The sequence below is a fragment of the Callithrix jacchus genome, chromosome 5 (assembly GCF_049354715.1).
Source record: "Callithrix jacchus isolate 240 chromosome 5, calJac240_pri, whole genome shotgun sequence".
Taxonomy (NCBI): Eukaryota; Metazoa; Chordata; class Mammalia; order Primates; family Cebidae; genus Callithrix; species Callithrix jacchus.
In genome coordinates this window covers 7,982,209-8,053,161 of record NC_133506.1, presented here as the reverse complement: position 1 = coordinate 8,053,161, position 70,953 = coordinate 7,982,209, and the positions used below count along the sequence as shown (strand labels likewise).

At 45.5% G+C, this 70,953-nt stretch overlaps 4 protein-coding genes across 11 annotated transcripts in view; 1 reads left to right on the top strand and 3 right to left on the bottom strand.

The window, feature by feature from the left end:
- ZCCHC3 (zinc finger CCHC-type containing 3) overlaps positions 1-1,061 on the bottom strand; it is a 2,704-nt gene extending 1,643 nt beyond the window's left edge. The window contains exon 1 of the mRNA XM_008995597.5: positions 1-1,061. This exon is cut by the window's left edge and continues 1,643 nt beyond it. Coding sequence (XP_008993845.2) covers positions 1-1,047 — 1,047 coding nt within the window. The 5' untranslated portion in view covers positions 1,048-1,061.
- Positions 1,062-12,129: 11,068 nt separating this feature from the next.
- On the top strand, positions 12,130-35,870 carry C5H20orf96 (chromosome 5 C20orf96 homolog). Of its 8 annotated transcripts, none has more exons than XM_008995596.6 (11): positions 12,130-12,260; positions 15,116-15,164; positions 15,741-15,858; positions 22,131-22,249; positions 26,678-26,836; positions 27,390-27,489; positions 28,850-29,007; positions 29,088-29,189; positions 29,354-29,440; positions 30,141-30,259; positions 35,483-35,870. In XM_008995596.6, the coding sequence occupies exons 3-11, from the start codon at positions 15,831-15,833 to the stop codon at positions 35,541-35,543; spliced, it is 933 nt and encodes a 310-aa protein (XP_008993844.1). In that variant the 5' UTR covers positions 12,130-12,260; positions 15,116-15,164; positions 15,741-15,830; the 3' UTR covers positions 35,544-35,870. The 8 variants fall into 8 exon arrangements, with proteins under 8 accessions (XP_008993844.1, XP_035154072.1, XP_035154074.1 ...); XM_002747397.7 differs by lacking the exon at positions 12,130-12,260 and adding an exon at positions 14,719-14,853; XM_035298181.3 differs by lacking the exon at positions 15,116-15,164.
- An 18,003-nt stretch (positions 35,871-53,873) lies between these two features.
- On the bottom strand, positions 53,874-56,112 carry DEFB132 (defensin beta 132). The gene is given in 4 exon segments (XM_078370940.1): positions 53,874-53,932; positions 54,676-54,767; positions 54,769-54,829; positions 56,055-56,112. Coding segments are annotated over 4 exon segments (270 nt in total).
- An 8,609-nt stretch (positions 56,113-64,721) lies between these two features.
- DEFB129 (defensin beta 129) lies at positions 64,722-67,312 on the bottom strand. The gene is made up of 2 exons (XM_002747394.5): positions 67,224-67,312; positions 64,722-65,311 (listed from the first exon to the last, which is right to left on the bottom strand). Exons 1-2 carry the CDS (start codon positions 67,279-67,281, stop codon positions 64,836-64,838), a joined length of 534 nt encoding a protein of 177 aa, XP_002747440.4. The 5' UTR covers positions 67,282-67,312; the 3' UTR covers positions 64,722-64,835.
- Positions 67,313-70,953: the final 3,641 nt, after the last annotated feature.

Sequence of the window (70,953 nt, the reverse complement as noted above, 5' to 3'; positions counted from 1 at the left end):
CGTGCAGTTGCCGCTCATGTGGGTCCGGGAACCACATTTAAAGCATGTCTTGGGCTGCCCCTTGTACCAGCTGTAGCCCCTCTCTGCCCCTAGGAAGAAGGCCCCTGGCAGGTGCCTGACCCCGCCCTCCCCCTGGCGCAGCTCGATCTCGCACTTGTACTCCCCGGTCCAGATGCCAAACCTGTCGGTCACTTTCACCGGCACGGCCAGAACGTCGCAGTGGCGCTTAAGCCAGGTCACAATGTCCTCCACGTCCACAGTCTCGTTCCGGAAAAGGATGAAGAGCGTCTTCAAGCTGGACTTGCTCCGCCCCAGCACCACAAAGTTCTCCCAGCAGTCCTCCTGCTCGCGCTTCTCCTCGTAGATGCGTAGGAACAGGGCCAACTTCTCCGCTGAGCGGAAACTCACGTCGAATTCGCGGCTGCCCGGGATCTGGATGACCGCGTAGATGTCGCTCGGGTCCATGCCGATGGAGCGCAGAATAAGCGCTCCCACCACGAAGTCCCGGGTCGGGCAGGCACCCTCATCTCCCTGGAAACAGATGCGGACGAGGAAGCGACCCTTGCCCGGGCCCGCCGCCGCCGGCTCGTCCTGGAGGGGCCGCTCGACCGCGTCCTCGGCCTCGCCGGGCCTGGCTGGGGTCGCCATGGCCGCCGCCGCCGCCGCCGCCTCCGCCTTCTTCCTCCTGCCCGCCTCCGCAGCGCCCTTCTTCTTGCGGGGGTCCGCCGCCTCGCCGGCCGGATCTCTCCGGCGGCCCTTCGGGTCCCCGCGGCCGGCCGGAGGGAAGTCGCCGAGGTCCGGCGTCGCCAGGCCCGCGTTACCGCCGAGCCCACCGCCCCCGCTGCCGCCGCTTTCCTCCTCCCGCCGCGGCGGCCGCGGCTCGCGGAACTCGCCCTTCTTCTCGGCTAGATTCTTCACCACCTGGGCCCAGCCCATCTTCTCGCGGCCGCCGTCGGCCTCCTCACCCCGGGCTGTGGGCCGCGCGGGGGGCAGGAGCTGCGGCCGCCCCCGTTTCCTCTCTTCCTCCGCGCCGCCGCCGGTGGCCATTTTACCTCCTTCCCAGCATTCTCCACTCGCTCCCGCAGCCAAAGGGCGCCCATCGCGCGCGCCCGCCCGCCAGGGCTGTGGGGGTTTGGCTTTTCTTTTTCTTTTCTTTTTTTTTGAAATTCGACGCTACTCTTCCCCGCCACCCCCTCAAAGGTATTCACTTGCTGCTCACATTGGCCAGCGCCGGCTTTGCGCCCCCTGGTAACGGCTGACCCTCTCTTCCGCGGCGTTCGTTCCAACCCCACCTCCGCCCGCAGCGGGATTGGGAGCCCGGAGGTTCCCTTTCCCCGGCGCGCGTTTGGCAGCCTCCGCCTCGCTCTCGAGGATTTGGCATTTCGCAAGTGGTGCTCGATGATTTCATGCGAACAGCTTTCCTAACGGCCCGCAGCCCACAGGCGGGACGGAGTTCAGGAACACCTCTCCCATTTTGTTGTTTTCTTCTTTGTACCGTTTATGTTGAAAAAGCGAAAACAATAACAAATTAAAACGTAGCTTTCCCTTTCTCCGGAACGGACTGCCATGCATTTTTTTGACGTCGGATTATGAACATTTTCAAGCAGAAAAGTTGAAAGTTTGACAGTGAACATTTTACCATTAACTTTTTAAATTTTTTAAGTTACATTTACTGTGGCACGAGTCAATACCATTAATTTATCATTAAAAATTTACTCTATCACACTGCACCTTGATCCCGTCATCGGTCTTTATTTTTTTATACATTTCCAAGTAAGTCACATTGCATTCTTTTTATTTTTGTTTCGAAAAGCCCTCCCGTAGTACTTAGGATGAAATGTGAGTGCTTCTTAAGTTCCCAGTACTGTGTTAAGCACACTTCAGACTTTATTACATGGAATCTTCCAAAAACGATGCTGTAATTGTGCCCATTTTACTGATAAGGAGGCAGGAATTAAATCATTTGGCGGAGTTAACAAGTATAGGTAGCTTATATTTCTTTCTTTATTTTTCTTTTTTCTTGAGATGGAGTCTCACTCTGTCACCAGACTGGAGTGCAATGGCGCCATCTCGGCTCACTGCAACCTCTGCCTCAGGTTCAAATGATTCTCCTGCCTCAGCCTTTCCAGTAGCTGGGACTACAGGCGTGTGCCACCACGCCCAGCTAATTTTTGCATTTTTAGTAGAGACGGGGTTGCACTATGTTGGCCAGGATGGTCTCGATTTCTTGACCTCCTGATCTGCCCGCCTTGGCCTCCCAAAGTGCTGGGATTACAGGCATGAGCCACCGTACCCGGCGTGGTAGCTTATGTTTCTTTAACCACCTTATTTCTGACTCTGTGGATCAAGAACTGTGCATCAGACTCTAGGAAACCTTGTTAACAGGCAGATTCCCTTGACCCAACTCCTGGTATTGGTCTCAGGGGAGCCACCATCCCTGACTCTTGTGCCATTTGCACCGTCCAGTGCTCTCACTTTATATCCTCAGACACTCTTTCCTTCATCCCTTCTCAGCCACTTATTCCCATGATCACACTGGGAACCTTGCCATTACCAGAAGCATCAAAGCACATATTTCTCTATGTTATTCTTTCTACTTGTCTGGTCAAGTTTCACCATAAGGTGAATATTTACAAAACCAAACAATATATGTATTTTAAACAATCTCTTCCATTCCTCTTACCTTAAGCCCTCACTCCAGGGTAACTATCACATAATCAAATATCTGCAAGGGTCAGGCAGGTACCTTAAGTAGAAGATATACATTGGGTGAACTGGAGATTGAATATTCTATTTGAAGGGGCAACTGCTAGTCAACCATAGCTGATTATTCCTCTCCAGAAGTGAGGGTCCACTGTGGGCGGATTTTCCCATTTCCTGCAAGAAACCCGAACTCCAATTTGCCTCTCTCTCTCTCTCTCTTTTTTTTTTTTTTTTTTTTTTTTTTGAGACGGAGTTTTACTCTTGTTGCCCAGGCTGGAGTACAGTGGCATGATCTCGGTTCACTGCAACCTCTGCCTCTTGGGTTCAAGCGATTCTCTTGCCTCAGCCTCCCTAGTAGCTGGGATTACAGGAATACACCACCACTCCCGGCTAATTTTTTTTCTTTTTCTTTTTCTTTTTTTTCTTTGTAGAGAAGAGGTTTCTCCATGTTGGTCAGGCTTGTCTCCAACTCCCGACCTCAGGTGATCCACCCGCTTCAGCCTCCCAAAGTGCTGGGAATACAGGCATAAGCCACTGCCACTGGCCAGTTTCTTTTTTTTATGGAAACATTTTTCTCTCTTTTTCGTCTTAAGATAGCCTCAGCTATATTTGGACCCTCCAAATAAATTTCACAACCTGCCTACTAAGTTCCATGAAACCATGAAATCTTAATTGGAGTTGCATTGCATTTGTACAGAATTACCACTTTATAACACCGAATCTTTCCATCAGTGACTCTACTTGATTTTTCACTTATTTAGGTCTTATTTTATGAATTTTAATAGAATATTACAGTTTTCTCCATAAAGGTCTGACATACTTTTGGGGATTTATTCCAAGTTACCCCATGGTTTGACTGCTGTTATAAATGCAATTATTGTAAATTAGAAGTTACATATTGTTTGTGGGTGTTGTTTAGAGGGAACATGATTGGATTTTGTATACTGACCCCATATCTAGCAACAAAGCTGAAGCCTTAAAACATTTCCAGCAGTTTTTGGAATCTCTTTACTGTTTTATGTCGCCAGTCATATTGTCCGTGAATAATGGTGTTGTCTCTTTTCCAGATCTTACACGTTTTCTTGTCTTACTGCACTTGTCAGGAACTCTCACATAATCAACGTATTTTGAGCATTTTTGTTTTGTGTCTGACTTTAAAGGCATCTGTTTGTATTTTGAAAAGATTTGACTTGTGGATTAGGTTTTGGCTCCATGGCCAATTTTACTAATTGTATCTTCTGTTGTAAGATTTCACTGGTATATATAGGATGATCCTCTTGATCAGTTTCATCTTTTCCAGGTCAAATTTTGCAGAGATTATTAAATCAGGAGCCAGGCATGTACCCTACAAGGAAAGCAGTCCAGATGGGCACTGAGGCCATATGAAGAGGGCAGGCTTTATTCATTTCTGATGGATTATTGTCACAGAGGGACACAGGCCCAGTGTTGCCAGATGTCTGCTCTTCTAAGAAAGATCGGAAATCCAACGTTTGGCTGCCTGGAATAAGGCCTGAGCTCAGTGGCTCACTGAGCTCTAGATGTGATGGTCTGGAGTGTCTCTTATGAGGCCTCTTCTCTCTTTATGTTCCTCTGTCTTTAGTGTGCCGACTTCCACCTGTATTCCTCTTTAGCATTTCTATCTCCTTTTCTTCCCTCAAACCTGACATCCGCTCTTTTGGCAAATCCTGATGGCAGTTCTTCCAAAATATATCCCCAATCTGAACACTCTTACCTGTTCTCCAAGTCACTATCGTGTAAACTGTTTAGAACATGCCTGGCTTGGGCACAGTGGCTCACGCCTGTAATTCCAGCACTTTGGGAGGCTGAGCTGGGCAGATCGTGAGGTTAGGAGATGGAGACCATCCTGGCCAATATGGTGAAACCCCGTCTCTACTAAAATAGAAAAAATCAGCCGGGCATGGTGGTGCATGCCTGTAGTCCCAGCTACTCAGGGGAATCACTTTAACCCAAGAGGCAGAGATTGCAGTGAGCTGAGATTGCGCCAGTGTACTCCAGCCTGGTGACAGAACAAGATGCCATCTAAAAAAAAACTGCCTGGCTCATTCTAGCTAAAAAATAACAGGACAGACAAATGTGTGCAGAATGGGTCTGACCAACTAGTATGCCATCTTTGGCTTAGGCACAATTATCCTCACTTTACAAAGGAGGTAGGTAATTGAGGCTCAGAGAGGTGAGTCTCAGAAGCATCTGTGAGGTGTTTGATAACTGGACCATTTATTACTCTCTGTCTTCACAGATGATTGCTATGAAGACAATGCAATTGGCCAGGTGAGGTGGCTCATGCCAGTAAGCCCAGCATTTTGAGATGCCAAGGAGGGAGGATCGCTTAAGCCCATGAGTTTGAGATCATCCTGGGTAACATAGTAAGACTTCATCTCTACAGAAAATTTAAAAAATTAGCCAGGTATGGTGGCATACACTTATAGTCGCTGATACTTTGGAGGCTAAGGTGGGAGGATCACTTGAGCCTGGGAGGTTGAGGCTGCAGTGAGCTGTGATCCTGCCATTATACTCCAGCCTGGGTAACAGAGTGAGACCCTGTTGAAAAAAAAAAAAAAGTAAAAGACAACACAATTGCTCAGTGCTCTGTAAGCACTTAGTAAACGGCAGCTGATTTTTGATTTTTGGATTGTTAAGAAGCTTGGCTCAGCGCGGTGGCTCATGCCTGTTATCTTAGCATTTTGGGGTGGCAGGCAGACCACTTGAGTCCGGGAGTTTGTAGACCAGCCTGGACAACATGGTGAAACCCCATCTATACCAAAAAGAACAAAACAATTGGCCAGCCATGATGGGCCACCACCTATAGTCCCAACTACTAGAGAGGCTGAGGTGGGAGGATTGCTTCAGCCCAGGAGGTTGAGGCTGCAGCGAGTGCAGTGAGCTGGGATCACTACACCTCACTCTAGCCTGGGCAACAGATTGAGAGAAACCCTGTCTTAGAAAAGAAACTTACAGGCCAGCTGCAGCGGCTCACCCCTGTAATCCTAGCACTTTGGGAGGCCAAGCGGGTGGATCACCTGACGTCGGGAATTTGAGACCAGTCTGACCAACATGGAGAAACCCTGTCTCTACTAACAATACAAAATTAGCCAGGCATGGTGGCACATGCCTGTAATCCCAGCTACTCGGGAGGCTGAGACAGGAGAATCCCTTGAACCCGGGAGGGGAAGGTTGCTGTGAGCTGAGATTGCTCCATTGCACTCCAGCCTGGGCAACAAAAGTGAAACTCTGTCTAAAATAAATAAATAAACTCACAAATGCTAGTTGGGAATAACTAAATAACAGAAAATTCTAGACTAAGCTGGGCATCGTGGCTCACACCTGTAATCCCAGCACTTCAGGAGGCCAAGGCAGGAGGATCACAAGGTCAAGAGATCAAGACCGTCCTGGCCAACGTGGTGAAACCCTGTCTCTACTAAAAATACAAAAATAAGCTGGGCGTGGTGGTGCATGCTTGTATTCCCAGTTATTCAGGAGGCTGAGGCAGGAGAATCACTTGAACCCAGGAGGTGGAAGTTGCAGTGAGTTGAGATTGTGCCGCTGCACTCAAGCCTGGTGACAGAGCTAGACTCTGTCTAAAAAAAAAGAAAAAAAAAAAAGAAAAAAAATTCTAGAGTAACGGTAACTTATGCAAATGAAGTTTATTTTTTCTCTCATAGAATAAGTCTGGAGGTAGGCAGCTCAGAGCTGGTATCGTGGCTGCACAGTGTCAGGGATCCAGGCTCCTTCTATCTTTATGTTCTGCCATATGTGACCTACATTTCCAACACTATTTAATGGCCCAAATGGCTGCTGAGCTCCAACTATGAGATTTCATTCCAGCAGCTGAAAGGAACAACTGAAGGAGAAGGACATGTCTCCTCCACTTCCTTTATAAGGACATTTGCAGATGTTGCACTTTTGTCTATATTCCATTGTTTAGAACTTGGTCAAGCCTATCTGCATCTCAGTCCAAGTTCTTAATAATGCATTTTTGGATTTGCACTATTTTTGAAGTGACCTTTAGAAAGTCAGAAAATGGAGGCATGATTTGAGATGGACCTTGAAAGAAGTGGGTTTTGGAAAGCAATACAGAAACAAACCTATGAAGTTAGAATTATTGCTCCTATTCACAGATGAGGGAACTAGGCTGAGAGAGGTAGAGTGAGTTGCCCAATGTCACAAAGAGGTAGGAGTGGCTTAGTGATTGTAACGATTTGAATCCACGTCAAGACTACACTGCTTAGCCACTTATACAGTCTGCCCTGTGTCTATGAAATGGAGATAATGCCTACATTAAGGTTACTGTTTATTGACAACTTGGATTTTTGGTTGTATTAGCACACAAGCTAGGCCCCTTTGCTTTTAAGGGCATGACCAAGAACTTACATGCATTTCTTCTACTCACACCACATTTGCAAAAACCTAATCATGCAGCCACCATAGTTGGAAGGGAGGCTGGGAAATGAGGTTTTTATTTTATTTTTTTGAGACAGAGTCTCTCTGTTGCCCAGGTTGGAGTGTGGTGACATGAACTCAGCTCACTGCAACCTCTGCCTCCTGGGTTCAAGTAATTCTCCTGACTCAGCCTCCTGAGTAGCTGGGATTTCAGGTGCCCACCATGACTGGCTAATACTTGTATTTTTAGTAGAGATGGGCTTTCGCCATGTTGGTCAGGCTGGTCTTGAACGCCTGACCTCAGGTGATCTGCCTGTCTAGTCCTCCCAAAGTGCTGGGATTACAGGCATGAACCACCATGCCTGGCCGAGAAATTAGGTCTTTGAATGCGTAGCCCATGTGCCCAATAAAAATTCTAATATTACAGAAGAAGTGTAGAGTGGACATGGGAGGGTATTAGCAATCTCTGCTATGATAGTGCTAGTTAAGACTTATTTATTTATTTATTTATGACAGGGTCTCACTCTGTCACCCAGGCTGGAGTGCAGTGGTGTGATCATGGCTCGCTGAAGTCTCAACCTCCTTGGCTCAAGCGATCCTCCTGCCTCAGTGTCTCGAGTAGCTTGGTCTACAGGCTTGTGCCACCATGGCCAGCCAATTTTTTATTTTATTTGTTATAGAGAAGCAGTCTCTCTATGTTGCCCAGGCTGGTCTTGAACTCCTGGCCTCAAGCAAATCCTCCTGCTTTGACCTCCCAAAGTGCTGGGATTACAGATATGAGCCACCATACCCGGCCTAGTTAAGCTTTAAAACAAACCAGTAAAGTAAGCATTATTGTTCCCATTTTACTGATAAATACATTGAGGTTCAGAGAGGTGGAGCAATTTAAGGGTAAGCTAGGATTAGAATCCTGACTCATGTTTCGCTCACGGTATTCTATTCCTCTCCAATGGAATTGTCTTTTGTGAGTGTTGCTGCTTCTCATTGATTTCCTTCTCACTCAAGTTGTATGCTATTAGCATGGGTGTCTCCACACCCTGGGCTATAACTCTGCCTCTGGATGCCTACTCTCTGGCATTGTGATCATGACCCAGAGGAAGGAGATACTGGCCTTTCCAAGGCCAGGATGCAGTGGGGCCACATGTGTGTGTTGCTCCTTGGCTATTTGCAATAGTTGTTAGAAAGCAAGTCCACAGACTGAAATCTCTTCACCCAAGGGTGGTAGAGCCAGCTGACCCAGGAGACAGAAGGAGGTGAGGCCACGGGAAGAAGGAAGCACTCGACTGTCAGCATCTGGCCTGGATCAGCATCATCCCAACCCACTGGGAACGAGAAGCCGGTGGAGTCCATGAAGGAGACATCATCAGAAGTCCAGTATTACATCCATGTGGGTAAATTCTTTGACATTTTTTTCTGAGACCCTTCTTGGCACTGGACTTGGCAGATACATGGGGAGGGAGCTGGATCACAGTTACAAGAACATCTCCTGTGATAGGAGTGGCTTCTACCTGACTCTGCAGACCCTGCTGGCAAAGGAGAACCTTGTTAACTGTGGCTTGGTGTCCAAGCTGATGAGTTTCCAAGGTGCTCAGCTGCAGATGCCAAGTCTAGTTCATCAGCATAAAGCAAATCCTGCCAGGTTGTGCACATTTATTCTGGCTCTTCAGGACCACTTGACCAAGTTTGTTTTATATCCGCTGACCTCTAGGTGCATCCAGGAGGACATCCTCTAGGACATATTCACTGTTTAGGACCCCCAGTGTCTTGCAGACACCATTGAGGGGTATTTCTTCATCCAGATTGTCGAGGGGCTAACGCAGCTGAAGATGGTCCATGAACAGGGACAGAGCTCTGTTTTGGGAGTCAATGGCATCATGCAGACTGTATTAGTTTCTACCAGGGGTTCCTAACACCTGGGTCTGCCTGTTAGGAACCGGGCCACACAGCAGGAGCTGAGCGGCAGGCAAGTGAGCATCACAACCCGAGCTCCACTTCCTGTCAGATCAGCAGTGGCATTAGATTCTCATAGGAGTGGAACCCTATTGTGAACTGCACATGCGAGGGATCTAGGTTGCATGCACCCAATGATAAATTTAATACCTGACGATCTAAGGTGAAACAGCTTCATCCCGAAACCACCCCCAGCCCCGTCCATGGAAAAATTGTCTTCTGTGAAACCAGTTCCTGGTGCCAAAAAGGTTGGGAACCGCTGCTTTAAACTGAGTGGTTTAAAATAACAGGAACTTATTATCTCACAGTTCTTGAGGCTGGAAGTCTGAAATCTAGGTGTCAGCAGGACTGTGTTCTCTCTGAAGGCTCTAGGGGCAAATCTGTTCCATGGTTTTCCCTTACTTTCTGGTGTTGCCAGTGTTCCTTGACTTGTAGACGCATCACTCTAATCTCTGCCTGTGTCGTCACAAGGCATTCTCACTGTGTCTGCCTCTGTGTGTCTTCTCTTCTCCTAATGACGCCAGTCTTTTTTTTTTTTAATACTTTAAGTTTTGGGATACATGTGCAGATCTTGCAGGATTGTTACGTAGGTATATACATGCCATGGTGGTTTGCTGCCTCCATTCCCTTCGTCATCTACATTAGGTATTTCTCCTAATGTTATCCCTCCCCAACCTCCCCACCCCCTGCTATTGCTAATGACACCAGTCTCTTAAAGGCTCACCCTACTTTGGTATAACCTCATCTTAACTAATTACATCTGCAAGAACTGTATTTCCAAGTGAGGTTCTGGGAATGACATGCATCTTTTTGGAAATACTATTCAACCCAGTACACAGACTACATGCTGACTACCTGGATGCAGACCAATGACACACATTATTGGCCTCAGGGTCTGTGGTTCATTCGGATGATGAAAAATTCGACTTACCAAAAGGTTATCTGCCACAGCCCCCACAAAGTCACATTTAACAGCAAAGTCAAGGTTGGCCTAGCAACCTCCAAGTTATGGGATGAAGTTGTGCTCACGACGAGGACTGAATAAGATAGGAAGAGGGCACAAGGACAACTGAAGATCAGCAACCACGCACAACAGGAAGACAACAGGGTGCTGGGGCCTAGTGGTGAATTTAGTGGGGACTCTTGGGATGGAAGAGCAGCTATGCAGTGCTGTGCAGGTTATAAGAAGGAATGTCTAGGATCTTCTTCTGATTTTCTTTTTTTTTTTGAGATGGAGTCTCGCTTCATTGCCCAGGCTGGAGTACAATGGTGTGATCTTGGCTCACTGCAACTTCCACCTCCTGGGTTCAAGCGATTCTTCCAACTCAGCATCCTGAGTAACTGGGACTACAGGCACACACCACCACGCCTGGCTAATTTTTGTATTTTTAGTAGAGATGGAGTTTCACCATGTTGGCCAGGCTGGTCTTGAACTCCTGACCTCGTGATCTGTCTGCCTTGGCCTCCTAAAGTGCTGGGATTACAGGTGTGAGCCCCCACACCTGGCCAGGATCTTGTTATGTTGAGTGTGGCAGGTGTCTTCACAAGAACCATGGCTTCTTACCCAGTGCCAACAGTAGGGATTGTGGGTTTAGGATAGTATGCACATTTGCCACAAAGCCAGCACATCAAATGACATGGATGGAAGCCCGAGACTGCCTGCTCAGCCGAGTCCACCTCTCAGCAAGATGGTGATGCAATCAGAGCTCAGGTTGCTATTGCTGAGCCTGGAGCCAAGCAGGGCTGAGAGGCCCTCAGTCACATTCATCACCTCACCTGCACAGCCAGGAAAGGCCAGCTCGTCTTGCCCACCTATGCTGGAGGCAGGAGGTTCCATTAGGTGTTGATGAACACAGAAATGCCACCTGGACAGGTGTAAGTGCAAGTGGACCCCATCTTATTCACTTCCAACAGCTTTGTTACAAGTGATTTTCAGTGGTCCCTCAAGTGTGTTTTGGCTTTGATTAAACTGACAAATGTTTTTGTGTTTTATTTTAAAATTTGAAGTGGGAGGCAGTAATATTACTGACTGAGCAACTGAGATGTGGGGTGTGGGCAGCTCTCAGTGGATGTCCATGCTGGGTCAGCGTGTCTGATGAGGAAGGCTGTGTGACAGGGGCCAAGCTCTTCTTTGTATTAATCAAGGTACAGGTTAAGCTACTCTACGAAAGGGACTCTCAAATACAAGACAAGTTGGAGGTTTACTTCTCTTTGATTAAGCAGCTCGGAATTTGGCAGGCAGTAAGGACAGGTAGGTGCCTCTGTCCTGCAAGCCCGTCAGGGACCTGGGTTCCTTCTATCTTATTGTTCCTCCACATGTAGATTTCAGTAAAATGCTTTCGGTCTGCAAGTGCCAGAAAACTCGACTCAAATTTGTTCAGGCAGTAATGTGATTTCTTATTTAATCTCAGGTAATTTCTAGATAGGTGACAGGTTTATTTAATCAATTAATTTTTTAGAGACGGAATCTCACCCTGTTGCTCAGGCTGGTGTGCAGTGGCACAATCATAGCTCACTGTAGCCTCAAACACATGGACTCAAGCAGTCCTCCCACTACAGCCTCCCAAGTAACTGGGACTACAGGTATACATCACTGTATCTGGCTAATTAAAACAAAAATTTTTTTTTTCCCTGAGATGCAGTCTCACTATGATGCCAAGACTAATTTCAAACCCCTGGCCTCAAGCAATCCTCTTTCCTTAGCCTCCCAAGTAGCTGGTATCATAGGCACATACTATTGTGCCAGGCTAGGGATAGATAATTTAATGACTCAACAATGTTATCAAGGGAGAGGGTTTTTTTCTCTTCCGTTTTCCTCTCTGCTATTCACAATATATTCTCTTTGGCCAGCTCCCTTCACAGTTCCTCGATTCCAGGAATCCCACACAGATACGACAAAGTCTACGAGCAGATGAAGGAATGTTTTTCTGCAATGTCCATTTTTAAAAGTGTGATGAAAACCTTTCCCAAAAGCCTCTGAGTAGATTTCTTATTCGTCTCTCTGGCCAGACTTCCATCACGTGTCTATGACTAGACCTCTGACTGGGAATGGAAACTGGCCCAGCAACGCCCAGCCTCAGACCAGTCATGACTATGGAGCTGGGACTAGGACCACGGCTGGGTTTGTGGCCTGCCTCCCTCAAGGCAAGTGCGTACCTGGACAAGATCAGCATCCAGTAGCTGGGATGACAGGGAGGAAAGGCTGTTGAGTAAGTCACTACCTGGGTCTGTCGTGTATTGCTATCTTTTACTTTGTTTTTTTTTTTGTTTTTTTTTTTGAGACAGAGTTTCCCTATTGTTGCCTAGGCTGGAGTGCAAGGGTGCAATCTTGGCTCACTGGAACCTCTGCTTCCCCGGTTCAAATGATTCTCCTGCCTCAGCTTGCGGAGTAGCTGGGATTGTAGGCGTCTGCCACCACGCCCAGCTAACTTTTTGTATTTTTAGTAGAGATAGGGTTTCACCATGTTGGCCAGGCTGGTCTTGAACACCTGACCTCAAATGATCCACCCGCCTCAGGCTCCCAAAGTGCTGGGATTACAGGCGTGAGCCACCATGCCTGACCTTTATCTTGTACTTTTTTTTCTTGAGATGGAGTCTTGCTCTGTTGCCAGGCTAGAGTGCAATGGCGCGATCTTGGCTCACTGAAACCTTTGCCTCCCACGTTCAGGTGACTCTCCTGCCTCAGGGACTACAGGCACGCACCAGCATGCCCAGCTAATTTTTGTATTTTTAGTAGAGACGAGGTTTCACCAGGTTGGCCAGGATGCTCTCAATCTCTTGACCTCATGATCTGCCTGCCTTGGCCTCCCAAAGTGCTGGGATTACAGGTGTGAGCCACTGTGCCCAGCTATCTTTTACTTTAATGGTTTCCTGGTACAAAGTTTCCCAGAAAGAGTATTGTCATACAGTGTGCTCTGCAAATGAGGGTACCCAACATAGTGATTCCCTCAGCTCTAGGGGCAGCCAGGAGGGACCTGGATAGCCAGAGCCCCCAGTCTAATTGCTTTTATCCTAGCAGCTGTTTCTATTTATTATAGTGTATTTAAAAACATTCTCCTGTGATTTTTAAGAGGCAGAAAATGTTGGGAGCTCTGGTGTGGTATTCTATAAGAATTTTCCCCTATTGAAGTTTAAGTGATTTCCAATTATTTGCTCCCTCCCAATTATCTTTCAAACTGGAATTCACTTTTAAATCTATGCTCTATCTAGCAAATTTGGTGTGTAGAAAGAATTGGTGTAGGTCAAGGGTGGGAGTTACTACTTTAGCTGGGGTACGAAAGGAAAGAGGGTTATGTGTGTGTATGAGTGTGTGTGTGTGTGTGTGTGTATTTGTGTGTGTGTTCCTATTCCAGATATATGTCGAAGTTTTTGCAACAGGATCTGCTGATGGATGCGGGATAAGAGATGAATTAAGGATGATTCCAAGAAGAGAATCTCCCCATTTTGAGTTCAGGAAAAAGGTTTCTAGCAAAATACTGCACATTAGAGTAGCTTATAAGGGGCTCAAGTAGGGAGTTGGATGTATATGGCTGGAATTCAGGGGCAAGCTGGAGACGTGAGTCTGAGAGGCATTTGGGTACAGATGTTAATCAAAACCGTGAGACTGGAAGGGAGGAGGCTGGGACTGAGCCCTTGGGACACTACAATGATAAAGGGAGAAGAGGAGGAACCAGCAAAGGAGACTGAAAAGGAGGCAGGAAGCAACTTAAGAGTGGTTTCCTGGATACTAAATAAAGAAAGTGTTTCAGGGGAGGGAGTGATCTGTTGTGTCACATGCTGCAGACAGGCCAAATAAGGGGAAGACCCAGAAGAGACCATGGGGTTTAGCAAAGTGGAGGTCACAAATGATGTTGACAAGGGCAGTTTCAGTGGAGAGTGAAAGCTTGATTGAGTGGAGGGCAAAAATTGGGAAACAGTAGGGAAACCCCTCTAGGAGTTTTGCTTTAAAATGAAACAGAAATGGGAGCTGGCTGGAGGGGAAGTGGTTTGTTTGTTTATTTATTTAGAGACAGGGTCTTGCTCTGTCACCCAGGCTGGAATGCAGTGGCTGGATCATGCCTCGCTGCAGCCTCAACCTTTCTGGCTCAAGTGATCTTCCCCCTCTGGCCTCCCAAAGTGCTGCGATTATAGGCACGAGCCTCCGTGCCGGGCTGTGGTCAATCTTTCTAAATAGAAGAAACTTAAACATATGTTGGTATAAGGATGATACAAAGGAGAGGGAAAACAGGATGACGTAGGATAAAACGGGGAAAACTGCTGACCAATATCTTTGAGAAAATGAGAGCATAGGATTCGGTGCATACATATAGGAATTGGTCTTAGTAGGCAGTTTATACGTATTATAGGAGGGAGGCAAGTAGGCGAGTAAATGGTGCTGTGAACTTGCGGGTTTACTGATCCCCACAATTTTCTTGGTAAAATTGGAAGCAAAGTCGTTAGCCAAGAGTGAGGATGGCGAAGGAAGTGATGGAGGTTTGATGAGAATGGAGAAATATAATATTTTAGGATTATAGGCCGAACAAACTGAAGGGAATTCTATACCAAATTGAAAAGCGGGCCGAGCTAGATTTTGCCTTGAGAAGTTAGTCCCTCTAGGCGCTCGGTAGCTGGCGTCGCGTTTCCTTGGAGACCGAGACACTAGCTAAAGCATCGGGTCTCGGGAAGTTTGAGTGGCCTGGGTTACCGCGCGATCTACACTGAGACAAGGAAACTGGAAAAGCCGCGTAGGCATTCTAGAAGATCAGGGTCTCACAGACTTGCAACTTCTTTTCCATTTTCCCCAATGGCGCATGTCTCACAAAAGTAGGTAAAAAGAGCACTGGCGGCGAGGCGGAATGAGCCTGTGTATTTCCCACCCCGCCGCTGCCCCGCCCTCGCCATGAGGTCTTCTGACCCCGCCCTCTCCCCGCCCTCATGTCCTTGGCCCCGCCCCACTCCCGGGGCGTTATTGTGCCCGGTGAACTGCAGTTTCGGGTTCGAGACTCCGATCCTGTTTCAAGTTTGCTGCTTGCAGCCTCTTGGACTGGGAATAATGGAAGTTCTTACGCTCCCCAACTCTTTCCAGACCCAAGCACTATGGGACTTACTCCACAGTCCACGAGTTCCAGGTTACGGTGAGTCTTGGGGGTCTAGGGCTGGGTTGGGAGGCTCACTGGCCCTGCAGTCCACCTGCCCTCCACACTCACTGTCGTGACTGCTCCGCGGATATAGGCTGGAGAACTGAATTCCAGTCCCAGCCAGGTGACACTTTGCTGTGGGACCCAGCGCATGCCTCAGAACCTCATTTTTCTCCTCTCACTGTCTTATCAGAATGTAAGGGTTACGTTGTTCTCTTATTCATCTGATTGCTACTCTGGTTTCCTGAGGGTGGATGTTGGGTCTTTTCCATGCCTTCTGTTTCTTCCAGTTCTTAGCAACTCACAGCCTGGGTGTGCTTAGTAAATTCTGGCTGGCTGATAAAAAAAAGTGATAGCTAACATTTATGGAGCACTCACCACATGCTTCATAAATATCTATGAGAATTCTTGCTCTAACCCACAGAAGTAGGTTTTATTATTAGATCCACTTTATAGATGAGAAAATTGAGGCTCAGAGAGGTAAAGTCACTCGTTGGAGGTCACAGATATCTGAAAAGGGTGGAGCTGGGATATGAACTCATGGTGCTATGTCACTGATTATATATTTTGTAGGATTACGTTCTATGGCAGCAGTCCAAACAGAAAACTAAGCCATCTACTCTGCCTCCGGTCCGACAAGCCAACAGCCTTAATGCAAGCAAAATGAAGACTCTGACTAGGGTCCAACCAGGTGGGCAGAGGCACTTGGGAGCTGGTGTGGGACTTGGAGACAGGATAGAGTGGATGCTCTTGGCTCTTGGGGACACCAGCATATTAGGGTAGGCTAACTGATGTAATAAACAATGCCCAAATTGCAAGTGTTAATATAGAAGTTTATATCTCATTTATGTCACAGTGCATTTGTGTATCTGAGGAAGGTGGCATTCTGTTCCATACGGTCATTCAGGGATCCAAAGGAATCCAAAGGATTCCTTTGACCTTGTGGCTCTGATATTTTGTAAGGTCTTGCTGGATACTTTTGCATCCAGCTGGCAGAGAGGGAAGAGAGAGAACAAGAACAAGGAAAATTATGTGGGCATTTTTGGGGAGGGTCCAGATTTGAAGTGGCAAATGCTACTCCTACTCATGTTTCAGGGGCCACAATTTAGCCACATGACCTCTGCTAACCACAAGGGAAGGTGGAAAATGTAGTGCATCTGTATTTCTAGGAGAAAAAGAAAACAGGGTTTGGTGAACTCATAGAATAATCTCTGCTGCATCATTATCATGCTTTCCAGGGGAGTTCTGAGGCCTTGGGTCAGGCTCAGGCAGACATGGGGTCAGATTTTGGCTCTGCTATTTACTCACTTGGAAAAATCATTCATCTCTCTAAGCCTTGTTTTTCTCATTTGTGAAATGGGGACACTAATACTGCATAGAATTGTTGTGAGAATTAATAACAAATATTTAATATTTCTTTGGTATCCTGAAATGAACTTTATAGACAATATAGCATACTTATGTATAAAATCACCCACACCACCTCATTGCCTCCGAGTCAGTAATGTTAGATCAACTCCCCTGTGGGCAACACTCACATCCAAAAAGGATATGGGAGAGTAGAATTGCCAGGTTGCCCTGCATTTCACCATCTTGTTTTACCTCACTGATGCTGGGTGGGGATAGAGGCTCAGGTTCCCACCAGGCTCTACTGACATAGGTAGGCTGGGGGAGGGGAGCAGCGAAGCCCAGAGGTGACGAGTCCCACCTAATTACACTTCCTGAAATCGTGTCACTGCTGGACCCTGTTGACACTACCCTAGAGAGAGTCAGAGCATTGCCTTCTTCCGCCAGGTGGGGAGAAGAGGACCCCCCACTCATCCCTGCCAGCACTATCCTAATTGGGAAATCAGCATCACCAAGCAGGGAATGAAAGATCAGCTCCCTGCTGGACACTGCCAACACTTCCCAGTGATGGAAAGGGAATAAATCCATACAAATATTCTCAATGGGTTTTTCAGAAAGGGGAAAAAAATTTCAATGGAGGAAGAAAGCCTTTTCCACGGGTGGCACTGGAGCAATTGGACATCTATAGGCAAAAAATAAAAATGAAACTTGATTCAAGTTTAACAGCAAATATAAAAATTATCTCAAAGATAAAATAAAATAGAAATTAAATGTAAAATGTGAAAAACTTTTAGAAGAAAACAGGAGAGAAAAGTCTTTGGGGCATAGGGCCAAGTGAAGAGTTCTTAGGCATCACACCAGAAGCTTGACCCATAAAAGAAAACTGGATGAACTAGACTGCATCAAAATGAAAACTTTGTTCTGTGAAAGACTTTTCTCTTTTCTTTTTTTTTTTTTTTTTTTTTGAGACAGAGTCTCGCTCTGTTGCCCAGGCTGGAGTGCAGTGGTGTGATCTTGGTTTTCTGCAAACTCTTCCTCCTGGGTTCAAGTGATTCTCTTGCCTCAGCCTCCTGAGTAGCTGAGACAACAGGCGTGTGCCACCATACCTGGCTAATTTTTCTATTTTTGATAGAGACAGGGTTTCACCATGTTGGCCAGGCTGGTCTCAAACTTGTGACCTGAAGTAATCCGTCCGCCTCACCTTCCCAAAGTGCTGGGTCTATAGGTGTCAGCCACTGCACCCAGCCTTGTAAAAGGCCTTTTTAAGAGGATGAAAAGACAAGCTATAGACTTGGCGAAAATATTTGCAAACCATGTATCTGACGAAGAACTACTATATAGAATATATCAAGAACCCCAAAAACTCAACAATGAAACGGACAATTCAGTTAGGCAATGGGAAAAAGACAGGAAGAGACATTTCACCAACGGAGATATACAGATGTCAAATAAGCACATAAAAAAGGTGTTCAACGTCATTAGCCATTAAGGAAATGCAAATTAAGCCACTGCACACCTATCAAAATGGCTAAAATAAAAAAATAGTGATAACAGCAAATGCTAGCAAAGAGGAGAAATCAGATTGCACACAATTGCTTGTGCGAAGGTGAAATGATACAGCCACTCTGGAAACCAGTATGGCAGTTTCTAAAGACATTAAACCTGCACCACCTCGCAATCGGACCCAGCGATTTTACTCTTGGGCGTTTATTCCAGAGAAATGGAAACTTGTATTTACACAAAAGCTAGTGTGTGAATGGTCATAGCAGCCTCGTTCATAATATCTCAACTTGAAAAAACCTTAAGTCCCTCATGGGTGAATGTTTAAACAAGCTACGTTACATCCCTATCATGGAAAACTATTCAGCAATAAACTGGAAAGAACTATTGATATATTCAACAACTGGGATGAATCTCTAGAGAATTATGCCAAGTTAAAAAAAAAGCCAATTTCAACAGTTAAATACTGCATGATTCCATTTATATAACATTGTGGGAATCACAAAATTACAGAAATGGTGAACAGATTAGTGATTGCAGGGGTTAGGGACAGAGTTGTGAGGAGGGTGGTAAGGGGAAGGAAGTGGGTGTGGTTGTAAAAGGCAACAGGCAGGATCCTTGTGGTTATGGAAAAGTTCTGTATCTTGCCCATCTTAATGTCAATATCCTTGTTGTGATATTGTACTGTACTTTTGCAGGATGTTGCCATTGGGAGAAACTGGGTAAAGGGTATATAGACTCCTTTTGTTTTGTCTTTCTTTCTTTCTTTCCTCTCTCCCTCACTCCCTCTCTCCCTTCCTTCCTTTCTTTTCTTCTTCCTTTTTCTTTTCTTTTTTTGAGATGGAGTTTCCCTCTGTCACCCAGGCTGGAGTGCAGTGGTGTGATCTCAGCTCATTGCAACCTCTGCCTCCTGGGTTCAAGCAATTCTCCTGCCTCAGTCTCCCAAGTAGATGGGATTACAGGCGCGCACCACCATGCCTGGCTAATTTTTGTGTTTTTAGTAGAGATGGTGTTTCATCATGTTGGCCAGGCTCGTCTCAATCTCCTGACCTCGTGATCCATCCGCCTCGGCCTCCCAAAGTGCTGGGATTACAGGCGTGAGCTACCATGCCCGGCCCTTCTTTTTTTTTTCTTCCTTCTTTCCTTCCTTCCTTCCTTCCTTCCTTCCTTCCTTCCTTCCTTCCTTCCTTCCTTCCTTCCTTCCTTCTTCTTTCTCTCTCTCTCCCCTCCCTTTCTCCCTCCCTTCTGTCCTTCCTTCCTTTTTCTTTCTCTTTCTCTCTCTCTCCTCCCTTCTTCCCTTTCTCCCTCCCTTTCTCTCTCTCTTTCTTTCTTTCTCTTTTCTTTTCCTCCTTCCTTCCTCCTTTCCTCTCCTTTCCTTTCTTTGTTGTTTTTTGAGGCAGAGTCTTTCTCTGTCACCCAGGCTGGAGTGCAGTGGTGTGGTCTTGGCTCACTGCAACCTCCAACTCCTGAGTTCCTGCCTCAGCCTCACAAGTAGCTGGGATTACAGACATGTGCCACCATGCCTAGCTAATTTTTATATTTTTAGTAGAGACAGGGTTTCACCATGTTGACCAGGCTGGTCTTGAACTCCTAACCTCAGATGATCCACCAGCCTCGGCCTCCAAAAATTATGGGATTACAGGCATGAGCCACTGCAGCCAGCTTCTCTGTATCATTTCTTAAAATTGCTTGTGAATCTGAGCTATTTTGAAATAAAAAGTTTAGTTATTAAAACTGCAAATCTTCCTTAAGCATTTAAGTTCAACTCAAGAATCTTTCAGTTTTTATAAACACTCATAAGGGGGTTTTGGAACTTGGTTAATTAAATTCTCCTAAACCTTTTAAGCCACATCTTGAAATTTAACCTATCCATTTTCATTTACAAATAGTTCACTTGTCTGATTAACAAAACCACTGGATATTTACATAATTCTTATATATTTAATACACAAAATTCTAATATGGGTAATCTGGCTGGGCATGGTGGCTCACGCCTGTAATCCCAGCACTTCGGGAGGCTGAGACGGGTGGGTCACCTGAGGTCAGGAGACCAGCCTGGCCAGCATGGTAAAACCCTGTTTCTACTAAAAATTTAAAAAAAAATATCTGGGTGTGGTAGCAGGCACCTGTTATCTCAGCTATGTGGGAGGCTGAGGCAGGAGAATCGCTTTAAGCTGGGAGGTGGAGGTTGCAGTGAACTGAGATCTTGTCATTATTGAACTTCAGCCTGGGCAACAGAGCCAGACTCTGTCTCAAAAAAGAAAAAAATTGCTGAAAGTAGTGGCTCATGCCTGTAAACCAGCACTTTGGGAGGCTGAGGTGGATGGATCATGAGGTAACGAGTGTGAGACCAGCCTGGCCAACAAGGTGAAGCCCTATCTCTACTAAGAATACAAAAATTAGCCAGGTGTGGTGGTGCACGCCTGTAATCCCAGCTTCTGGGGAGGCTGAGGCAGGAGAATCGCTTGAACCGTGGAGACATAGGTTGCAGTGAGCTGAGATTGTGGCACTGCACTCCAGCCTGGTGACAGAGCAAGTCTCTGTCTCGAAAGATAAAAATTAATATAGGTAATCTTATGTTCTCTTAAGTAATAAAATTAATTTATATGTATTTAATAAGAGTGTCTTAAACCTTTCAACTTAAATCTAAATCAAAATCCCACTTACACTTTAAAATTAGAATCACAAGATTAATCTATTAATCATTCTATCTCTTACACAATAAAATTAAAAACTGGATATATACAGGTAATTTACAAATTAAACACAAAATTAATTTACTTCATCATCTCCATAGTTAATGCCAGCATTTCTCAGAATGAAGGACATTGATTTAGTAAAGAGATTAATATATTTCCGAGGTAAACTGGGCTGTACCTGAAGCAGGGATTTTGGTGGGGACTGAGTAGAGCCGGACCCACCAGGGTGATTAGTCTCATGTCATTGCAGGCCAGGCAGAGAGGAAACAGGGATGCTGAGAATATGTCCCCAAATGCCTATATGCCATATCTGGCAAAACCACAGTTCTAAGAGTGTTTCAGAGACAGCCAGTTGGAGTGTTGCCTAGTTGCTGTGTCTTCGTCTGGTCTTGTGGGCCCAATTCTCAGGTCACTAGAAGTAAGAGTAACAACTGGTAATGTGTATTCAGCACTGAATATGCATCAGGCACTATCCCAAACACCTTTAAGGTCTAGTAACTTCTTACTTTATGACGTAGGCATGATGATTATTCCTATTTTATCGGTGGACAAATGGAGAGACACAGAGGTCATTTGACCTGCTTGAGGTCACACAGCTAACAGAAGGCAGAGCCTGGATTTACTTTTTCAATTTTCAAATTCGTTTTATATACATATATATTTTTGTCTCACTCTGTTGCCTAAGTTGGAGTGCAGTGGTGTGATCTCACCTCACTGCAACCTCTGCCTCCTGGGTTCAAGTGATTCTCCCTGCCTCAGCCTCCCAAGTAGCTGGGATTACAGGCAGCCACCACCATGCCTGGCTAATTTTTGTATTTTTAGTAGAGACGGGGTTTCACCATGTTGGCCAGGCTGGTCTTGAACTCCTGACTGCAGGTCATCCGCCCTTCTCTTCCTCCCAGAATGCTGGGATTACAGGTGTGAGCCACTGCGCCTGGCCAAGAGCCTGGATTTAAACCTGGATGGTCTGGGTTATTAGTTCTTGTTCCTAACCCCTACCCATTTGGCCTTCTGTCAACCAGGTTGGTGGCAGAGCAGGGATCAGGCCTGCCAGACTCTGGTCTTCCTGCTGTCCTGTATTGCAGCAGCTACTGAAAAGACACACGGAGTGGGAGTTCCTGCCTCTCTTTCTGGCCGGACAGTTGAGAGCGGGGTTCCTGGCTGCCCCACCTCCCCTCTGTCCATGCCCATAGTCACTGCTTTCACCTGAGCCTGTCCCTCCCTTATATCGAGGCCCAGAATAGGTCCTGGGAGCTTAGTGAAGGGTGTATCACCTTCAATCTAGTGTCACATTATAAGACAGCCAGAGGTGGAGCCGGGGCCCGGGCCCCCTCTCATTACTGGTGCACTCCAGGAACCTGGCCTCAGGCCTGCTGGGACCCTTACTCTCTCCCTGTCCTTTTCTGTCTACCCCTAGCGTTGCACTCCATGCCCACTATGGTGGTGACAAGCCACCAGCGAAAGAATCCACGAGAACTGCATAGAAGGCAGAATTTGGACCCTGGGAAGATGCAGGCCAAAATCCAGTTAATGAAGGTATGAGATGCATCTTCCCTGGACACCGGGCCCAGGGTGGGGGGACGGGGATGATGGTTCTAGCAAACACCTGCTGAACACTTCCTGGGTGCCAGACTTGATTCATTCCTTCCTTCCAGGAACCCTGTGAGCATGCTTATCCTCTTTATTATTTTAGAAACCAGGAAACTGAGGTGCAGGGAGATAAATGACATACACCGGGTCACACAGCCAGGAAATGGCAGGATCAAGGGTCAAAGCCAGTTAAACAAAGCATTTGCTGTTCTGTTTAAGACTCAAGAAATAATCAGAATTGCTTATTTCATTGCATTAGGAACACAATCTTATTTATCTTAAAATTTCCAATAACTTGGCTAGGTGTGGTGGCTCACACCTGTAATCCCAGCACTTTGGGTAGCTGAGGTGGGTGGATCACTTTAGGTCAGGAGTTCAAGTATTCTTGAACTGGCCAACATGGTGAAGCCTCATTTCTACTCAAAATACAAAAATCAGCTGGGTGTGGTGGCGCACACCTGAAGTCCCAGCTACTTGGGAGGGTGAGGCAGGAGATTCGCTTGAACCTGGGAGGCAGAGGTTACAGTGAGCTGAGATGGTGCCCCTGCACTCCAGCCTGGGGGACAGAGTGAGACTCCATCTAAAAAAAATTTTTTTTCCCAGTAAATTAAACTTTCATACAGTGCACTTTGAAGCAAGGCTTAGAAACTGACAATTAAAATTTTCACATCAATTGATAACAATTATAGGTAATCAATTTCCTCACCATACATTGCTTTGCGGCTTCTGTAATTATCTGAACAATGTTTCAAATTATTTGAAATGCCTAAAGGAAGATGAGTTTTTAGCATACATAGCAGAAAGTAAAGTACTAAGTATTATAAAGACTACAAAATACTATAGAATAATTCTTTAAGAACGTTTTTAATAGCTCAATGAACAATGACTACTATATCAAGAACAAGGGAAAATAGAATTTGCTTAGAAACCCTTTTTCCCCCTTTAACCTTCTCTCTTGCGAAATGGTTTAGAGGTGGCCCAGTATTCTTAAAGGAGGAACTCGTATTTCTGTTATTTCTATCCTAACTTTAGAGGGGCTTATGTGTTTTTGATTGATATAGAAGCTGAACCTGAACAATGTGGCTCTATAACATGTGCTCCTAACCAGTCCCATTCTTAATACTGTCTCTTATAATCTTTCATTCATTTAGTGAGTCAACAAATATTCATGGAGCACCTACCACGTGCCAGGTTCTGTTCCGAATGTGAGGTTTCACCACTGATGTGGCCTCTGACCTTAGGGAACTCACATTCTATTGGATGTGGGAGACTGACAGTCCATAAGAGAAAGAGTTTTAAAATGATGGGCTGGGTGCAGTGGCTCACGCCTGTAATCCCAGCACTTTGGGAGGCCGAGGCGTGCAGATCACCTGAGGTCAGGAGTTTGAGACCAGCCTGACCAACATGGAGAAACCCCATCTCTACTAAAAATACAAAATTGGGTGGACGTGGTGGCATGCACCTGTAATCGCAGCTACTCGGGAGGCTGAGACAGGAGAATTGCTTGAACCCAGGAGGTAGAGGTTGAGGTGAGCCGAGATTGCGCCATCGTACTCCAGCCTGGGCAACAAGATCAAAACTCTGTCTTTTTTTTTTTTTTAAGCCTAAGAATAAGGTTAGGGAGCTAGAGGCATGGAGGAGGGAGTGTGGCAGTAATTGTTTTAGTTAGGGTGCTAAGGAAAGGCTGCTAACGTGGGTGACATTTGAGCTGAAACCCAGGTGGTGCTAGTTCAGTGGTCCTATGACTTGGAGAATAGCATATTTTACAAGATACTTCCGGGTATCTCTTCTGGAGATGTGGAGACAAGATAGTGGCGTGGCTTGGAGCTCTGACTTTAAGGATGACAGCTCTGCTATGTGTGACCTCGGATAAGTTACTGAATTTAATCCTTGGTGTACACATTGATTGATTGAGATAGGGTCTCGCTGTTTCATCCAGGCTGGAGGGCAGTGGCATGATCATGGCTCACTGGAGCTTGGACCTCCCGAGCCCAAGTGATCCTTCCACCTCAGCCTCTCTGAGTAGCTGGGACTATAGGCATGCACTACCGTGCCCAGCTCATTTTTGTAGAGATGGGATCTTCTTATGTTGCCCAGGCTGGTCTCAAACTCCTGGGCTCAAGCAGTCCTTCCACCTTGCCCTTCCAAAGTGCTGGGATTACAGTTGAGAACCACCACGGCTGACTGGTGTCCACTTTTATAAAGTTGGCCTAATAATAGTGCCCGTCTCTTGGGGTTGCTGTGAGGCTGATGAGCTGATGTGCTGCGGTGCGTGTGAAGGGCTCAGCACAGTATCAGCCACGCAGGAAGCACTCAATACATCAGCGTGATTACTGTTATATGAGAAATAAAGGTGGTGAGGGCTAGGAAGGGGTAGTTTTAGTAAGGGATGGAGAAATGAGGAAGAACAGGAACAAATAAAAGAGCAAATATTTATGGCAGGGTCAGAGGGTTAGAGCCAGAAACAGTAGTATCAGCTATTGTTCACCAAGTACACACGAGTGCACTCTCACTAAGAGGCTTAATTGTGAATTTTATCTCATTTATTTAGTCTTTGTTTTTTAGAGACAGGGTCTTGCTCTGTCACCCAGGCTGAAGTGTAATGGCACAATCATACCTCACTGCAGCGCCATAAACTCCTGGGCTCAAGAGATCCTCCTGCCTCAGCCTCCCAAGTAGCTGGGACTGTAGGTGCACATCACCATGCCCAGCTAACCTGTTAATTTTTTAAATTTTTATTTATTTATTGACTTCCTTTTTGAGGCAAGGTCTTGCTCTGTTACCCGGGCTGGAGTGTGGTGGCACAATCTTGACTCACTGCAGCCTCGATCTTCTGGGCTCAAGCAGTCCTCCCACCTCAGCCTCCTGAGTAGCTAGGACTGTAGGCATACACCACCATGCCCAGCTAATTTTGTCCACTTTTTGCAGAGATGAGGTGTCACTATGTTGCCCAGGCTGGTCTTCAACTCCTGGCCTTGAGTGATCCTTCCACCTGGGCCTCTTAAAGCATTGGGATTATGGGCATGAGCCACTGCACCTGTCCAATCTCATTTATATTTTATGGCAGCTCTGTAAAACAGTTATTAGTTCCCTCACCTTTAGAATGAGTACAAGGAGCCTCTGAGACATTAACTAACTTGCCCTGGGTCTCTTAGACTCTCTTAGATGGTAAGTGTCTGAGCTAGGATTTGAACCAAGGTGCGTCTAGGCTCAACATCCAACTCTTAGTCACTACGTGGTTCAGCCATGCCTTGCAGTTTTAAGCCTACTCAGTTCTTGTTTTAGTATAGTGGAAAGGCATTGGGACTCAGAAGTCTGGCTTTCCAGTTCTAGCCCTGCCACTTCTTGACTGTGTGACACTGGGCAAGTCATTAAACACTCTAAGCCTCCACTTATCAGCAAAATAAAGTTAATAAACACAGGGCTGCTGGAGGGTGAGCTGATACCATATGCCACCTGCAGAGCAAGGCACGGCACCTGGCCTGGCATGTAGAGGGCCCTCAACAATTGTCATTGTTATTACTACTGTAGGTTTTCTGTCCCTTGGACCCTCCTTGTTCCACTGGGGCTGTTGTATGAAATGAGAGTACTCATTAGCTCCATGGCCTGCCAGGAAATGCTGACGTCTACCATCCACTTCGCCTCCCCTGCTTCTCTTCCAGACACGGTGGTAGCTCTCCCACCTTCTTACCTTCCTGGGGTATTTATCATTATTATTATTATTATTATTATTGGGACATCATCTTGCTCTGTCACCTAAGCTGGAGTGTAGTGGTGAGATCTCAGCTCACTGTAACCTTCGCCTCCCGGGTTCAAGTGATTCTCCTGCCTCAGCCTCCCCAGTAGCTGGGATTACAAGGATGCGCCACCATGCCCAGCTATTTTTTTGTATTTTTAGTAGAGACGGGCTTTTGTCATTTTGGCCAGGCTGGTCTCGAACTCCTGACCTCGTGATCCACCCACCTCGGCCTCTCCAAGTGCTGGGATTACATGCTTGAGCCATCGCGCCCTGCCCTTATTATTATTTCTATATTTCATTGATTCTGAGAAGCCATTGATATTAAGACACATCTTTATTTACCCACTAATAATATATTTGTTGATTAGATGATTACAAGCCACGAATTATAAGATGCACCTGCATCTCAGGGCTGTGAAATGATGGGTACACGTGCGTTTCCGAACGGACCAGAGTCCCGGAGCTCCCCGGCAGCGCAGACAATGGGGAACCGCCGCCCAGCTCGGGCCGCATTTACCAGCGGAGGCCGCAAGGGGGCGGGAGTGACAAGGTTGGGGCGGGGGGTCTACGGGCTCTCGCGGCCTCCGGCCTAGCAGGGCGCCGCGCCGCCTCTCTCCTCTTCCCTTCGCCCGCAGACGATGCTCAGGAACCGGCAGACCTCTCTGCGAGAGCTCCAAAGCCATGAGAACTTCCTCGCCAAGTTCAACGAAGAGCTGATCGCGAGCATCCAGGACATAGAGAAGAGCACGGCCCTGAACGTGCGGGCCTTGCTGCAACAGCAGGACATCCTGACGGTGAGACCCGCGCGCCTGCCCTCTGCGACGGCCGTGCCCGCCCTCCTTCCCTCCCTCCGCGCGCTCGGGCGCCCTCTCCTGCCCTTCGCTGCCAATTGCACATGCTGCTTCCAGCAACTGGAAGGCGCGTCTCTTCACCCTTCACTCCCCTCGCCTGGGCTTTGCAAGCAGACGGAGGTGGGACTTTTGTCCCAACGCGCCAGCACTCACTGGCCAGGAGACGCTGAGTTAACTTTACCTCCCTGAGCTCTGTGAAATGTAGCACCCGTCCCAGAGGGCGTTTACCTGGCACATACTGTACCTGTGTACCGGAGGTAGCTGCTACCACCACCAGCGTTTGCAAACACCTATACGTGTAATAGCAGGCGATCTGTATGTATTTATATAGTCCTTACAACAACCCTGTGGGCGGACACTGTTATTACCCCCAGTAGCCTCTGGTCAGGATTCTGGGAGTGGGGTTGGGACTGGGGACTCCTCTGAGGAAGTGCAGGGTAGCTGCCTATGAGAGCCAGCAGAGCCTGTGGGTGAGTTGACCCTACTCCTCCCACAGACCATCATCGACATCTTGGAGTACTTCAACAAGAAGAGGCTGCAGCAATTGAAGTCTGAGCTCCAGGAATGGGAAGAAAAGAAGAAATGCAAGACGAGTTGTAAGAATCCCTGCTCGGTGGGGTGTGGCGGCTCATGCCTGTAATCCCAGCATTTTGGGAGGCTGAGGCGAGTGGATCACCTGAGGTCAGGAGTTTGAGACCAACCTGACCAACAGGGATAAACCTCGTCTCTACTAAAAATACAAAATTAGCCAGGCATGGTGGTGCACACCTGTAATCCCAGCTACTCAGGAGACTGAGCCAGGAGAATTGCTTGAACCCTGGAGGTGGAGGTTGAGGTGAGCCAAGATCTCGCCATTGCACTCCACTCTGGGCAACAAGAGCAAAACTATGTCTCAAAAGGAAAGAAAGAAAGAGAGGGAGAGGGGAGAGGAGAGAGGAAGGAAGAGGAGGGGAGAGGAGAAGAGAGGAAGGGAGAGGAGGGGAGAGGAAGGGAGAGGAGGGGAGAGCAAGGGAGAGGAGGGGAGAGGGGAGAGAGAGAGAAAGAAAGAATCCCTGGGTGAACTCCTTGACCCTCCCCGCTGGCTCCTTGGGGAGGTCAGCAGCAGGGCATCCACCTTGTACGGCCATTCAGAAACGCTCAGGCACGTCGTCTCCCTTCTAGGCAGTTGAGAAGGCTAAGGTACAGAGCGAACAGCCTGCTGACTCAGCACTTAGCTCTTTGCAGGCCCCATGTGTCTGCACTATTACAGGCACACACTCAGTCATAACTACCTGGAAGCAGGGAAACTGTCCTCCCATTTTACAGGTGAGGAAACCAAGGCTAAGAGAGGAGAAGTAGCTTGTGGAAGGTCATATAGCTGGGAACCATAATCCAATCCTAGCCTGTCTCCATTTCCTGCCAAGATTCTTCTGGGAGTCAATGGCTGGGCTAGAATCCAGGACTCCTGGCTTCCATCCTGTCTGGTCTGTGGTTCCTTTTCCCTGGGCAGACTACACACCTGCTGAGGGAGGGGCAGTGGATTAGGCAACCCCAGACACTGGGGATCTCTCTCTGGAGAAAGAGAGGATAGACTTTGTCTTAATCCTGCTGTGGGTTGTGTCTTGGGAACCCCTGTCACCCCATCTTCCTGGTCTCACTTCCTTGAGTGTGTCTCTGGGGAGACTGAAGTCCAGAGAGGGACAGTCTTGGTGAGGGCCACACAGCAAGTCAGTAGCAGAGTGGGGACTAGTAAGAGATCATGTATCAGTTTCCTTTCTTTTTCCTACCCAGCATTGCCTCTTCTCCTGCAGGGTTGCAAAACACTCTAGAGCCTTAATTTTTAACCACCTCCCAGCCCTGTGTGAGCTCACCTCAGCCCAAACTCCAATTTATTGGAGGAGACCTTGCCTCCTGGGAAGGGTCCTTGAGGGAAGTTCTTGCCTCCTGTCCCTGCTGACCTCCCTAACCCCTCCCCAGATCTGGAGCAGCAGGTGGAGCAGCTGAATGCCAAGATTGACAAGACCCAGGAGGACGTGAAATTCCTGAGCACTTACATGGACCATGAGTATTCCATCAAGTCTGTCCAGATTGCCACCCTCATGCACCAGCTGCAGGAGGTTAAGGACAGCCAGCAGGTAGGGGAGCCCCTGCCCCTGCCTCACTGGACCGTGTGGGTGGCAGGGCTGGTGGTGAACACCCTTCTGCTGGCTCCCAGGATGAGCTGAATGACCTCAGTGAGATGCGCAGAAAGGTCCTGAAGTCCTTGTCCGATAAGATTCAGAAGGAGGAGAAGAAAGTTCTGAGTTCTCTGGTAGCAGTGAGTAGCCAGTTGCGGTGGGGGATGGGGGATCCAGGTCCCACCCCTGTCCCGCCCTCTTCCCCATCCTCTGCCTCCAGGCCCACTGGAGCCCCATTGGTCTCTACCATGTTCTGCTGCCCAGGAAGAGGCACCTGGGGGCCAGACCTCTTCTTCCTTCACAGAAAACCCAGCGTCCCCATGAGAAGGCTCTTCTACAGATGGTTTGGGAAAGCCAGGCCTCGCTGAAATGCATTCACAGCTTCAGAAAAGTACGTGGGCAAGGAAGGTGGTGGTCCCTGTAGGGGAGTAGGGGGTTGGCGGTCCCCACAGCCTGTGGGTGTGAGCCAGACCTCTCCTGATCTGGTGCCTGGGAGGTCTCTGACTCTGGTGTGGGCCTGTCTCCTTGCCAGTGCCATTACTGTCACTTGTCATTCATCTGGGAAAGCGATTGGCACCGACCTCGGCCTTGCCTCATTAGCCAGCATCGCTGGCTCTGATCCATTTGCACCATCATCAAGCATCATGCATTCAGCCATTAACCACCATGCATCTTTACCCCTTGATTCTCGTCACTGCCCACCACCCATTATCGGTGTTAATGAACTTCACCATCACTGCCTTCTTGAATTGATTTTCATTATCTTGCCCCTTCATCAGTTTTTAATGTGCACGCCCTTCACCATCTCTGCCAGCCCCACTGATTCCCATGATGGAGCACTCCCCAACCACTTTGTAACCTGTCTCCATTCTCTGTGACCCCTCACCTGTTGCAGCACCGCTGAATAGTGTCACTAACTTGGGAGTCAGCCCCACCCTACCTGGGGAGGTTCCCTCTCTGTAGTCCAGCAAGTTCAGTGACAGAGCCCACACCATTTCCCCAGATAGCTTTGCTCCTTGTTCATTTTGGCCCTTCTCTCTTTGGTTGGGCCATTTGGCTTCTCATTTCTCCTGTTATGCCTTTCCTCTCAGTTTATTGGCCAGTTTGAGGAGAATGTGCCTGTATTAAGGGCTGAGGTGGAAGAGCTCCAGGCCCAGATCCAGGAACCCCGAGAGGTTATATTTGAGGATGTTCTGCTTCGGAGACCCAAGTATGTGATCATTTTCCTACTGCCTTGTAGACCAGCCACACTCTGGGCCCACAGAGGCTCTCTATTCTTGGGGAAGGCAGCCTGATGCGGACGGCAGAACCCTGTATGGGGAAGGCAGCCTGATGCGGACGGCAGAACCCTGTATGGGGAAGGCAGCCTGATGCGGATGGCAGAACCCTGTATGGGGAAGGCAGCCTGATGCGGACAGCAGAACCCTGTATGGGGAAGGCAGCCTGATGTGGACGGCAGAACCCTGTATGGGGAAGGCAGCCTGATGCGGATGGCAGAACCCTGTATGGGGAAGGCAGCCTGATGCGGACGGCAGAACCCTGTATGGGGAAGGCAGCCTGATGTGGACGGCAGAACCCTGTATGGGGAAGGCAGCCTGATGCGGATGGCAGAACCCTGTATGGGGAAGGCAGCCTGATGCGGACGGCAGAACCCTGTATGGGGAAGGCAGCCTGATGTGGACGGCAGAACCCTGTATGGGGAAGGCAGCCTGATGTGGACGGCAGAACCCTGTATGGGGAAGGCAGCCTGATGTGGATGGCAGAACCCTGTATGGGGAAGGCAGCCTGATGCGGATGGCAGAACCCTATATGGGAAACCCTGTGTTTCCACCTTGGATCTGCCACTGACCAGGGGCAGATGTGACCTTTCCCATCTCTGCAGAGGCCTCTGATTCCCATCTGTACATGGCAGGCTGGGTTATGAAATCCCTGAGGACCCTTCCAGTTCACAGATTCCATATGTCAGCCAAGTGGGTACAGACTTCCACTTCTGCCTCTTTGAGGAAGGCAGAGTTGAGTGGGGTGGTTGGCTTCAGGGAAGAATAGCCTGGCAAATACCCCACAAGGAGAGAAGGATGTCCTCTTCACTTGGCAGGTTTCTGGGCCCCAGGGGAAGGATTTCCTCCCCAAACCAATTCTTTGCCTGCCTTCCCTTGGAGCAAGCCCTCTGCGGTTGGCTTGGGGTCACCCAGGCTTGCTTCTCCATGACGACACCACAGGACCATGCATGGCAGAGCCTAGCATTTGCAAATTCTTTAATTTTTCATCTTCATCTCTGTCTGTCTCTCCCTCCTATCCTTTTCCTTCCTTCTCCTCTCCTGTCCTATAGCTGTCTCTTCCTTTTCTTCTGTTTTTAAAAACAACAGCTGGGCGTGGTGGCTCACACCTGTAATTCCAGCACTTTGGGAGGCCGAGGAGGGCGGATCATAAGCTCAGGAGATTGAGACCATCCTGGCCAATATAGTGAAACCCATCTCTACTAAAATACAAAAAATTAGCGGGGTGTGGTGGGATTATGCATGTAGTCCCAGCTACTCAGGAGGCTGAGGCAGGAGAATTGCTTGAACCCGGGAGGTGGAGGTTGCAGTGAGCCGAGATTGCAGTGAGCTGAGATCGCACCACTGCACTCCAGCCTGGTGACAGAGCAAGACTCTGTCTCAAACAAATACGAAAACAAACAGCAACAACAACAGCAAAATACCATTGGATTTATGAAGTGCCTCTGAGTGCCAGGCACCGTGTGAATGAAAACAGTCCTTACCCCGCCCTCATGGAACCAAAGAGGTAACTGGACATGAGTTGATAATGAACCACAAATAAATGTGGAGTTGCAGCGGGGCCTGGAGCTACTGAGTAGAATGCATGCCACTGCGAAAGGGACTCTTAGGACAGCGAGGCTAGGCAGTCAAGGAAGGTTTTCCTGAGGATGTGACATTTGAACTGAGCCCTGAAGGATGCATAGAAATTCACTAGGTGAAGGGGACTGATGGGGCAGCTGAAGGAAGAGCAGTTCTAGGGGGTGGTGGTGCGAGGGTCTCTGTGGGATGTGATAATTAGTCACCTGTTGTCTTTACCTGAGCTCTGAACACAGTGAATGAGACTGAAAGGTGTAAGGTGCATGTGGCCAGGTTATCACCTTTATTCTGGTAAAGCTGATCTTAACAGACTGTGGCTTATATTTCTAGGCATGTTGGCCTCTGAATACTGAACCCAGAATTAGGCAGATTGAGCCACCTAATTGTGGCGGAACTGGATTCATGTGGAACCAGGCCTTGGGGCAGAGAAAAGCGGAGTCCTTTCAGGTTGCTTGTTGCTAAGAGAGGAAGGGACTGTGCTCTTTACGTCCCCTTCCTCTCCTCACACTCACATTCCAGTGGTCATACCCCCTTTCCAAGAGCAGAATATAAAGGGGCAGAGAGAGGCCACAAGCAATACACTCATGGATGCCCTTCCACGTAGAAGGGAACACCAGGAGCAAGGAAGCAGTTTTTCCCTCCTAAAAAGTGGAAATGGCACGCTGTTCAGCAGAGCCTCTCCAACTGGAACGTGCCTAGGAAACACAGGGAGATCTCATTAAAAAGCAGATTCCAAGTCATAGGTCTGAGGAGCTCATGATTCTGCATTTTTGTTGTTGTTGTTGAGACAGAGTCTTGCTCTGTCACCCAGGCTGGAGTGCAGTGGCACCACCTCAGCTCACTGCAACCTCTGCCTGCTGGGTTGAAGTGATTCTCCTGTCTCAGCCTCCTGAGTAGCTGGGACTACAGGTGTGTGCCACCACACCTGGCTAATTTTTATATTTTTAGTAAAGAAGGGGTTTTGTCAAGTTGGCCAGGCTGGTCTTGAACTCCTGAGCTCAAGTGAGCCACCTGCCTCGGCCTCCCAAAATGCTGGGATTGCAGGTGTGAGCTACCATGCCCAGTGTGATTCTGCATTTCTTTCTTTCTTTTTTTGACACGAAGTTTCGCTCTTGTTGCCCATGCTGGAATGCAATGGCGTAATCTCGGCTCACCAAAATCTCCACCTCCCAGGTTCAAGTGATTCTCTTGCCTCAGCCTCCTGAGTCATGGGATTACAGGCATGCACTACCGTGCTTGGCTTATACTGTATTTTTAGCAGAGACGAGGTTTCTCTATGTTGATCAGGCTGGTCTTGAACTCCTGACCCCAGATGATTCCCCAACTTCAGCCTCTCAAAGTGCTGGGTTAACAGGTGCAAGCCACTCTGCTCGGCCCTGATTCTGCATTTCTAATTGACATGGAGCTGAGTGAGGCCAGTGTGGTTGGAATGCAGAGTGCTAGGGAGAGTGGCAGGCAGGGAGCAGGGCAAATCAGCTCCTAGGGAACTCCATGCAGTGCCCTATAGGCCAGGATTTTCTGCCTGATCCCAGAAGCAAAGGATTTTAAGCCACATGGTGACATGATCCGATTTGTATTAAAAAAAAAGTCAGTTTGAAAAGAGCACGGTGGGCTGGATATGGTGGCTCCTGCCTGTAATCCCAGTATTTTGTGATCCCAAGGCAGGAGGAATGCTTGAGCCCAGGAGTTCGAAACCAGCTTGGGCAACATGGGGAAACCGCATTTCTGCAAAAAATACAAAAATTAGCCAGGCATGTTAGCGTGTGCCTGTAGTCCCAGCTACTCAGAAGGCTGAGGCAGGAGGATTGTTTGAGCCCAACAGGCAGAGGTTGCAGTGAGCCAAAATTGTGCCACTGCACTCCAGCCTGCGTAATAGAGCAAGACTCTTTCTAAAAGAAAAGAGCATGGGCATGAGATTGGCGAGGAGTCTGAGTGGCAGCTGGAAGTCCAGTGGGTGTGAGGGCAGTTGTCCAGGGGAACGTGGGGAGTGGCCTGGCCAAGTATGTGGCATAAGAGATGGGAAAAGTAGATGGGTTAGAGAAATATTTAGGAAGGTAAGAAGGACTTGTATGACTTGGAAAGTACAGGAAAGGCAGGGGTCAAGAATAACCCCCGGGTTCCTGACTTTTGCAGAGGGGTGGTGGTGGTGCCAAATGCAGAGATTGGGAAGGCTCGGATGGGGTGAAGGATGTGTATGTGGGCATAGTCAAAAGTTCACTTGGAGGCAGGCATGGTGGCTCACACCTGTAATCCTAGTGCTTTAGGAGGCTGAGGAAGAAGGATTACTTGGGGTTGGGAGTTTGAGACCAGGGAAACAACATAGTGAGGCCTCCATCTCTACAAAAAATTAAAAAATTAGCCAGGTGTGGTGGCACATGCCTGTGTCAGAATACTTGCAATTTACAATACTATAGGTCAAAAAAAAAAGAAACGAACATGAAATCCCAGAAGTATTGAGCTGTGATCGTATCACCGCATTCCAGCTTGGGTGACAGAGTGAGACCATGTCTCAGAAAAAAAAAAAATACAGTTGATTTGGACAGTAAGTTTGGTTTATGTGAGGAACTAAGGTGGAGTCATTGGGTGGGCAGTTGACAAGGTGAGCGCAGGCCTCAGAGGACAGATACTGGCTGGAAGTAGAAATTTGGGTGTTGCCAGCATAGAGATGAATTTTGTTTTAACTATTATTATGAAAAATTTCAAATATAAAGAAAAGTAGAATGGTATAGTGAATAGCTAGTTGCCCATCTATATTTAGAAATTGTTTTTTTTGCGTATTGGTTTCATGTTCATTTATTTTTTAGTTTTTTGGCCAATCGTATTGTAAATTGCAAGTATCCTGACATTTCATGCCTAAATACTTCGTGTGTTGATACGTGATGTAGATTATTGAAACCATGAGAGAGGATGGTCTCCTTGGAAGAGAGTGAAAAGTGAATATAATCCTTCAGCCTCTTCAGTGTGTGTGCTGGGAAATCCATCTCTTTTGCTAGCTAGTTTCGTGGAAATAATAATGCCTGTCATTTACTGAGCACTTACTACATGCTAGCCTGGTCTCATTGAATCTTCCCACCAACGCCTGAGGTTAGAAAATTAAACCCATTTGACAGATAAAGAAACTGAGGCTTACCTGGGGTCTGACACTTAATGAGTGCTTTTCACTTGAGTGCCCACTGAAGGAATGAGGCTGGGACAGTAGAAATAGCTTGTTCAAGGTGACACAGCATCAAGTTACCAAGCCAGCCATCCTCACTCCAAAGACAGTGATCCTCTTGAGGGGCCTCAGCATTTCAGAGCCGAGTTCCTGCTCCCTCCTGACCTCAGACTTGTTGGGGGAACATTCATCCTGCCAGACTAATTTCTTTTCCATTTTTGATGTGTGTATGGGCATGCTTGTGTATGCACAGTTGGGCTTTGAGTGCGCAATCCAAAAATACAGATTGTATTTTGAGATTGCCCCCGACCCAACTAAGTACCAGAGTTCTAAAGAGCAAGACTTCCCTGAGCAGGTGCTTCCACACCCCCAGCTCTGACACCCCTGGTGGCCTCTTACGCTCCTCTGTGTTGCCTCCCATCAGGTGCACCCCAGACATGGATGTCATCCTCAACATTCCTGCGGAAGAGCCACTACCCTTCTAGATGGCAGTGTCATGGGCCTCCCCTCCCCTCCCCTCCCCTCCTGCTCTGTTCCCAGCACCTGGTGCCTTGGATCATTTTCTTACAGAACCAGGTCTCCATTCAGACCCTGATCTACAGTCCCTCCCTCCCTCCCTCCTTCTTTCCCTCCCTCCCTCCTTCCTTTTCTTCCTTCCTCATTCCCTCCTCCTCTCCCTCTCTCCCTTCTTTTTTTCCTTCCTGTAGTTTTTTCCTCTCTTCTTCCCTTCCTTCTGGTTGGTGCTGCTGGACCAGTTGGGAATTTTCAATTAAAGCTGCTATTCCTTTTTACCAATAAAGCTGGATTTACATTTGCTTTTTTGTGAGTATCTCGGAGTCTCCAGCTAGGCCTTGCAGAAGATGTGGTGGGAACAGACTTTGTCTTAAGATAAGGGGCGGACAACTGTGTTGACTGCATCTAGGGCTCAAAAGTTCTCCAGAAGAAGTGCTGGAGCAACCCCTGCCCGAGTCTCCGTGGCTCCGTGGCTCTGTGGCTCTGGGCCACTCCCTCCTGGTGCAGTGGGAGCCCAGCTTCTCTGCAGTCTCTGCCCAGACCTGCCGAGGGCGTTGTCAGGGCCGACAGACTTCTTGAGTTTAATACGTCTGGGAACTTGCTGGGCCTCAGTGCTTGGAACAACTCAGAAGGACTATTCTGGCTCCGGAACTTCCTGTAGGCTCAGCTGCCACTGTCCTTGGGCCTGCATTGCAGCTGGACTTCTCCCCGTTCCCAGTCCTGCATACCTCTATCTTCCTCAGTTGTTGATTTCAAGAGCACTCATTAATAAATGCTCTATACCCTACACTCCATCTCAGAGGTGGCTTCTCTGGGGACTTAGCTTGCTACAACTCCCAAGAGACTCTGGTCACTCACAGATCCACTTTGAGTTAGGAGACTTTTGGTTACAGGTAACAAAACCACCAATTCAAATCGTCCTAAACAATGAAGGGCTCAGGTAAGTAAATAGCTTAGGTGAAGGCTTTATCCAGAAATCCCGTGATGGCACCAAGGACTTGGTTTCTATTTATCTACTTTGTTTTCCAAGGTGTTGCCCTTTTCTTAAGATAGCACTGCTTGCGGCCCCAATATGCCAGCATCTCCCAGGGTTGTCCAAGTCCTCGTACATGTCCTGCTGGAGAGAGACTGGCTGTGTCCCAATTTTTCAGCCAGTGTCTTAAGATTGGGCTGGGCACAGTGGCTCACACCTGTAATCCCAGCACTTTGGGAGTCCAAGGGGGTGGGTCACTTGAGGTCAGTTCGAGACCATCCTGGCAAACATGGCAAAACCCTGTCTCTATTAAAAATATACAAATTAGTTGGGCATGGCAGCAGGTGCCTGAAATCCCAGCTACTCAGGAGGCTGAAGCAGGATAGTCGCTTGTACCTGGGAAGCAGAGGTTGCAGGGAGCTGAGATCATGCCACTGCACTCCACTCTGGGTGACAGAATGAGACTCCATCTAAAAAATGTAACAAAGAAAAGATGGCTGGGTGCAGTGGCTCACGCCTGTAATCCCAACACTTTGAGAGGCTGAGGCAGGCAGATCATGTGAGGTTGGGAGTTCCAGACCAGCCTGGCCAACATGGAGAAAAGAAACTCCGTCTCTACTAAAAATACAAAAAACTAACTGGGCATGGTAGCTGTAGTGTAGTGGTAAGGTCTCAGTTCCCTGCAACCTCCGTGCCCCAGGTTCAAGCGATTCTTCTGCCTCAGCCTCCCGAGTACCTGGGATTACAGGCACCCGCCACCATGCCTAGTTAATTTTTGTATTTTTACTAGAGACAGGGTTTCAGTATGTTGGTCAGGCTGGTCTCAAACTCCTGACCTCAGGTGAGCCACCTGCCTTGGCCTCCCAAAGTGCTAGGATTACAGGTGTGAGCCACCTCACCTGGCCGGGACTGTTTCAATGAGTAAAAGAGGTACTCACGACAGCATGCCTTGTCAGGAGTTCTCTCTTTCATCCTCAGTAACAACTGCAAAACTCAATGGCCTTTCAAAAGGAATTTCTTTTTTTTTTTTTTTTTTTTTTGAGGTGGAGTTCTGCTCTTGTTGCTCAGATTCTCCTGCCTCAGCCTCCCAAGTAGCTGGGATTACAGACATTCACCACCACGCCCGGCTAATTTTGTATTTCTAGTGGAGATGGGATTTCTCCATGTTGGTCAGGCTGGTCTCAAACTCCTGACCTCAGGTCATCCGCCCACCTCGCGCTCCCAAAGTGCTGGGATTACAGGCGTGAGCACCGTGCCCAGCCAGGGTTTTATTGTTACACTCAGGGTCTGCAGGACAACTGGACTTTGGCTAAACTAGTCTGGGTTTGGTTGGGTGGTTCTGCTTCAGGTTGCAGGTCGACTGGTCCTGGTTCCAGACTGTGGGTTAGGCCCCATGTTCTGGGGCCATCAGAGATGCACTTTTTTCAAGAAGGACATTGGAGCACGAGTTATGTTAAACCACATAAGACTCTGCTTGCACGTGTGCTAGCATTTCATCCATCAAAGAAAGTCACTCCATCTTCAAAATGAGTAACGGTTGGTTGAGTTCTCATATCACATCACTGTGGTCTCCTCCCTCTCTCTCTGTTCCTTCCTCCCTCTCTCCCTCCCTCCCTTCTTTCCCTTCCTTCCCTCCTCCCTCCTCCTTCCTTTCTCTCTCTTTCTTGATGAAGTTTCACTCTTGTTGCCCGGGCTGGAGTGCAATGGCATGATCTCAGCTCATTGCAACATCCGCCCCCTGGCTTTAAGTGATTCTCCTGCCTCAGCATCCCAAATAGCTGGGAGTATAGGCACACACCACCACACCTGGCTAATTTTGTACTTTTAGTAGAGTTGGGGTTTCACCATGTTGGTCAGGCTGGTTTCGAACTCCCGACCTCAGATGATCCATCCTTGGATCCACTGAGCCACTGTGCCTGGCCCCCTTTTTCACTTTCAAGGATTCTTGTGATTGCATTGGGCCCACTGGGATAATCCAAGGCAATCTCGCCTTTTGAAGGTTGCTCAACTGGGCATGGTGCTTATACCTGTAATCCTGGCACTTTGCAAGGCCAAGGCAGGAGGACTGGTTGAGCCTAAGAGTTTGAGACCAGACTTGGCAACATAGTGAGACCTTGTCTCAAAAAATATAAGATCCAGGTCAGCTTTTAGCAACTTTAATTTTATCTACAACCACAGTTCCTCTTTGCCATGTAACAACACATTCCCAGACATTCCAGGGATAGGATGTGAACATCTTTAGGAAGCTATTATTCTGCCTACTGTGGTCTGCACTCTGAACTCCAAAGATTTATGTCCATCCCACTTGCAAAACACATTCACCTCATCCCAAAATCTCATCTCATTACAGCATCAGCTCAAAGCAAAAAAACCTCACTTCCGTTCCATCAGATCAAAAATCCCAAATCTCTTGATTTAAATCAGGCATCGCAGAGACTATGAGAAAAATCCATCCTTGGGTACAATTATTTTTTATCTGTGAATGTGTGAAATTCAAGAAACTTACCCGCTCCCAAAATACAATGGTGGGTGGGCATAAAATAACAGTTATAAACTTGCCTATTTTAAAAAAGGAGAAAATGGGCTGGACACGGTGGCTTACGCCTATAATTCCAACTCTTTGGGAGGCTGAGATGGGCGGATCACCTGAGGTCAGGAGTTTGAGACCAGCCTGACCAACATGGGGAAACCCTGTCTCTACTAGGAATACAAAAATTAGTTGGGCGTGGTCTGGTGCCTGTTAATCCCAGCTACTGGAGAGGCTGAGGCAGGAGAATCACTTGAACCCCAGCAGCAGAAATCGCAGTGAGCTGAGACCGTGCCACTGTACTCCAGCCATCCTGGGCAACAGAGCAAGACTCTTTAAAAAAACAAAACAAAACAAAACAAAACCAACTGCTTTCAAAGCTTGGGAATAACCCTCTGCGTTTGTGGCTCTGCCCTCTGATTCAAGTCTCCATCTTCTAAGCCAGCTTTCCTTTTTGATAAAGACTGCCTTTTGCAGCTCACTAGCCTCATCAGCCTGTCTCCTCTCTATAGAATTTTAGATTGACAGCCTTCATTTTTGTCCTCTTTCTGTCCCTTTGAGGCTAAAATGGCAGTATTTCTGCTGATATAACGTGCTCAATAACTTGTGAGTACTCTGTGTATGTCTTGGGAATTTCTCTGCGTTAGACAAGAGGCTCTTCCAGGTATTTTCTTTAGATAATCTCACCTCTATTTTTGGCTTCTGCTAAGATCATTAAGAGAATCTATGAGTCAGTCACATGCTTAGTTTCTTTGAAGAGGTTTTAAAAAATTGTGGTAAAATAAATGTAAAAGAAAATGTATCATTGTAACTGTTATAAATGTACAATTCAGTCACATTAAGTACATACACAGTGTAGCATAACCACTACCACGATCTACTTCCAGAATGTTTTCATCATCCCAAACAGAGATTCTGTACTCATTAAATAATCACTTCCCATTTCCTCCTCCTGCTCCCAGCCCCTTGGTAACTTATTTATTTGTTTATTTTGAGATAGGGCCTTATTCCTATCACCCAGGCTAAAATGCAGTGTCACGATCATGGCTCACTGCAGCCTCAACTTCCCAGGCTCAGGTGATCCTCCCACCTCAGTCTCATGAGTAGTTGGGATTACAGGCATGTGCCACCATGCCCTGCTGGATTTTTTTGTAGTTTTAGTAGAGATGAGATTTTGCTGTGTTCCCCAGTCTGGTCTTGAACTCTTGGGCTCAAGCGATCCACTTGACCTCAAACTCCTGACCTCAGGTGATCCACCCACCTTGGCCTCCCAAAGTGCTGGGATCACAGGTGTGTGCCACCTTGCCCGGCCATGTGTGTGTTTTTAAAGGGGTCATCCTAATGGATGTGAAGTGGTATCTCACTGTGGTTTTGACTTACATTTTCTTAATGACTAATGATGTTGAGCATCTTTTCATGGGCTTACTTCAAAGAGCCTTTTGTGAGGCTGAATACCCTGACCCTTTGATCTTTATGAGGTATTTCTTGTAAAAGTCTGACAGCCACAATCTCAGCATTTTATTTTGAGTATGTTTCTCTGACAGTGAATCTCTCTCTCTAAAGTATTTTCTTTTCCTTTTTTATTTTCTTTTTTGTGTGTGTGTGACAGAGTCTTGTTCTGTCACTCAGTCTGCAATGCAGTGGCATGATCTCAGCTCCCTGCAACTTCTTCCTTCCATGTTCAAGCGATCTTCCCACCTCAGCCTCTCAAAGTGCTGGGATTACAGATGTGAGCCACAGCACCTGGTGCTCGCGCTCTTGCGCTCTCTCTCTCTCTCTCTCTCTCTCTCTCTCTCTCTCTCTCTCTCTCTCTCTCTCTCTTTCTTTGAGACAGGGTCTCACTCTGTTGCCCAGGCTGGAGTGCAGGGGTGTGATCTTGGCTCACTGCAACCTCTGCCTCCCAGGTTCAGGAAATCCTCCTGCTTCAGCCTCCTGAGTAGCTGGGACCACAGGCATATGCCACCAGGCCTGGCTAATTTCTGTATTTTTTGTAGAGATGAGGTTTTCACCATATTGCCCAGGCTGATCTCAAACTTCTGAGGTCAAGAGAGTCACCTGCCTCAGTTTCCCAAACTGCTGGGATTATAGGTTTGAGCCACTTTGCTTGGCCTCAGTGAATCTCTTAATGTTAGCATTCTTTACCATTTGGATAATGATGTCATTGACTGTTTGTATCTTTCCAATATTCATGTTGAAACTTAACCTGCAATGCAGTATATTAAGCGCTGGGGCATTTGGGGCAGTAATTAGGTCTTGAGAACTCTGCCTGGAGATGTTCTTTGCTGTCACCTCTGGATGCCTTTTATTTCATTTTATTTTCTATTTTCCTTGGCTGCAGCTTCTAGTACATTGAGCTGGGAGGTGACTGGTGGGCAAGGGAGGGGTTACATCCTATATAAGTGTACGTGTGACATGGGAAGATGACGGCAAGCCTGATGTCTGGTGAGATGGAATGCATGTGTCGTGATTTGGGTGAGTTGTACACAAAGGTTTTGAAGATCAGTGTGGGGAAAAGGCAGAGTCAGGAAACAGAACTGTGGGGTAGGTGTGGGGGCTAAGGCTGGATTGGTAGTGGGATGAATGGTGGAGTGAGGAGAGTCAGTGTGCGGTGACTGGCAGTCAGAAGGTCCCTGGTAGTCTTCAAGGAATGAGAAGTAGGGATAAACGTGGTAGAAATTCCTAATTTTCAGTAATCATCCACCAGGGCCAGCAGGGTGCAGTTTTGGAAGCCTTGCTCTTTTTTTTTTGAAACAGGGTCTCACTCTGTTGCCCAGGCTGGAGTACAGTAGCATGATCTCGGCTCACTGCAACCTCCGCCTCCCGGGTTCAAGCGATTCTTCTGCCTCAGCCTCCCAAGTAGCTGGTACTACAGGTGTGTGCCATCACACCTGGCTAAGCTTTGTATTTTTAACAGATGGAATTTCGCCATGTTGACCAGGCTGGTCTCGATCTCCTGACCTCGTGATCTGCCCACCTCAGTCTCCCAAAGTTTTGGGATTACAGGCGTGAGCCACAGCGCCTGGCCTGACTTGCTCTTTAAAAGAAATGTCACACCAATCTGGATAGCCTGGAGGAGCCATCCCCAACTTTTTTGGCACCAGGGACCTGTTTCAGGAAAGATGAGTTTTAGGGGGGGGAGGGGACGGGGGCGAGGCGGGGGCGAGGCGGGGATAGTTTCAGGATGAAACTTTTCCACCTCCGATCTCCAGGCATTATTAGTTAGATTCTCATGAAGAAGGCAAAACCGAGATGCCTTGCATGCACAGTTCACAATAGGGTTTCTGCTAGTAAGAGAATCTAATACCGCAATTGGCATTAGACAGGAGGCAGAGCTCAGGCAGTAATGCTTCCCCCGTCCCCCCGCCACTCACCTCCTGCTGTGTGGCCCGGTTCCCAACAGGCCACAGACAGGTATCAGTCCTTCATGGCCCGGGGTTGGGGACCGCTGACCTAGAGGGTCTAGATCTGTCCCAAACTTTTTTTTTTTCTTTGGAACAGAGTCTCCCTCTGTCACCCAGGCTGGAGGGCAGTGGTATGATCTCAGCTCACTGCAACCTCCTCCTTCTGGGTTCAGCTGATGCGCATGCCTCAGGCTCCCAAGTAGCTCGGACTACAGACGTGGGCCACCATGCCCGGCTGATTTTTTTAAAGTATATTTATTAGAGATGGGGTTTTGCCATGTTGGCCAGGCTGGTCTCGAACCCTTGACCTCAAGTGATCCAACCGCCTCAGGCTCCCAAAGTGCCGAGATTACAGGCATGAGCCACAGCTGTCCCCAAACATTTAAAAGCCCTCTGGTCTTGTGTAAAGCTCTTTAGCAGGGAGTCATTATCCCAGATTGGCCTGCTTGTTTTCTCTTCCTCTCTCTGCTGAGGGGGTGTTGCATCCATTGGGAATCCTGCTTTTCAGCTGCACAGAAGAGGCGCTAAAAAGAAAGGAGCTACCTTGGGTGGGCAGGCAGGCATATAGTCAAAGGCTAAGTGCAGAAGCTAAAGCTTAAATTTATAATGATCCAACCCACCTGTGTCACCATATTAGGCAGCAGGGTTGGAAGACAGTTGTGCCTGGACGCTACTTGTTTCAATTGAATGCATTTGTGCTGGTGTGTGGTGAGTGCCATTCTCCCTTGCAAGCAATGTGGGACGAACCTAGATTGGTTGTGAGAAGCCCCTGTGCACTCTAACAGCTGCGGTTGTCCTTGAGGGTCACGGGGAGGGAAGTCCAACAGGCAGAAGAGCCTGTGAGGTAAGGGGGCTTCACAGGCAGCTTGTGAGGCAGGGTCTCTTTGAGCTAAAGTCCAAATTGGGATTCCAGATAATAATGGGGGTCCCAGGCAATGCCGCTTACGTGGAATCTTCTGGAGGGGTCATGTCATCTCAGGTGAAATCCTATGGAGAGGCGCTGTCATCTCAGATGTGAAGGTGGACAGATCCTGAATCTCGGCCATTTGGGTCTGATTGGATCCAGGGGCAGAGAAATAATGGGAATCAGCCTTTTTAAGGACATTGAGGCATAGATACTTGATAGAGTCACAGACCTGGGCACAATGCAGTGTGTTAGTGGCTTTCTCATTAGTCTGGAGGTCACTATTTTCAGAAGCTCTTTTTTTTTTTTTTTTTTTTTTTTAATGAGGTGGAATCTCTCTCTGTCACCCAGGCTGGTGTGCAGTGGTGCTATCTCAACTCACTGCAACCTCCGCCTCCAAGGTTCAAGCAATTCTCCTGCCTAAGCCTCCTGAGTAGCTGGGATTATAGGCACACACCACCATGCCCGATTAATTTTTGTATTTTTAGTAAAGATGGGGTTTCACCATGTTGGCCAGGCTGGTCTTGAACTCCTGACCTTATGAACTGCCCGACTGGCCCTCCCAAAGTGATGGGATTACAGGTATGAACCACTGTGCCTGGCGGTTTTTTTTTTTTTTTTTTTTTTGAGACAGGGTCTTGCTCTGTCACCCAAGTTGGAGTGCAGTGGTGTGATCACGGCTCACACACCTGCCAAATTTTTGTATTCTTTGTAGAGACAGGGTTTCACCATGTTGCCCAAGCTGGTCTTGAACCCTTGGACTCAAGTGATCCTCCTGCCTTGGCCTCCCAGGGTGCTGGGATTACAGGTGTGAACCACTGTACCTCACCCTAAGGAGCTCTTCTCTAGGGGCATCTCAGACACTGCACTCAAGCTTGTCAGGTGATCTAGTGTGGGTGAGAGGAGCTCACCTATCTGGTAGAATTGGTTCTAGAAGGGGCCAATCCTGATGTGTGTGTGTGTGTGTCTCTCTTTCTCTCTCTCTTTTTTTTTTCTGTGACAGGGTCTGGCTCTTTGGTCCAGGGTGGAGTGTGGTGGTGCAATCATAGCTCACTGCTGCCTTGATATCCTGGGCTCAAGTGATCCTTCCACCTCAGCTTCCAAAGTAGCTGGGACTACAGGCATATGCCACCATACCCAGCTAATTTAAAAATTTTAAACAATTTTTTTGTAGAGATAGCGTCCCACTATGTTACACAGGCTGGTCTCAAACTTCTGGGTTCAAGTGATCCTTCTGCCTCGACCTCCCAAAGTGCTGGGATTATAGATGTGAGCCACTGTGCCTGGTCAAAACCTGATGTCAGTGAGAGCAAGAGATGAACCAGTGGACTTGGAGTTTCGTTAGGAGTGTCTCAATTTCCACCCAAGAGCCCCCTATGGATACCTAGTCCAGGAACCAACAAAGGCAAGCATGGCAAAAAGGACATGTGGTCAGATGCAGTGGCTCACGCCTGTAATCCCAGCACTTTGGGAGGCCGAGGTGGGCAGATAACTTAAGGTCGGGAGTTCCAGCCTGGCCAACATGGTGAAACTCCATCCCTACTACAAATACAAAAATTAGCTGGGTGTGGTGGCATGTGCTGGTAATCCCAGCTTCTTGGGAGACTGAGGCAGGAGAATCATTTGAATCTGGGAGGCAGAGTTTTAGCGAGTTGAGATTGTGCCACTGCACTCCAGCCTGGGAGACAAGAGAGAAACTCCATCTCAAAAACAAAAAGGACATACAACGACATTTCACCATCTTGGCCATTATAGCAGAATCCCTGCTTTCCCCACCATCATCAGGTGCAGAGGAAGGGGGCAAGGGGCACAAGAAGTTGCCTATGGGTTAGCAGGAGTGTAGAGCAGGGTGACATCACTTTGTGGAGAGAGTCCAACATTATATTTAAAAATACTTCTCATATATGTCAGTTTTTTTTTTCTTTTGAGACAGAGTCTCACTCTGTCACTCAGGCTGGAGTGCAATAGTGCGATCTTGGCTCACTGCAAACTCTACCTCTCAGATTCAAGGGATTCTCCCTGCCTCAGCCTCCCAAGTAGCTGGGATTACAGGTGCCCTCCACCACGCTCAGCTAATTTTTATATTTTTAGTAGAGACAGGGTTTCACCATGTTGGCCAGGCTGGTCTTGAACTCCTGCCTCAGGTGATCCACCCACCTCTGCCTCCCAAAATGCTGGGATTACAGGCGTGAGCCACTGTGCCTGCCCATGTGTGTCAGTCTTAAGTTCCTCTGCCCCTTGATTACTGTTACTATCTACACTCTATTGTTTGCTGGGCAGAGGTACAATGACCTCTACTTCTTGTAAAAGTTCATCATTATTATTAGCTATGAGTTGCCCCTTGTACTCATGAAATTCAGGCAAAGATTTTGGCTTAGGCAAATTAGGATCACTGGGATTCTAAATCAGCATGCTTGGGGCCATAGGAGTGTGTATGTGTTGAGGGGCGGGGATCGGTGGTGCTCTAGTGTCTGTCCTTTGTTTATCTACCATTCTTTCTTTTCTTTCTTTCTTCTCTTTCTCTTTCTTGACGGAGTTTTCCTCTTGTTACCCAGGCTGGAGTGTAAGGGTGCAATCTCGGCTCACTGCAACCTCTGTCTCTCAGGTTCCAGCGATTCTCCTGCCTCAGCCTCTCGAGTAGCTGGGATTACAGGCACCTGCTGCCATACCTGGCTAATTTTTGTATTTTTAGTAGAGACAGGGTTTTACCATGTTGGCCAGGCTGGTCTTGAACTCCTGACCTCAGGTGATCCACCTGCCTTGGCCTCCCAAAGTTTTGGGATTACAGGAGTGAGCCACTATGCCCGGCCCGTCTACTATTCTTTATTGGAGTACTGGGGGGCAGCAGGAGTGAGAAAGAAGAGGTTTATGGGAACGCAGAGGTGAGGCAACTGGGCCGTCTCCAGAGCACTTAATAAGCTGTAGAGTACTATTTAGATGAACAGACATTATTACTCTTTTTAATCTATTTTTTATTTTTATAGATTTACGGGGTTCAAGTACATATGTTGTATAGTGGTGGAGTGGGCTTCTAGTGCCCACCACTCCGATAGAGAATGTTGCACCCAATAGGTAATTTTTCAACCCCCACCCCCCTCACCCTCTCATGCTTGTAGCCTCCAATGTCTGTTATTCCACTCTACACCACACATTATTTTTTAACTTTATTAAGACTTGGTTGAAAACCCTATTCTGGGGCTCAGTGAGTCTGGCTAATTGGGTTAATGGAAGTTCTATGGAACTCCCTGTTCCCTAAGGCCCTTGTCTGTGTATCTTGTGAAGTGTGAATCTTGACCTGAATCTCTTGTGTCTGGGACACCAACAGACATTGGGAGGGCGTTGGCAAGGCCCTGCACAGTGGGGTCCGATCCCTTGCGTCGGGTGTACCCGCGTTTAGCCAACGTGTGCGACCGCCAAGGCGCGGGTATACCGAGTACTGCCGGCAGATGGCGGTAAAGACTAACACAAAATCAGCCGACGACTTCAAGGACGGGTTCGGGGCTGAGGGGTGTGTGCGGTGTGGAAAGCATCCTGGTTGTAACTCGCCAAGTGCGCATTTTATTGCAGAATTCGCGATTGGAGATGACCATTTTGGCGTTTATTGTGGCGCGCGCGAGAGGCCTTTGTTCTGCCCGCATTGCTAGTGCCCGGTCCAGGACTACACGAGCTGGCTTTGAGCCCCTTCTTCCAGGGTTCAGCTCCTGTCCCCGATTCTACTCCCTCCAGCCTTCCTTCTTCGCGCAAACCAAGCTTATTGCCTGCTCAGCCTCTGCAGACCTGGTGGGTCACCCGCTCTGAAAGTTGTTCTCAAGGTCTTCACGTGGCTGGCCCATCATGCAGTCAGCTCGTTTCCTTTCTTAGAGGGGTCTTGCCTGACCACCATTTCTAACCAAGTTCTTTCTCCCCATCACTTTCCATCTATCACACCACTTTATTTTCTTTGTAACTGCGACTATCTGATTTTACACATTCATTTTTCTTAGTGTTTATTACACATTCATTTTTATTTATTATTATTATTATTATTATTATTATTATTTTAAAGATGGGGTTTCACCATGATGGCCAGGCTGGTCTTGAACTCCTGACCTCAGGTGATCCACCCACCTCAGCCTCCCAAAGTGCTAGGATTACAGGAATGAGCCACCGCACCCGGCCCTCACATTCGTTTTTTAAAATGTTCATTGTCTGATTCCACCAACTGTAAGTTACATGAGAGTAGGCAATCTGTCACCCTTGTTTACTGCTATCTCTAGTGCGGGAAACAGTTCTTGGCACATAGTTGGTTCTGAATCAATATTTATTAAATTACTGCATGAATGCACTGGCTGTACCTATGGCAAAGGCAGGTTTCAGCTGTGTTGCTTGCAGCACCAGGAAAAGGAGGGCCCCATGTAAGGAAACTGAACCCATAGCGAGGGAAAATGGAGTATACAGCTAACATACTCACTCCGTGATAAGAACCATCTCTGGCCTGTGAGCTTGCAATGACCAGCCATGGAATCTTGGCCATGCCCTCTATTGTGGTGAATCAGGAAACAGAACATTTGTGACCCTGAGTTGTCTGTCACCTTTACAGAGATGCGTCCCTGTGTTAGTGTTAAACATTGTATAATTGTAACAGCATCAGACCAATGGAGTTCAACTTTTATGTAACAAAGTGGTGAGTTGTTTTTCAGTTGCCCTGGACCCCCAGGTTGAAGGTCATGGAAACCGAGCATGCCCAGATGAATTAAGCCAGCAACAGCAGGGGAACCTAAGTACTCTGACCCAGAGGAGGCCAGGAGGCAGGATCCAGAACGAATCAACTTGAGCCCTGGGGTCACCCCATGGCAGGATCCAGTCAGATCATGCCTTCTGGGGTCACTTCACTGCATGATCCAATCAGATCAGCCTCATGATCCTATGTTTATAAACCTTTGACCCAGCCCCCAACTCCCAAGAGACACTACTGTGGGAGCTATCCCAGTGTTCTTTCTCCTTACTTGTTGCAAGTAATAAAATCCCCCTGCTTGACTGAACCCATCTGCTGTGTTGGTAACAGAATCTTTTCATGCAGCTTTTCCTGGTTGGATTGAGCCTGCAAATTGTCTCCTGAGAATACACCAACAACTAGTATTCTCTTCCTCTCCCAGGGAGCGGGTGATGCTGAAGATGGTGGCTTGGTTATTGTTAATCAACACCTGGGGGCTAGGATAGATTTTTTTTTTTTAAGTAGAGAGACATTAAAAGAAGATTAAAATGGTAGGTGTGGCGGCTCATGCCTGTAATCCCAGTGCTTTCGGAGGCTGAGGTGGGAGGATTGCTTGAGCCCAGCAGTTGGAGAGTTGGAGACCAGCTTGGGCAACATTGTGAGAACCTTTTTCTAAAGAAAAAAAAAAAAATTAGTGGGGTGTGGTGGCAAGTGCCTGTGGTCCCAGCTACTGGAGTGACTGCTGAGGTGGGAGGATTGTTTGATCCCAGGAGTTTGAGGCTATAAGCTGTGTTCAGTCCACTGCACTTAGTCTAAGTGAAAGAGCAAGACCCTATCGAAAGAAAGAAGAAAAGAAAGAGAAAGAAAGAAAGAAGGAAAGAAGGGAAAGAAAGAAAGAAAAGAAAAGAAAAGAAAGGAAGAAAGAGAAACAGATAATGATTGTAGGGGCTTGAGAAAGGGGAAAGTGTGACTTTAAAAGTGTAACTCAAGGGAGTTCCAAAAGGCTAAGCGACTCTGTGAATCTAAACATATTAAAATGCATAAGGTTCGAATGTGGGGGCAAGGGAGGGAAAGCATCAGGACAAATACCTAATGCATGCAGGGCTTAAAACCTGGATGATGGGTTGATGGGTGCAGCACACCACTAAGGCACTTGTGCACCTATGTAACAAACATGCATGCTCTGCACATGTATCCCAGAAATTAAAGTAAAAATTAAAAATGCGTAAAGTTATATACAAAGATGAACCAAAACTGAATTCATGCAAAAACTGGTGAAATTTGCGTAAGGGCTGTAGTCTATTGAGCTGTATTGTGTCAATGTCAACTTCCCAGTTTTGATAATGTAGTGTAATTATATAAGACATTACCTCCGAGAGGCACTAGGTTATGGGTACATGAGACTTTCTATATTAATTTTGCAACTTCTTGCAAGGGAGAATGGCACTTGCAACTCCTGACCTTGTGACCCTCCCACCTCGCCCTCCCAAAGTGCTGGGATTACAGGTATGAACCACTGTGCCTGGCCTTTTTTTCTGAGACAGGGTCTTGCTCTGTCACTCGGGCTGGAGTACAGTGGTGTGATCATGCTCACTGTAGCCTTGAACTCCCAGGTTCAAATGATCCTTTCACCTCAGCTTGAGTAGCTGGGGCTACAGGTACATGCTGCCACGCAACTTCAGTGGAGCCTTCCCTGACCCCCGTGAATGTAGAGATGCCTGGTTCTGCACCTGTGGTTTGGGCGGCTGCAGCTGCATCCAAAAGGTCAGGGCTCCTGCCTGCTCCAGCACCCCCAAGAGCACAAGGAGGCCTGGGTTCACAGCCACGACTTGGGTGGCTGCAGTTGCACCTGGGGAACTCCTGCCTCACCGAATTGGAAGGTATGGGGCTCCCATCGTCCCCAGCTCTGCAGCTCTGTGGAATGTGCAGCCCGAGCTTCGCCTCCCTGCTCCAGGTGGTGTGATGGCAGCATCCAGTCCAGGTGGGCCACCACTGCCATCACCAGCTACTTGGGAGACTGAGACATGAGAAATGCACGTACACACACACACACACATCACACACACACCACACACACACACCACACACACCACACACACACATACCACACACACCACACATCACACACACACCACACACCACACACACACACACACACAACCACACACACACCACACACACACACACCACACACACACCACACACACACCACACACACCACACACACACCACACACACCACACATCACACACACACCACACACCACACACACACAACCACACACACACACCACACACACACCACACACACCACACATCACACACACACCACACACCACACACACCACACACACACACCACACACACACCACACACACACACCACACACACCACACACACACATACCACACACACCACACATCACACACACACCACACACCACACACACACACACACAACCACACACACACCACACACACACACCACACACACACCACACACACACCACACACACACCACACACACACATACCACACACACCACACATCACACACACACCACACACCACACACACACACAACCACACACACACACCACACACACACACCACACACATACCACACACACACCACACAGACACACCACACACACCACACACACACACCACATACACACACCACACACACACACCACACGCACACACCACACACACACCACACACACACACACCACACACACACACACACACACAGCCAGTGTCTCACTAGGTTGAGTGCTCCCTAAGTCTGCTGCCTCTGAGCCCAGCACAGCACTAGGAGTTGCCCGGAATTGCAGTTCTTGTGGCCGATACAGCTTTTCAAGTTTATTTAGGATCCCCGAGCTCTTTAGCCTGTGGTGGTGAGGCTTGCTGAAACTGAAGTTCGGACCTCTGGGGTGGGTGATTTCCTTCTGGCTAGGATGGTCTGAATGATCCCTTTCTAGGCATCTGCTGAGTTCTGCCTGGTGTTAGCAGCGCTGAGTTCCAATGAAAGATCCCACAGTCACTGTGCTCTCCCTCCTGCCAGTGCCCTATTCTCTCTCCACACCACCGCAGCTGCTGCCTGAGGACTGAGGACTGGGGAGAGGTGTGTCAGCAATTCAGGACTATCTTTCCTACCATCTTCAGTGCCTCTTTAAGTGATATGAAGTTAAAACCAGGTACTGTAATCACTCACCGCATTTTTTATTCTTATGAAGGCACTTTTCTGTGTAGATAATTGTGGGGATGATCAGTGGGGCATCTATTCAGTCATCTTGCATCACCTCCTCTTCACTCTTTTGAACTATGCTGCTACGATTGTGCTGTATCTACATTAGTCTTTTTGATATGAAGTCTCATTATTTCTTCAGAATATCTTCCTAAAAGCAGAGCCTCTGAGCCACAGAACATGAATATTTTTAAGGGTTTTGAAAGGTATATAGATAAATGTCTTCCAGAACTGACATATTTAGTTCTAAACAAGAGCATCTGATGATAAGACCTCCTTCTATTTATGCCTTGTCAAACTCGGGTTTGTTAATTCTCTGACAATCTGGTAGGTAAAAAACAAAATCTCATTCTAGTTTTAATTTGCATTTATTTGATCACAAGTCGGCCAGATTTTTCCCATTTTTTTGGCCGTTTTTGGAGTTAAAAAGCTAGTTCATGTCACTTTTTCATTTTCTAGTAGGGGTTTGATATTTTCCTTACTGCTCCGCATTAGCTCGTCACACTTCATCAGTATCAACACTTCCTCACGTCTTAGTTTGTCAGTGTCTTTAAACTATTTATGAGACTTTAATTTTTGTTTCACTGGGAGATTTATTTTATTTTATTAAAGTAATAGCTTTTTTGGAAGTTTAATTGATGTATAATAAACTAAACACATTTAAAGTGTACCATTTGATAATTTTTTGACTTATGTACACCCCTGTTAAGCCATTACCACAGTTAAGATTATAAATGTATCTTGATCCATCACCCTTCAAAGTGTCCTCAGGTCCCTTTGCAGCATTCTTTCAGTCCTCTCCACACACCTCTCACATCCCCTGACAACCAGTGATCTGCTTTCTGTCATTAGAGGCTTACTTTCTATTGGCTCACGGCTGTAATTCCAGCACTTTGGGAGGCTGAGGTGGGCAGATGATGAGGTCAGGAGTTCGAGACCAGCCTGGCCAACGCGGTGAAACTCTGTTTCTACTAAAAATACAAAAATTAGCTGGGCATGGTGGCACATGCCTGTAGTCCTAGCTACTCAGGAGGCTGAGGCAGGACAATTGCTTGAACTCGAGAGGTGGAGGTCGCAGGGAGCTGATATCACACCACTTCACACCAGCCTGGGGGACAGAGGAGACTCTGTCTCAAAAAAAATTTTTTTTATGTAATTTAAAAAGAATTGTAAATAATTCTATGTAAATAGAATCATACAGAATATACTTTTTTGGTAATTAGTTATTAAAGATGCAAATTGAAATCATAATGAAATACCGCTACACAACTATTCGAACGATGAAAATGCAGAAGACTGATCCTATCACATGCTGGGAGGCACATCCACTGGCATGACCATTTTGGAAAACAATTTTGTATTTCCTTAAAAAGCTAAACATTTACCTACCATATGATGATTCAGACATTCCACTCCTAGGTATTTACCTTACAGAAATAAAAAGCATACATCCATATGGAGATTTGTACATAAATGGTCATAGAAACTTTATTTGTAATAGCCACAAACTAGGAACAACCCAAATGTCCATTAATAAATCAGTGTATAAATAAATACTATTCATATGACGGAAGAATATTCATTAATAACAAAGAATGAACTCCTGCAATACCCAGTAAGATGGATGAATTTCAAAATGATATCTTTTGACATACAGAAGAACTTAATATTTTATGCCACCTAATCAATTTATTCTTACATGAGTTCTGCCTCTATTGTTATAAGAATTTCCTTGCTCTTAAATATTCGACCCCACAATCTTCTAACACTTTACTTTTACACTGTCACTTTAAAGTCATCTATAATTAATTTCAGTCTAAGATATAAGTTAGGGAAGGGGAATTAACATTTTTTCTTACCTGGTTTGCTGGTTTTTGGGACTGCTTTTCATTATTTAGGACTGAGTGTTTTAGTTTGCTCTTCTCAGATAGAAGTTAGTACCTGTCACATAAACATTATATAAAATTAATGGCATCAAACTGTAAGAGGAAATTTATGTGTAATTCTGCTTTCTAAACAAACAAAAAAGTTGTCATAATTTTCATGAGTTTTGTGTCATATAAGGAGACAATTTTGACAGCCACAGCATGAGTGTGATACAGTTTTGAATAACATGTTGTTCCATTATTCTGTAAGCATTCTATTTGTATTTATAGATGGCATTAGTATATAGTATTTCAGCATTTAGATTTTTTCATTCTCTCATCATTTTAAGTAATATTATATGGAACACCTTTTTGCCCGTAACTTTGTGCTTCTCTTGGATAATTTGCAATGAACAAATTCCCAGAAGTAATGTTTAGTGGATTAAACAAGTAGAGTTCTGCTTCTCTGTGCTTATTTCCACACAGCTTCCTAGAGGGTTACGCCAATTTTATACCATGGGCAGGCACACTTGAGTCACCAGCATCATGCCATCCTTGCTCTTGGGTGTACTATCAGTGGTGGCTATGAATTTTCTCTGCTTTATTGCCCAAATGAATAAATAAATACCTCACATCACAAGTCAGTCTACCTGGCTGGCCAAACCTAAACTTTCAGCTCCTTTCTCTCCCTCCTAATACTCCGTGGCAGCCATGGGGGTGCACTGTTCAGATTTCCTTTCAAGAGAACTTGCTTCAAGGGGACGGTTGGTGGACAGCCTCAAGCTGTCACACTTCTAGACCTATGGTAGCATTCACCCCATGTTCTCCCGGGGCTGTTCTCAGCCGAAGACTGAACCCATTGGATATGAGAGCCTGGCTACTCCTGCCCTGTGTGAACTCCTCTGAGAGGCAAGCCTTGCTTTGGCCTCCCCATCTGTTTGGCTCAGAGTTTCTTAGAACTGCAGTCTCAGTCTTCTCCTATTCAAACCTCCTCCATCCCTCTCTCCTTTGATACGTATTCAGCCAGCATTGCAGCCTGAAGGCTCTCCCTGCCTGTGGCTGCTCTCTCTCACCTTTGCCCATCAGACGTGTGTTCTCCCAGTGCGTCTTTTGCATGACCAATTCTGCCCTGGCATTTTTTCATTTGGAGGACCCAAACTGGCAGATCCCCTGTGGATGAGTCTGCATAATGATTGTTCTCATAAGGTAGATTCAAACTCCAAATTAGTTATTAGATGAATGACAGGATGATGGAGAAGATAGATGTTTTGGGTTGGCTATAGATATCTACCCCATAAGGAGGAGGCTTGGCTAGTTCTCAACAATGTAGGAGGAATTGGAACAGAGGAAATGACATTTCTTTGGGTTGGTGAAGACAATAGCAGTGGTTACTATGGTGCTGTTGTCATTTGTTGCTCCTTGTCTTTCCTTTGTGTGCTTCTCCTTGATTCCCGGTGCCTACTGATGGGGTATGTCCTTGATTCCCGTGCCTACTGATGGGGTATGGGAGGTCAGGCTTCAGCAAGAACAAGTAGCTGGCGCAGCATTGTCTGACCGCGTTGCACATGAACGATGCTGTCTCCCCCGTGGCATTGCGTCCTGCAGCATCCTGGGATGTCGCTCACACATTTTGATGCACCCCCACTGGCTGCATGGGAGAGGACAGAACAGAGAAGTCATGGTTGGAAGCAGCACAGGACTGCTAAGGGGTCAGGGCCAGGTGGGAGTGTTTGTTTTCTTGTTCTGAGATGTGTCCTTAGGATGTCGTGCAAGTCAGATGGGAAAGCGAGTGATGAGGAGACAGAATCTTCCTGGATTGATGGCCTTGGGGAACTCTGCCCGAGGAGCCTTTCCTCTTTGTCAGTATCTGCATCTTTGAAGCTAGGGAAGACCATAATTTTGCTAAATCTGATACTGCAGAATAGGATGTATGGGTAAAAGCAGGGTGGGGAGCCAGGTCTTCATGATCGGGGGGAGCTTGGATACTCGAAAGGAAGAAATGGGGCTATTCTCACTCACCCCACAGGCTCCCTTTTAAGGTGTTTCTGCCTTATTTGTTTTCATAGACTCTAAAACTGTAAATATTAATCAACCTGGGGCAAAGGGGGAGAGTTAAAACCATTAAAAATAAAATAATGGTTGCTCGTGACAGTGCATTTTGGATTCACACAGTACTGGGCACCGTTTCACCATCTGGTGAAATGCGTTTGCTTCAGTGCTGTGTCTGCCATTGGCTCACAGCAGGGGCCTCTCTGGAGCACCGTCAGGCCTCTTTGGCTTTCTTCACATCCATTGCCTAGCTCTCCTCTGATCTCTGTCTCCCCCACCTCTCTGTCTGTCTGTCTCTCGTTCTGACCCTGCATTCTCTCTTAGCCCCAGGGTTTGAGTTGAACTCTTTGCTCCATCCTATGGGAACTAGCCTCTAAGAGGTCTCCTTCCATTGTCCCACCTGCCAATTCTCTTTTGAGCATAGGGACGAGAACCTCAATCTCTTCCTTCTAGGCTCAATATCTCCTTTGAGCCCCAACCCAGGGCTGATCTCAATGGATGCACTTAGTGCTGACAGAGGCTTCAGTGTCTTAGGTGGTTGGATGTGGGGAGCTCACATAAAGTGGAAGAGAATACTTTGGTTCAGCTTGAGGGTGACTATCATTTTAGAATAGAAAACAAATTTTTGTAAAGGTTATATAGGGTGGTGGCTGGGTGTGTGGGTGTGGGATATCAAGGCTAGTGTTGGTTATTAGAAGATCCCCACCTTAGGCTGGAACTCTGGGGTGAACCCTGCCCCCACCCGGCTCATCTATCACCAGAACAACCACATCAGTTAGTGTTCCTTCTTCCCAGTTCTTCTTTCCCTTATTTATCCGGTTTACCTGAGATCACCTGGGTCAGGAAGCCAGGGGCTGCCAAGAGCAGGAGCAGGAACTTCATGGCTGAAGGGGTGGCTTGGGGAGCTGCTGGTGGTTTAATGGAGTTGGGTCCCCTTGTAATGTGCCCGGAGCTACCGCCTTTATAGGATCCACATGATACCAGGATATGGGGCAGTGAACCAAGGGAGAGTTTTCTGTTACCGAGAGCAGTCAGATTAGATCCAAATGTCTGCTGGGCTGGAGCCTGGACTAATTTATTGCGTGACTGTGTTCTAGACTGTTAGGAGTGGGAGAGAGAGAGCAAAGAGTGCATCGGTTCCCAGCAGTCATCTCTGAAACTGTGCATTCCAGCCAGTATTGGTGGGAGGCAGGGAAACTGGCATTCTTTTGGTTGTTTCTGGGAGTGTTCATTGATGCAGTTTTTCTTTTGTAGCACAGTTTGGCGATACACATCAGAAGCCTTCAAATGTGCCTTTTTTAACTCAGGAACTTTGTACTTTGGGCTTTTGTTTAAAGGGAATAGTTGAACAAGTACATAAAGAGGTTTATCTCAACATTACAGTAACAGAAAACCAAAAGCCACCTAATGGTGATAAAACATGGATCTAATCTAATATAGAAAATATGAAATGTAATAGAGCAGTGTGCAGTTATTAAAAATGATGAAAAATTGTAAAAATGTAGGTTACAAGATATGCATCTAGAATAATTTAATCTTTGATAAAAAAACATCTATGTGCCAACATATGTATATATGTATGTATTATGTATGTATGTATCTCTATCTACATTTATCTATCATCTTTATCTATCTATCATCTCTATCTATCTATCATCTATCATTTATCAACTATTTGTCTACAATGCCTGAGTTTGAAGAGAACAATTATGTGTACTTTCATGATTGGAAAAAGAAGATAATTTATAGAAAAATTACTTATTGTTTGAATTTTAATACTAACACTCTCATATCTAAATTTTTGCTTTCTTCCTTTAGAGTTTAAGGTTTCTGGAGGTTAGAGACTTTGCCATCTCCACATTCTTCTCAAGAAATATTTTGTGTCCCCCTCCCCGGCACAGCACGCTGTGGAGTCTTTCCCATCGAGACTCTCCTTTTGTGTTCCAGCTCTGCTTTTCTAGACTCCTTTCTCCAATCCAGTGCCTGTGGTATGACCGAATGTCTCGGGAGTCCTGGTTTGGGCCAGCTGAGTAAAGCAGCTCTGGCTTCTCACGTTTTCCTGCTCTAAAAACCCTGGTTTGATTTCAGTCACAAAACCAAACAAAAGATCTAGGACTTGGTAAGAATATGTCCCAAGACTTTAGCAGTTGCTCAGATTTGTAAAAATATCTTAGAATCTATAATTTTTTTCAATTACGTGATGTAAATTATCCTAAAATGTATACAATCCCCTTTGTGCCTTTGGTAAACCTATAACCACAGAAGCAAAGGCTTTTGTAATGTATGCAATCCCCTTTGTGCCTTTGGTAAACCTATAACCACAGAAGCAAAGGCATAGTCTTCAATGAGTTGATTGTCTTTCTACCCTTCACTTGTCAAGCAACAATGACCTTTCTTTTTTCTTTGTTTCCATACAGCGTGCACAGTCCACTGGATGTCATAAATTTGAGTTGCCCCAATTTCCTCAACCTATTAAAAAATCTTTTCATTTAAAAATAATTTAAAACATACAAGCTGCAACATACAAATTGTACAGCACCCTTTTCCCAGCTCCCCTGAGATTTGCCTGTTGTTGACATTTTACCTTTCTTGCTTTATCATTTGCCCCACGCCCTCTATCTATAGATACACGCATATCTCTATTAGTCTCTCGATGTATCTTTGTATACTTTTTTCTTTGAACCTATTGGGAATAAGTTATATGCTCATGGCTTTATATTGTTGTGGCCTTTTACTCCCAAATAATTCAGTGCGTATGTCCTCACAATAGGGATATTCTCCTATATGACAGAATAGTTACTAACTCCATAAATTTAAATCAACACCACTTTAATCTATCATATACATATATATCTGTATTCTAATATTCCAGTGACCTAATAATGCCTTTACAGCGTTCATTTCCTCCTTCAGTTGAGATTCCAGTGTCAGGTCAGATATTGTATTTATTTTTAAAATATATTTTTTAATTAAAATTGTATTTTTAATTGACATGATACATATTTATGTGATGCAGAGTGATATTTCAATACATGTACACAATGTATAATGATCAAATCAGAATTCAGAGAAGTTCCTCAAACATTTGCCATTTCTTTGTGTGAGAACATTCAAAATCCTCCCTTCTAGCTATTTGAAAATATGCAATAAGGCCGGGGGCGGTGGCTCACGCCTGTAATCCCAGCACTTTGGGAGGCCGAGGCGGGTGGATCACAAGGTCAAGAGATCGAGACCATACTGGTCAACATGGTGAAACGCCGTCTCTACTAAATATACAAAAAATTAGCTGGGCATGGTGGCGCATGCCTGTAATCCCAGCTACTCGGGAGGCTGAGGCAGGAGAATTGCCTGAACCCAGGAGGCGGAGGTTGTGGTGAGCCGAGATCGCGCCATTGCACTCCAGCCTGGGTAACAAGAGCGAAACTCTGTCTCAAAAAAAAAAAAAAAAAAAGGCTTTACCTTCAAATACAGTGACATTGTGGGTTAAGCCTTTAGCATATGAATTTTGAGGGGAACACAGTTCAGCTTCTTGCCTTACTTAGTGGTGCAGGAAGTAGATAACCCATTGTCTTCTATGGGTGCAGGCCAGGTCAGGCTGGGTTCCAGCTCTCGGAGAGAGAAGGAGAGAGCAGGGAAGCCAGTAGCGATGCCGCTTCTTGCTTGGAGTTTTCTAATTCCCAGACAAGCAGTGCCAGCTGCTGTGTGCCTGCCCTGCCCTCTAGAGCCCAGCATATTCCTTACTGCATTCTTAGTCTCGTGTGTAACAAAAGGCTTTTGCTTTATTAAAATAAATATTTTTTCCTGGACATTACCCAGCTCCCAACTTTTAATTTACGGTTTTATTTACTGCTCTTCTCTTCACCATCTTAGGTCATTTACAGGCCAACTTATTTTATCTATTCTCATAATAGTTTCTCATTTTATGAATTTTACAAGGAACAATTTGCGTTCATGAACAACATTTTCAAAGTAGTTCTGCACTGGAAAGCGGGCCTTTAGGAGTGATGTGGATTGTAGAGGGATGGTCTTCTAATCAATTAGGACTCCCTCTCTCACAGTTCTCTTCATCGCTGGCCCTTCCCCCTCCTATCCTCCCCACGCTTGCAGCAACCTCAGGCACCTCACTGGTAGCAAAAGCAGAGAGAATTCACCTTTCACCTGCATAGATATTATGTTGGTGCAAAAGTAATGACAGTTTCAGACCGTGAATTTTAAATCACTATAACTAGGCTCAAATACATCTTGATTAATGAAAATAGAAACCATGATGATCAACACATTTTTGCCAACGAGGAATAAATTGGTTTGTTCCTGTAGTGTATAAGTCCGTGCTTTGGGGTTCGACAAACCCTCGGAAGTATTTTCAGCACCCTGCTGCTTGTGGAAGCTTTTTCCCTGCAAAAGGTTGGAAGAAGTCAGGTGAATATGGCGGACGAGGCAAAACTTCGTAGCCCAATTCATTCAACTTTTGAAGTGTTGGTTGTGAGACATGAGGTCAGACTTGTCGTGAAGAATTGGGTCCTTTCTGTCGACCAATGCCGGCTGCAGGCATTGCAGTTTTCAGTGCAGCTCATGGATTTTCTGAGCATACTTCTCAGAGGTAATGGTTTCGCTGGGATTCAGACATCCGACCGCCAAACAGCGACCACGACCGCTTTTTCGGTGCAAAGTCAGCTTTGGGAAGTGCTTTGCAGCTTCTTCTCCATTCATCCACTGAGCTGGTTGTCACCGGTTATCACGTAAAATCCACTTCTCCTCGCATGTCACACAATCCAGTCTAGAAATGGTTCGTAATTATTGCGTAGAGTAAGGAATAAGAGACGAGGACACTTGAAAACGATGATTTGATTTTTGTTCAGCTCCTGAGGCGCTCACTTACCAAGCCTTTTCACCTTTCCAATTTGTTTCAAATGCCAAACGACCATAGAATGGTCAGCCTTGAATTCTTTGGCAACTTCTCGTGTAGCTGTAAGAGGATCAGCTTCGATGATTGCTCGCAGTTGGTTGTTGTCAACTTCCGATGGCCGGTCACTGCGTTCCTCATCTTCAAGGGTCTCCTCTCCTTTGCAAGACTTTTTGAGCCACGACTGCACCGTACGTTCGTTAGCAGTTCCTGGACCAGATGCGTAGCCGATGTTGTGAGTTGTCTCGGCTGCTTTACGACCCATTTTGAACTTGAATAAGAAAATCACTTGAATTTCTTTTTGTCTAACATCATTTCCGTAGTCTAAAATAAACATAAAATAAACAGCAAGTAGTAAGTCATTAGCAAAAAAGCAAAGTGAGGAATGTCTATTAAAATGATGTATAACGTAACCATGTTTATTTAAGAATGCATTCCAATATCACTCAGCAAATTGTAACACTGCAAAAACTGCAATGATGTTTGCACCAACCTAATAGTTCAAGGTAGGATAGTAGTTTACTTATTGATTGATACTCCCTATAAAGTGCTCCATAAATACACTGCTAAAAGTGGACTGTTCATACGTTTCCAATTTGGTCAGATTGGATTCTAATATTGGCTCTGAGAAGTTAAAAAAACTTTAGAGTCACACAGTCTCTGAGTGGCAGGACCTGGAGTGATAGGACCTGGGATGGCCAGAGTGAATCCTCATCTCACTCTCTTTTTATTTTTATTTTTTCATTTCATTTTTTTGAAATGGAGTTTTGCTCTTGTCACCCAGGCTGGAGAGCAGTGGCACAATCTTGGCTCACTGCAACCTCCACCTCCTAGGTTCAAGCAATTCTCCTGCCTCAGTCTCCTGAGTAGCTGGGATTACAGGTGCCCACCATCATGCCCAGCTAACTTACTATAACTGTGGGGCTCTCAGGGCTTAGAAAAAGGGCCTCTTTTCCTTTGAAAACTTTGGCAAAATGGAAACTCTGGGGTTTTCACCGAGAGTATTAATGAATAATTGCAAAAGTGGCCAGTTATGAATTGAATAACCAGTTCTAGATGGGAGATGCAGCCTTTACTCTGGTTGGCTTTGTGCCAATCTAATATTTGGAGGGTTCTATTACATAGCAAAAGGGGAGAACTGATATTGGAGAGTTACCACACTTTTCACAGTGGGTACGGGATTTCCCTGAAGCAAACTGATATTCTCCAGTATAATTTATCTGGAGAAGAGATGGGTGAGATCTGTGATAAGGAAAGAGGACTTAGAGGAAGTCCTTAAACTTGTGTGAGAAAAAACCTTTCTCTCCTTTCTGTGGGTAAACATGGAAGAGAACATTCCATGAGAATTTTCCTTCCATGGGAAGGAAAGATGGACTTGCAAGAGTTTGACGGATAGCAGTGGCAGAGAGAAAATCTAATGCCCATCAGGTAGGCTTGGGGCTCCTCAGAGAACACATATCTATCATGTGTTACATTTATGCTTTGTTTTGCAACTCCTTTCTGTTGTGCAAAAACTTTCAGAAAATTATTTTTAAAGGCTATACTCTAGAATCACTGTGGGGCATCACGAAAAATCTTTGTCTTTCTTAGAGTGACACTGTACTAAAAAATAAGTAGGCTGAGGGAAGGTGGTCTGTAAATGGAGGTAGGTGATATGTAACAGAGAAGAATATGTTAAAAAATATGGATGCAGTTATCTGTTTTTGCATTTGTTGCCTGTTGTTTGGGGTCACATTTAAGAAATTATTGCCCAGAACAATGTCGTGGAGCTTAAACATAGAAAACTACTGTTTTCTTCTAGTAGTTTTATAGTTTTAGGTCATATGTTTAAGTCGTTAATCCATTTTGAGTTAATTTCTTGTATATGAGGTGAGATAATGATCCAATTTCATTCTTCTGCATGTGGGTGGCCAGTTTTCCCAATATCGTTTATTGAAGAGACCATCCTTTCCCCATTGCATGTTCTTAGAACCTCTGTGGAAAGTCAATTGACCATAAAAATGTGGGTTTATTTCTGGGCTCTCTGTTCTATTCTGTTGGTCAATGTGTCTGTTTTTAAGTGAGTACTATGCTGCTTTAATTACTATACCTTTGTAATATATTCTGAAATCAGAAAGTGTGATGCCTTCAGCTTTGTTCTTTTTCCTCAGGGTTTATTTTGTTGTTCTGGGTCTTTTGTGGTACCCTGTGAATTTTAGGATTTTTTTTTCCATTTCTTTTAAAAATGCCATTGTGATTTAGAAGGGGGAGATGTATTATATCTGCAGATCACTTTAAATAAAATAAACGGTTTAACAGTATTAAGTCTTTCAATACCTGAACATGGAATATCTTTCCATTTATTTGTGTTTTGATTTTTTTAAATCAGTGTTTTTAAGTTTTCAATATACATCTTTCGCTTTTTTGGTTAAGTTTATTCCTATTTTATTCTTTTTGATACTTTTGTAAATAGAATTGTTTTCTTGATTTTCTTTTTTGAATGGTTCATTGTTGAGTGTATAGAAATGCCACGGATTTTTGCATGTTGACTTTTAAAGATTTATTTCTTCCATATTTGTATGTGTGTATGTTTGACATTTTTAAGGTTTTCTACATATATGATCATGTTACCTGCAAACAAAGATACTTTTACTTCTTATTTTCCAAATGTAATGCCCTTTATTTTTTTTTCTTGCCTAATTGCTCTGGCTAGGACTTGCAGTACTATGTTAAATAGGCATGGCCTGGGTGCAGTGGCTCACACCTGTAAACCCAGAGCTTTGGGAGGCTGAGGCGGGAGTATTATTGGAAGCCAGAAGTTTGAGACCAGTATGGACAACATTGTGAGTTGCCGTCTCCATTAAATAAAGAAAGATATGATGAAAGTAAGTGCGTATTCTTGTCTTTTTCCCAATCTTAAGGGAAAATATTTCAATTTGTCAACATTGGGGATAATGTTAGCTGTAAGCTTGACAAATATGGCCTTCGTTATGTTGAGGTACATTCATTCTATACTTAGTTTTGGAGCGTTTTTTATCATGAAAGGGTTTTGAATTTTGTCAAAAACGTTTTGTGCATCCATCAAGACGATTATGTGATTCTGTTACTGTGGTATATCACATTTATTTATTTGCATATGTTGACCCATCCTTGCAACCCAGGGATGAATTCCATTTGATCATGGTGAATGATTCTTTTAATGTGCTGTTGAATTTGGTTTGCTTGTATTTTGTTGAGAATTTTTACATCTATGCACACCTGGTGTATAGGCCTGTAATCTCCTTTTCTTGCAGTGTCTTTGTCTGGCTTTTGGTATACAGGTAATGTTCGCCTCATAATGTGAGCTTGGAAGTACTCCTTCCTCTTCTGCACAGCAAAGGAAGCAACTGGCAGAATAAAAAGGCAACCTAGAGAAGAGGGAAAAAAAATTGAAAATCGTATGCCTGATATGGGGTTAATCCCTAGTTTATATGAAAAACTCCTACTCAGGCTGGGTGCAGTGGCTCACACCTGTAATCTCAGCACTTTGGGAGGCTGAGGTGGGTGGATCATGAGGTCAGGAGTTCAAGACCAGCCTGACCAACATGGAGAAACCCCATCTCTACAAAAAAGACAGAAAATTAGCCAGATGTGGTGGCACATACCAGTAATCCCAGCTACTCAGGAGGCTGAGGGAGGAAAATTGCTTGAACCCGGGAGGCAGAGGTTGCGGTGAGCCGGGATCAATTCTCTGTATATCAATTATGCTTCAATAAAGCTGTGAAAAAAACTGGAATAGGTGTCTGTGCCATTGTAATTTAGGCAATAAAAGTGTGATCTGAGATTGCTGATTTCTGGGATATGATATAATGTTCACATCTCTGTTTTATGAATAAATAAACTGATGCTTACGTGTGGATAAATGTTTTGTTCAAAACCACACAGCTGATAAATGCTCGTATCAGGATGGTAGCCCAGTCACATCAGACCTGAATTTCTATACTCTGAAATCACATGCCACAGCCCTCAGAGATACGCCTGTCTTCTGTGGATTAGTGGCATCCCATTTGCCTAACAGTCCTGTAACCACTTGTGCCCGAAAACTCTGTAGCCTTGTGCTGTTCCATATGCTATAGAATCTTCTACCCATATGTGACTATAAGCACTTGAGATGTGGCTAATAGGAATAGAAATGTGCTCTAAGTGTAATTACACATAGGAGATTTCAAAGATGTAATCCAAAAAAGAAACTCTCTCATAAATATTTTTTACATTGAGTACATATCAACATAATAATGTTTTGGAAATATTGCACTCAATAAAATATATTTTACAATTTAATCTTTTTCTGATTTCTCCACGTTCTATTTTGCATATGGGCCTTTCCTCCTAAATATATGAGAAAAGAAAATACATCTCCTGTTGCTTTCCTTACTATTGTTCCAGGAAAAAAACACCATAAATGCTTGTTACAGAGGCCTAATCTAGGCCATCCAGGGGAAAAACTCGATGTTGTAGTCACATTCCTGATGCTCACTTTTTCCGGCGCATCTAAACTTAAAAAATTCCATCCTTCCCTATCTCTACCTCTTCTGTGAGGCTCTTGTGAGAATGATAACATTACATAAACTGTAGGTGCTCAAACAGTATTTATTGAACCACTGATGACAGAGGAAACAGTTCTATGTCATTTTATAGAGAGCAAAAGTAGGAGGAACTTGGAGTTGTAAGGGAAAGTTCCACATTACTGCTCTTCTGCTTCCTCCAGCTCCAGGGATGGTATTGGCAGTCTGTTTGCTGGTGGTGGGGAGGCAGTGGCGGAATCTCTGCTTTCTTTGGTGTCACTCTTGTCAGAAGTAGCAGTGTACGCGATCTGTTCTGGGGTCATGGTGCTGGTGGTGGCATAGTTCACAGGGGTGGCATTTGGAAAAAAGTTGGTATTAGCAAAAAAGCTAGTGTTCTTGATTTGGGGGGGAACAGATAAAAGGTGTTTTCTTGGTATTACAACACTAGAATTCTTGGCATGTTTTAGCATTTCTTGGACATCTTCATCAAGTATACTGGGTGTTTCATATAGCAGGTAGTTTTTTATCAGCATAATCACTTTTGGTCCAATACAACATTTTTTCATCTTGCACTTCTGTATCTCTTTTTCATCCACATTGCAGTGATCCCTGCATCTCCCAAAACCCATTAAACACCTTCTCAAGCCAATAAATTCTGCATAAAAAGAGAAAAACATTGGGCCAAGGTAAATAACTAGAGATGATGTTAAAACTGCTAGTGGGAGATGGATTGACTAAGAGAGTGTTTATTTATACAAAATTTTAAGCCCAGTGTTTAGGAATGTTGTTGAAGGCAAATAGGCAGGCCAAGAGAGGCTCTATGCCCGTCTTGAATTCAAAATAAATTTCCTGTTTAGTCTGCCTTTCTTGAGTAACTTTAAGAAGCAAAGGACATGTAGAGGATAGAGTAATTATTTGCTTTTAGGATAGAATTTTAGACCTTCAACTTGGCATCTTAGATACTTGTAGGACATCACTATTTCATCTCCATAATCTTGAGAAATACCAATGAGAGCAAAGTCTATCATAAAACTAATTTAAGAAAGAAGTTCAAAAGAGAATCAATAGAATTTTCAGGAGTCCTAGCTATTCGCCAAACCCAGTAGACCATGACTTCTCTCCTCTCAGCAATTGCCAGAGCTGTGATTCCTGAAGCATGGTGTTCTTCCATCTCTTCTAGCCTTTTGGACACACCATCCCTCAGAAGTCTTGTTCATTATCACAGCCTCAACCTCCCCTCTACCAAGGTAACTTCTGTGTGGTTATCTATAATTCTAAATTCCCTGCTCAGCTTAGTTCTTTATCTGCTGGATGACTTTTCCATTCCAACGTCTCATTTTTTTTTTCTGAATCAAGAAACCTTTCCTCCCTTGTTCCTCCTAATAACTTAATGATTTTTCCATAAATGACAAGAGATTTATGCAGCATCTGCTAATTTTCAAAGCATGATCGCCTACATTTCCACATTGTTTTCTCATCAAATACAAAACAGAAAAATTCTTATATTGGAAGCAGCTGCATTGATTAACCCCATTATACTCATGTAGAAATTGAAGTTCAAAGTGGTTAAGTGACTTTATCCAAGATGATACAGCCATACTTACTTATGGTACTACTCATTTCCTAGGGTTCCAAGACAAACGCATTAGAAACAGCTTTGACTCTTTCACTTTCCCTGCCCCGACCCATTTCTCATTATTTCAAAGAGCTGGATGATTCTTGTATTCTGAAACAAATCTCAATGCTTCTCCTTTCTTTTCCAAAACCAATAGTTACTCTTCTGGCTTAGGCTTTTGCCATAATGAATTCCTTGATGCCCTTATGGTAGTCTGGGGGGTTTTCAAGAAGATAAAGGCTGAAAAAAGGGATAAGTCTCTGGAAAACCTGAAAGAATTCAAGATGGAGAACACAGACTTGTTTACTGGATTGGAAAAAGTTTTTTTTTTTTTTTTTTTAGCATGAGGAAAAGAACTTCCTCCTTTCTACACCAAAGCACAAACTGATAGGAACCTTCGCTTCAAGATGTGGTTTCACAGGAAGGGGAACAAAACACACTCCCCTGTTGTGGGCAGGGGAGAGCATCAGGAAAAATAGCTAATGCATGCTGGGCTTAATACCTGGGTGATGGGTTGATAGGTGCAGCAAATAACCACGACACACGTTTACCTATGTAACAAAACTGCACATCCGCACAAGTACCCCAGAACTTTAAAAAAAGAAAAGAGAGAGAGATGGTTTAAGATAGAAATACAGCTAAAAGGCTGGGCTGGGTCTTAGTATGATAGATATATACAGGGCAGGAAGGCAGCATTATATTTTAGATAGTTCCTGCACACACAAAAAATACCCTGCTTTCTCTGTAGCTTCCTGGGTATTCCCATCGGACACAGTCTGGGAGTTGGGGCCTATGAGAGCGTATCAATGCATGACTGATACAGTAGGTAAGCTCTTCAGCCATCTTTTTGAACATCTCATCTTTCGGTCTCTCTTTGGGTTTCCATTGTCATGGGCAGCCAAATCCTTGGTTCCTCACATCTACCCATCTTAAACCTGGTAATCCACATTACCTGTGTTCACCTGGTACTGTAGCATGAGGCTGGCAAAGATAGGAAAAAGGAGCTTCATGGTTGGGTGCCAGAGAGGAAGCCTTGGATCTGGGCTGATGCTCCTGAGCTCCAGCCTTTATTGGCCTCTTCATGGCCTTAGGCCATAAGCAATGAAGAGCAGCCAAAGCAAATTTGTGTGCTGTGTTTTTTCTGACTCTGCTTGAAAACACCCTTTCTTGAACACCTCTTTGCAACAAATTCGTTGCTCTTTATCCTAGGGAAAAACATAAAATATGTAAGATAAGAAAGAGAGCAAGCCCTTTCTTTCTTTTTTTTTTTTTTTTGAAATGGATTCTCATCTGTTGCCTAGGCTGGAGAGCAGTGACACGACCTAGGCTCACTGCAACCTCTTCCTCCCAGGTTCAAGTGATTCTCCTGCCTCAGGCTCCCAGATAGAGTAGCTGGGACAACAGGCACATGCCACCATGCCCAGCTAACTTTTGTATTTTTATTAGAGACTGGGTTTCACCATGTTGGCCAGGCTGGTCTTGAACTCCTGAACTTAATTCATCCGCCCACCTTGGCCTCCCAAAGTGCTGGGATTATAGGCATGAGCCACTGTGCCCAGCTGCATGTCTCTTTCTTAATGTTGGCGTAGGATAAGAGTTAGATATTTGATTCACTAATTTTCAGCCCAGTTATGCTAAGATTGGCACTTAGTGCATGAGAATTAGAAGAGCTAGAGGAGGGTAAAGATTCTGTCTTGTTTGTACTGGTATGTCCAGTGGCCAGCATGGGTATTGGATCAACGTACAAACTCAGTAAATGTTTGTTAAACAAGTTTGTGGGCGAATACTCTTGGCATATCTTTAACTTTTGAGTTTACAATGATTCCCACATCCTTTTAAAGTAGCAATTTAAAAAAACTTTTTTAACTTCGGGGATACATGTGCAGGTGTACAGGTGTGTTACATAGGTAAATGTGTGTTGTGGGGGCTGGTTGTACAGCTTATTTCATCACCCAGCTATTAAGTCTAGTATCCGTTAGTTACTTTTTCCGATCTTCTCCTCTCACTTTCCGCCCTCCAGTAAGCCCCAATGTGTGTTGTCCCCCTCTGTGTGTCCATATGTTCTCATCATAGCTCCCACTTATAAGTGAGAACATGCAGTATTTGGCTTTCTGTTCCTGCATTAGTTTGCTAAGGAAAATGGCCTCCAACTCCATCCATGTCCCTGCAAAGGACATGATCTCATTCTTTTTTATGGCTGCATAGTATTCCACGCTATATAGGTACCATATTTTCTTTATCCAATCTTTATCCAAATGCCCAAACGATGGGCATTTATATTCCTTTGGGCATATACCACGTAATGGGATTGCTCCGCCAAATGGTATTTCTGATTTTAGGTCTTTGAGGGATCACCACACTGTCTTCCATAATGGTTGAACTAATTAAAAGCAGCAATTTTTATGGTGTACTGCTCAGATTCCTTGGGTATAGCTGATTGATCCAGGGTAACAGTAGAACCAAGCCTACCAATCAAATGCTTTCTCCTGCTAATTTAGGACTTTTCCTAAGAAACTCAGATATTGAAGCTCATTGGCTCTGAAGATCATTAATTGTCCAAGTTTCAAGAGTTTCCCTGGTTCCTTGCCTTCCTGAAATTCACATCTTTTTAGGATTTCATTAGTTACCAATGACTTCTCTGTTTTGTTCAAACTAAACTGTAATTTTTTAAAACTAAAAGCAAATCTTCTTATGAACTTTAAATTTATAAAATGCATATTTTACTTCTATGAACAAAAATAATCAAGCTTAGGCATAGTTACTACTTGTCAAATCAAGAGATGGAATTAGCCCTTTAGAATAGTTAATCCTGAATATCACATATTAATTGGTTTTGGTGTTTTAGGATGCATTAAAATAACATTATTCACCTTATCAAGTCTTGCTAGTCCAAAAGCAATAAGAATATTGAGAGTACCAGTAAGAAGAGAAGCACAGTTATTATGGAACAAAAAGTTAATAAGAATTGGAAAGTTGTGAAAAATTAAGTATGTTGCATGTGTATATGGAATGAATCTATCAACGGTAGAGAACAATCTTGTAAAAAGACAAATTATTCACGTGTGAAGTGTTACACTTATGTGTATCAGTTGGGAAATGAAAAACGCTAGCTATTTTCAACAGAAATAGTTCTAATATGCAGAATTACGTGCTTATAAACTCTCTTTAGAAGCTGACTGTGGGTCTGGTCTCCCAGAATGACTTCCAGAACAATCCCAGCAAACCGGCCCCTCAGAGAATCTTCTAGTTCTTTCAGAAGCAGGAAGGTAGTTTAACAGGAGCCCGTGATTAGACATGTTGGGACTTCAAGAACACATCATGGCAGCTATAACACAAGAGCAAGGAAATATTTCTGCTGCTTCTGCAACTATCTCTTGAAACCAATAGAGCTAGGGATCAGACACTGGAATGTACCAGAAAAACTCAGCTGAATTTGAGGAATTTAATTTCCCTAACAATTTAGAACTGTCAGATTTTCAATTTCTTCTTCAATCACATCAGGTAATTGTTTATTTCTTCTAAATTTGATTTTTGGCATAACGTTACTCCCAATATGTTCTTGTATCTCTCTGCTATCTATAGAGTTTGCAGTGATGGCTACATGTTTTATTCCTCATATGGATAATGTGTTTTCATTTTTTTCTTTGTCATTCCTATGGCAAGTGAATTAATTGGTCCCTTCAAAATCAACTTTTGGTTTCGTTGATTCTATGTTTGATTTTTATTTAGTTATATTTTATTTTAAATATTACGAAAAATAGAAAATATTTAATTATTTTCTCCTCTCAGCTTTATCCTCTTTTCTTTGAACTTCCTTTTATTTTATTCTGTTATTGTTTTCTAACTTATTATTTGTGTTGTTATCTCATACATTTTCAGCTTTTCTTCAGTATAACCAAGTGGATAAGACTAATTTTCCCTTTATATAGGCTTTAGCTACACTTATAAGTTTTGATATGTAGTGTTTCATTATCATAATCATTCACCTAAAAATAAACACTTTTCAATTTCCACTGTGTCATCTTTTCTGACGTATGAATTAGTTTGGATCTTGCTATTCACAGTGTGATGGAAAGACCAGCAGCATCAACACTTCCTGGGAGCTTGTCAGAAATGCAGGATTTCAACATATGCCAGAATGAGCCAATCAAAATCTGCATGTTAGCAAGATCCTCAGGTGATTTGTATGCACTTGAATACCTGAGAAACACTGGTTGAGGAATGTGCTTCTTATCTGAGCATGTGGGGATTTTTTAGTTATGAGCGAACTTTAAAAAGTTTGTGGAAGATGACACTAAAAGATAAAAAGATGAAAATATAAACTTTATGTGTCAACATAAACTCCATCAAGTTCAAGACACTTTTGTAAGAAATGATGCCAGCCATTTAGTCTATCCCTGAAGAACTGAGTTTCCTGGGAATTTAACCACATCAATATAGTCTTTTTTACATGATTAACTGAAGAAAAATTGGTGTCCTTTAAAGATTTTTTAAGATTAGGAGATGTAAATAAGTCAAAAGGAGCCCGATCATGATGGCAGGGTGGATGCCTAATGACTTCCCACCAAAACTCTTGAAAAATTGCCCTTGTTTGATGAGAGGAATGAGCAGGAGCATTGTCATGGTGAAGAAGGACTCCGGGGAAGATTTTCTGGGTATTTTTCAGCTAAAGCTTTGGCTAA

Bases quoted from the DNA above. Each gene is read 5' to 3' on its own strand.
- C5H20orf96 (XM_002747397.7), top strand. From the start codon at position 14,834: ATGGCGCATGTCTCACAAAA. The intron at 15,859-22,130 runs GTGGGCAGAGGC...GTCTACCCCTAG, and splicing joins TCTGACTAGGGTCCAACCAG to CGTTGCACTCCATGCCCACT. The intron at 29,441-30,140 runs GTACGTGGGCAA...CTTTCCTCTCAG, and splicing joins GCATTCACAGCTTCAGAAAA to TTTATTGGCCAGTTTGAGGA.
- DEFB129 (XM_002747394.5), bottom strand. From the start codon at position 67,281: ATGAAGCTCCTTTTTCCTATCTTTGCCAGCCTCATGCTACAGTACCAG. The intron at 65,312-67,223 runs GTAATGTGGATT...CTTTTTATGCAG, and splicing joins ACAGTACCAGGTGAACACAG to AATTTATTGGCTTGAGAAGG.